This window comes from Anopheles ziemanni, chromosome X (genome assembly GCF_943734765.1).
Source record: "Anopheles ziemanni chromosome X, idAnoZiCoDA_A2_x.2, whole genome shotgun sequence".
NCBI lineage: Eukaryota > Metazoa > Arthropoda > Insecta > Diptera > Culicidae > Anopheles > Anopheles ziemanni.
The window spans coordinates 11,050,060-11,121,548 of record NC_080707.1 but is presented as its reverse complement, the minus strand read 5'-3'; the positions used below and the strand labels follow the sequence as shown (position 1 = coordinate 11,121,548).

At 47.4% G+C, this 71,489-nt stretch overlaps 2 protein-coding genes across 4 annotated transcripts; one reads left to right on the top strand and one right to left on the bottom strand.

Moving 5' to 3' along the window:
• Positions 1-8,844: 8,844 nt before the first annotated feature.
• Positions 8,845-27,948, top strand: LOC131290757 (leucine-rich repeat flightless-interacting protein 2). Of its 3 annotated transcripts, none has more exons than XM_058319932.1 (7): positions 8,845-9,548; positions 21,460-21,651; positions 23,511-23,822; positions 24,857-25,220; positions 25,308-25,463; positions 25,549-25,733; positions 27,784-27,948. In XM_058319932.1, exons 1-7 carry the CDS (start codon positions 9,462-9,464, stop codon positions 27,892-27,894), a joined length of 1,407 nt encoding a protein of 468 aa, XP_058175915.1. In that variant the 5' UTR covers positions 8,845-9,461; the 3' UTR covers positions 27,895-27,948. The 3 variants fall into 3 exon arrangements, with proteins under 3 accessions (XP_058175915.1, XP_058175914.1, XP_058175916.1); XM_058319931.1 differs by having other exon boundaries at positions 21,460-21,729; XM_058319933.1 differs by lacking the exon at positions 21,460-21,651.
• Positions 27,949-32,006: 4,058 nt separating this feature from the next.
• LOC131291052 (uncharacterized) lies at positions 32,007-71,102 on the bottom strand. Its single transcript, XM_058320241.1, has 6 exons — positions 70,983-71,102; positions 56,993-57,085; positions 43,941-44,234; positions 42,000-42,122; positions 34,929-37,757; positions 32,007-34,886 (listed from the first exon to the last, which is right to left on the bottom strand). The coding sequence occupies exons 1-6, from the start codon at positions 71,100-71,102 to the stop codon at positions 32,007-32,009; spliced, it is 6,339 nt and encodes a 2,112-aa protein (XP_058176224.1).
• Positions 71,103-71,489: the final 387 nt, after the last annotated feature.

Sequence of the window (71,489 nt, the reverse complement as noted above, 5' to 3'; positions counted from 1 at the left end):
ACAATTGCGGAAGCTCGCCGTTTACAGCATGTGTGCTGTGTAACATTGCACTCATCGCTGCCGATCGCTTAAGTAAATGTTGTAGTATCGTGTTGTGCATCGTTTTCTGTGCATAATTTTGGGTTTGAACCAGCAAGCGTCAGCTGAAACTTCAAGCAGCATTGCATGCCATTTGTCGCACTGTTAGCAAAAGTAGGAAAAATTTATCATAATATTAGATACAATTACCACCTAACCTGAACAAAGCAAAGCGATGCATGATTCTTGGGGCTTAAAGTATGCGAAATTTGAATCAATTGTTAACCGGTTGTTTGAAAAAGCGACGATATTTTTTGCTGCGGTATCCACTATGGGCTGGGAATTTCATCGGCGTTAAACATGGCTTACTCTTCACGGATGATTAGAGAATAGAGAGCCTTTTCAATCTCTTCTTCGACCCTGGGGCTCGGCCATGCTATACATGCATATCTTGCTTTATTGTTTTCAGTTTCACTTTTATGTTGGTAGGGTACCGGACCAGTATCTATCCAGCTTTCGACCTACCAGTTGTTTACAAGTATACATGCTGTGCCCAGACATCGTGATCAAGAAACAGGACACTAAGTCTCACTAAGTCTTACTTTTGTGATCATCACTATATAAGCTACGTATGCGGAACCTATCCTACTTGTTAAGTGTGTGTGAACGAAAGCTCATAGAGCAATATAAAACAAATAATAATTATAAACAAACAAATCTGCAGTAGGTAATTCACAATCCAGGACTTGGAAGGTCTACTTTGGACAGTACGGTCCGTTAGCAATGGAGGTTTAATCGCGATCGACGAACCTGACCGGCATTACTGTTAATCAGTATCATTTCACGCGGCGGGAAAAATACGGATCAATGTGCAGAAAAAATATCGATTAATTCGAAAGATTTCTCTATCCATCTGTGTATCATTTGGATGTTTTAAATCACTGTATCTAGGTTGGATTCGATACTAATTCATCCATAAATAAAAAAAACTGAAAATAATACATTGTTCTAGCATATTATTCGAATGATTTATACTGTAACCGTTGCCATTCGCTTGAAAACCAAGGAGATAAGCTTAGGGGAAAACCGCAGCAGTTTCGAACCAGAATCTTGTATCACTATTTTTCGTGGGCACTATTAGGTGGAGTGAGAAATTGTGAGAGGATGACTAGGAACTATTTGGTAAAAGATGGTAGATTATTTTTTCTTTTGTCTATAATAGTTTACCAATGTTTCGATATCATTTAACACTGCTGAATTGTAAAACCAAACGCAAGGCTTTATCAAATGCTCGAAACCATTTAGAGCTGGTAGAGATGTGCATAGTTTGCTACCAAATATTTGTTTATTAGTGTGAAAAGATAAAGAATGTGTTGTTTTCTTATACTCATTTTAAAAGATAAGTAATGCCAACTTGATGCCAAATTTTGCAAATTTAATTATTTCTCTTCATTTATGCGTGTATGATAAATGTTGTCTAGTACGTTTTGTTCATTTAACCATTATCCGATATGCCTTCAAAATGTGGGTACATGTGTCAGGCCAAAACTGCAGAACGAAATCTTTTACCATGTACTTTGATATGCATTCTACTTAGAAAGTTGCAACATGTAATGAGTAAAACATGTCCGAATGAACAGATTATACCTTTTCTGGCATACGATATACACAATAACACTTCAATGCAACGACAAAATAACCACCAAAATTAAAACCACCAACTCATGACCAAGGCATCGCAAATATTGTAATAAAAATAAATCAAAAGGAGGACAGTGAACAACAAATATTAATTTTATGGTATTAAGTAAGAAAATATGAGCCGATTTGTATCAAAGTGAAAAAAGGGGCAATCCGAAGGCAACAGCTACTGTAACAAATATCTGTAACAAATGAGAATAAATATGCGAAAAACTTCACACATCTAATGTATTTAATAATTCAGCCAAATTTAAATAAACATGCAGGATACTCTTTATTTATAATTTACTCTACATAGGAGTATGTTAATTCACAAGATACTTCTCCGGCTTCCTATGGTTCCTGTTCTTCATTTTCGGGCGGCTCGTTAGACTGCGTTTCATCTTCATAGTCATCCCATCCAAGGAAACCAAATCGTTGAGGAAATATATTAAAAGAACAGGAGAAATGATTAATTGATTACTATTGCAAACAAAACGAACTACAAACGATTTTTTTCTTACTTGCTTCATCAATAATTTTTTGAAGTGCGGCGCTTGCCTGTAACAGCAGGCAGAGTATTGGGTCTGCACTTCCACGAGCAGCATCCCCTACTCCGCCAACTCTTGCTTCACATTCCCGTGCACCACGGTATCCTTTTAAAACGAGCAGTTGTTAAAAAGTAGTATTTAAAATATAATTGATGCAAATATGCGGTAAATGAAATTTTACTTTAGCGAATTCACATTGTCACGCCAGTTAAACCTTCAACTATACGCTTACCGTTTCTCTCATTATTCGATTGATTATTCCCCGGATGAATTTCCTCGTTCTCGTTTTCCCTTTCCGGGACTGGAGTATTCGGTGGTGCCTTAGTCTCCATTTTGCTGGATTGGGGATCTCCAGGGATCTCTGGATTGGGCAGTCTATTTGATTTTTGGTAATAATATACAGTCTCTTCGATTGATAACCACACGAAATTTCAGTGCCTAATGGTTTAACGGTGCCTGGACTCTTGTCCAGGCTCTCGGCGACTCGATCGGTATCCATGGAAACGCATGGCTAGAGCGATTTGGGCAAATCGTGTTTTCTTCGATTGTCACAATTATCGAAGCTTTATGAGCGAAATAATTAAGAACTGTGTTGTATTGGATAGATAACTATGAGCTGATTTATGCGAATATTATAAAACGAAGCAATTCGTTGGCAACAGGTTGTGTAAAAAATTAATATCTCGCGTAAAGAATCGAGCAGCTTGAAAAATACGCACCGTAATTCATAGTTAAAAGCTTCTTCTGATAATTTGTTTAGGAAATTAATGAAAAAGCGGATATTTGTAAAAGTGGCTAGATTGCTAAATTATAAGTTTAGCAAGATGAATGCTACAAACCGAAATCGTTAGGAGACATTCAAACTATCTGCATGACATGAAGCAGTTGAAATACGAAGCTGTCAGATTCGCTAGTGCCGGGAAGCAGGTGAACAAATGTCAAACCATGGTGACCGAGAATTTTCTGATTTACGGGCTGATTCATCTCGAGAGATCGAAACGGAATCCTCGCATTCAAAATAGTGTTCGAGCAGTGGAATTTGTTGGCGCTTTTTTGTCTAGTTTTAGCGCTAGTATCGCTCACTTATCTAGTTCCAGTTAGTCTTCATTTGATCGTCGCTCCCTGGTACCCGCATACCCACGGAGTCAGCAGTGAATCGGTTTTGTTGTTTGTACGTTAGTCCGTTTTGAAATGCACCTCGCTAGGTTAGAGAGACAGCAAAGGTGGTAGTTGTGTGTTCCGGTGAACGGTGAGAGTTGGTTTCGGGAAAGGTTACGACAGGCAGCAGCGATTCTCGCGCAGGATGCCCGACGGCCGCAGCAGTGACTAATATGACAGCGCCGAGCAGCGGCCACGGGACGGCAAACGCTTGAACCGTTGGTTTTATTTTGGTTATTTTAGTCCGAGATATACGCATCCTGTGGGTGTCATCCAATCCAATGCCGTCCCGCTCGCCAGACCGATCGATCTAGTTGTCAGGCTGGTAGTGCTATAGGCGCCCGCAGTACATATTGTTGCGTAGATGGTGTTCCAACCGTGCGTACATGATGGATGTTGGATGCGACCGTTTGTGTGCGTGTGAAGTGTAGCGAGCAGCAGGCAGCAGCAGGGTTGGTTACATAGTGGCCGCGGCAGCATAATACGCGAGCGAGCGAATCGGACCAAAAAACCACCGCAGCAGCAGCAGCAGCATCACGGATCTAGCGCGACACTGTGGTTGTGTGGAATGTGAAAATAGAGAAAAATATTCGTGCAGAGGAGCGGGGGAAGGGATAGAAAACCTCCCTCCGGGCACCCGCAAACGAATGTGGCGTAAAGTGCGTGCAGTGAACACACTGTGGCTCCCTCGTATGAGCCCCCGTTCTGCTAGGGGGATTGGAGCAAGAATTTTCCATCCGAAAAGTCTGCCAACCAACCGAACCATTCAACCTTGCAATAAACCCACAGCCTATACGCTCGGCACAGGAGCTCAAAGGTTAGAGACTGTTTGCAAGCACCACACGAGACACACGCACACACACACGTACACATTCGCGCAAGCACAAACCCCTCTAACCCCCGGGCAAACTCGGATAAGGCAACGGGCAACGGGAATGGGGTAACATTTTGGTCGTGCCAGCCTACTTGGGTCTGCCTGCGCCCACACTGCCCGTGAACGGTGTTGCCAGTTGTGCTCGGCCCTTGCCAATCGTTGACAGTGGTGAGGATTTTCCTCGCAGACCGGCAACTTCCGGGATTGATTTTTCGTACAACCCGCCTGACCGTGCCTGACCCCAAACTGGAGCCTGTGTGCCACATCGCAAGCATCTTGAGGATTGTGGCGATTTTCGCCCGAAAGCCAAGGGGAAAAACTACCCCTAAGCATTGTACACAGGGGGAGGGAAAAAAGGCACACATACACGCACATACACATAGGCATGCAGATCTTGCGCACAGCCGCTTACACATGACACCCACATACATCCAAGGAGTGCCCAGAGACCTCATGTTGTTATTGTGGCAGCTGGTGAGGTGTCTTCAAGTGATCCGTGTGGCGAGTAGCAGGAGTGCATCTTCCTTTACGGCTGCCAACCGGTCAGCGGGCTGTAGGCGGTAGGTACGCGCGGGACGAAGTACCATTTCCGGCCTTCGCTTCCCGGTGCCTTGTCTTGTAAGATTATACCCACTGAGCTTGCCAGCTCGGCGCGCTAGTGCTCGGCAGGTGCCGCACAATAGGAAATACGAGGTGCAAGTAAGCTGAACCCTACAGCATTGCCTCTTTTGGGATGGTGGAAGGTGTCGATGTTGATAATACATTGTTTTATCTCGCTCAGCACTCTTGGTGCTCTTGTTTCTATGCCCTGTTAGGGGAGGGAAGGAGTAGAATGGGTTTGGTTGGTTGGTTTGTGCAAATTGATTTCAGCAAACGGTGACCCGCGGCATTCATATCCGATCTACAGCGACCTGACCCGGCTCTAAACGAAGACCCGTACGGGAAACTGCTTGAACCCAGGCGGCTCATGGCAGGCGAGAAAAGTGCGTGAAAGTGAACCCAAAACCGTTACTACAATACGCGGGCCAGCGGGGAGGAAATTGTAAAAGCGAAAGAAAAACGTTCATCCCAAGTTTGACGCATTCGCCATCGAACTGTCAAAGCGCCATCTATCAACACCCGAATCAGCAGTACCGGTCATCGAGCGATAAAAGCATCAATCCAACATTACTACATAAGACGGACGTAGGAGAAAGGTGCAGGCTAAGATTGCCCCGAACAACAACCCGACCCGGTTCACCAAGAAGTCACCAGACAAAAGGACAAAAGCCTGCTCTTCAGACCACCAAGTAAAGGGGTACGTATATTGAGGAAAGATTTCCATCCCATCTATCAGTAATTCTAATTATCGTCTGCTTCAAGGTTTACCCGTTTCATCCATAAACGTCGGTCACTGGTGGGTCGTACGGACACTTACTTATATTGGTGTACAAACTCGAGGTTTACCATTTACATACACATTTGTGCATTTCTTTTGGATACCATTGGGGCTCGGGTTCCTTTCATTGATGTCATCGTAGCAAAATTCGAAATGGAAATCACTTATTGCAGAATTGCACCAAGAAGTAAAATGTCACCCAACGGAACAATCCGCTAATGCCTGCAGTAGAGATATTGTTTTGTCATGCACACGAAGAAGTGTCATTTCACATCAACTGTTTCCTTGATTGATTCATTTTGTAGGCTTTTGGTAAAGGATTACGGGGTTTTCAAACCGATAAAGTAGAGGCGATAAAAAGATAATAGATTCCTTCTAATGTCATTGGAACCTCGATTCGGTTTAATTTATGTACGATGAGTATTTTAACTAACTTATTTCCTTTCACCACATCTGAATCGCCCATGTACCGTTGGATATCTATTGAAACTTATTTCTTAATATTCATTTTTTTCATGTTACATCGGGTCCTGCATCCGCCATTGGTTACTGACAACAACACTATCACTGGCATGTGGTCTGTCTTGGTGGGGGAACCGGAACGGAACCGTCATTTCGGATCGGACAACGACGACACGTTTTTATGATGATGTTTCATTCAACACACCGCTTCACCATCGGCGAACGTCATAAAGAAATCGAGCTTATCGAGGGTCCCATCTTCTGCACAAGCCCCCGAGATAGTCGGGAAAAGGCTACATTCGCCGATCAAGCCGTTCGGTTAGGCTTAGTATGGGTGGACGTAGGAAACGAAATGTACGTACAGCTCGAGTGAGAGAACAATTTGTTCGGTGTTTTCCGTAGTCATCTCTTCTAGAATAGGCTGCGCTAGATTTGTATGTTCGCTTGCTAAAACAAATGTTGCACATAACACACTTTTTGCAGCGATTTAAATCGCGATTTTGTCTGTTCTATTGTGAATGTTAACGGCATTAACAGTAATAGTAGCGCTAATTAAAAATGTGCTACTAACGGTGGGCATTTTAGTGAAAGGCACATAATAATATGTTTCCATGCTAAGCTTGTAATGAACTAACGTTAACGAGGTAAATATTAATTTGTTGAGTTTATAGAAATAGTGGATGATTGCCCTCCACCAAAAAATAGAGATTAAATTTCCCATATCGTTTCGAAACATGAAACGACTGATAGTTCCAAACACGAGAATTTGACAGTCATGATTTTCTTCCATCGTCAACCCGGTGCAGATACCGTAATATTACTTTGCTATGTAGAAAAAAGAAATCGCGAACCTTCCCTCCTGATGGGACCCGTGAAATACCCATTTATGGTGACGAATTTGATTGCACTTTGGTGTCGACGCGCATCATGAACCGGTCACCACCTGGTGGCGCGGGGGGTTGCATCGGTCATCAGGCGAACCCTTCACTAAGCTTATGATTGCTCTCGCTCGCACTCTGGCATAGATGGTGTGTATGTGCTACTCTCAATGCCTTGGATAGTTTTTTAGCCTTGGTGTGGGGAAAGCAATTGTAAAGGAACGCAAGGAAACGTGTGCCTACTGCCTGACCAGCTGCAATATCCATGAAACACGGTTACCATTGATTTTTGACGAGTATACACGGACAGATGGCATTCAGTTGTTGGCACCTCGGTAGCAAAGCAACTCTTCAATCTGGTATAAAGTTTAAAGTTTTAAGTTGATATTTTTGCTAGTGGTTTAACATATTATAATCTATTTGTTTTAGCTTCAACAAACACTTATCAATAGGCTTGGAATTAATACTATATACATGGATTTAGTGGAATACAATCTGGTCGTACCCGGTCCTATGTGTGACTTCCATTACACGTAACCTGTGCTTTGATGCTTCAAAAATTGTTTCTGTGACAATATCGATGCTAAAACTGATTGTTCATGTTGAAACATATTTCAGTTAATTAAGAAACCTTCCATTTGCTGCCGATGAGATGGCTACTGTGGTGTTCCTTGCAATTGGTTGTGAATCAATTTCGATGCGCTATTCCATTTTCAGTAGGAACATCAGTCTTATGTGTGTCGGTTAGCATTTTGGTAATTGATTTATATTCTATTAACTTAGCTTGGAAAGTAACGCAAATGTTAAAGCAATCGGTGATAAACCCAAAGCCCGCTACCAACCATCGAGTGTTGATTTAAGACACAATCCATCTGTTTGGTTTTTTTTTTACATCTCGTCTCGTCGCAAGCAGCGTGGAGGTTGAAAGTGTGCAACAAATTTAAACGGGTTCTTTATTAGTTCACTTTATTGTACCGCGCCCCGATAGTGTTGTTGTCTTATGGTTATCCTTTAATGCTAAATAAATTCTGATGCAGATACGGCATGTCAGCCACCGTCAGCCGGCTTTCCATCGACACAGAAACACACACACACACACTTTCCAACGCATCGCCCAGATGTGACCCATCCATTATTTGCATGTTGTTTATTCGTTTTTTTCTTCTATTCTCTGCTTTCTTTTACATATCCGTGTGTACGCCTCACGCCACGTCACGCTCTCGCCACACGTCACATGGGGACGAAATTGGATCCGACATCATCATTAAACGCTGGGCCACACGAAAAACCACATCCATAAAACACGCGCCACCACCATCCACCCCGTTGCGGATTTCCTTCATGGGCAACGGCCAATTTTTTCACGTACTTCAAACATGTGGGAACGCGGAAAACACATGTATCGTCCACACGGGAAACGTCTTGATGTCATCCGGCGCCGGGATGTGTGTGTGTGTGTGTATGTGTGCGCGCACCAACGTACCGCCGGCTATACCCAATCATCATACACACCCACAAAACGTCCACCCGCTGGCTTCGCTTGCTGATGGCCGTTTTAGATCCAGCTTGCGCCAGCTTCCGGTTAAGAATTGTATCATCGGCCTCAAGGAGTTTCCTTTGGACCGAGCGCGAAACAAAAGGCGAAGAAGCAACCAAGGCAGTGGTGCCAATCGCTGTTAGAAAAAGTCCTGTTCGGGGAGAGTTTTCCATTAGTTCCGCTTAACATGGCGTAGGGCGTTGCACCCTTTAAGATTCACAGGCAACACAACAGGTGGTTGGACATTAGTAGCATTCAAAAAAGAAGTTTTGATGAGTGAGACACGAGGAAGGAAAATCCGAATTGTGCGCTTTTCCGCATAACCCGCCACTGTTGCCCCTTTCGTACGTGAGCGCAAGAAAACTGTAAATAGTCACTTAAGTGAAATGGCATCTCCACTGCCCGCTGGCATGCAACTGGTGCCGAAGTCGAGTGATTAGTGCATGCAGACGCATTTTGTTATTTAGACGCATAGTTTGGCCCTTTGCCCGCACGGCACAGCCGGTTGGCAATCGATCCTGTTCTCGCCGATCTACCGGTACCGTCTGTCGTATTTTGTGTGTGTGTTTGTGTGTGAATGTGTGTGTATGACTAAACCTGCGTTACCGTGAGTAAGGGCCGGCCGGCCGGCAGCAGTGTGTTACGCAGGTGGAGATCCTCCGCCGGACATGTGGGTAGCGCAAGGCTACCGGGGACACCATTGAAGGTCAGAGAACCAAAAGGACTGCTAGGGGACACGGGGGTCACAGTATCCTCGTTCCCTTTGCCTGCCTCGTGCTTGGGTTGCCGCTGACGTGCACGGAGGGCGTCACCACACAGCAGCAGGCAGCGCCCTTCACTCAAATTCCTCTTCACCCAGAGCCACTCGACGCGAATCGCCGAGCCCAGTTCGCCCCCGACAACCCCGACCGACGCTCCAGACACGATGGATAGCCCTAGTGCCGGCGGGCGGCGCCGTGGCAACTCTCGAATCAATGCCGAGGACCAAGCGCTGGATCAGATCGCCAAGGAGGTAAGTTACGGTCGTTTCATACATTCCTTCTGCTTTTTTTCTTCTCTAAATAATAAAAATTTACCATCGATTGGGTGGTTTCTTGCCGATGCGAGCGTCCCACTGGGACCATGAGGATAATAAAAAGATTTTGCCTGATTTTAGTAGCCGTAAACCGTCACACAACTTTAGTACGGTAGGGTGTGCCGTTCGTCGTGACCCTCGAGAGGTCGGTAAAAAAAATCCCTCACTTTGGTCGTCCCCATAAAGGATCAGCGTTCAACTGCATTGTAAAAACCAAGGGAATCATGCTTCCATTAGCGAAACAAATATCAATTGGTATTGAAAGCGAGACAGTGATCGTGACTCCGAAGACGACGTCACGCAGCGTGGATTATGGGACTAAAAAAATCGAGGATGGGTAAAACGGGGTTCCGATAACGTCGCAAGTGATTCTCGGCGAATAGAGAATCGTACAGGAGAGCCCTTACACGACCATCGTTATGTTTCGTCCGTGCTAAAGTTTTATGGTCGGAAACAAATCCGTATGCTTCGCTTTCCTCGTGTCTGGATATTTAATTACGTTTTTTACTACCCTCTATTTGTAGCCAACCCTTTGGAGCCAACGCGAACGGATAGGCCTTTCCTTGGATGTTTTTTTTTATTTCCTCATGCCTCCAAGATCGTACATGATTTCCCGTGCCGTATCGGCAAGTGTTGGCCGATAGGAAGGGGGTGTATGGTTGCATAAGAAAGGATTGCGGAGTGCACTTTCTGGCAAAGACGTCCGGTCGGGCCGATCTCGCGTATTTTTATTGCTGGTGCAGAGCGAGCAGCTATTTTGCAGCCGTCCGTGAGGCAGCCTATGCTTCACGCGCTTCAACGATGCTAAAACGATGTGCAACATCGCGGGCAGCTGTGTACGGGTTTCGTTTTAATATTCTAATCCACCCGCGGCGCAACGCGGGTGTCGTAAAATGCACTTATGTTTTTTTCCACTCGGTACGTTTTTCCGCTCCGTGGTATTTTCTTTCCAATGGGAACAAAGGGCCCTTTTGGCGTCGAAGAAAATAGCCCATGGGCCGGATATCACGCAGACGCGTCGTTTGTTTTGCACACATGTCGAACGAAACAGGACGGAAATTTTCCAACCGGATGTGATTTTTCTGTGATCTTCGTCGTCTTTTATGATCGTCGCTTTGCTTTGGTGAAAATCGTTTCTGGTTCTGAGGGTTGGAAAAACGATGCAGATGTTTTTGTTTGCATTGGACGCACATACTTTTGCTTTTCTCCATATTTTTCGCATTGAGCATGTTGTTTTTGTTCGTTCCACTGAAGTTTTATTGAACTTTGTCCCTGGTAGAACAAATTTAGAACGGGGTAGCATTTTCTTCGTCGCGTTGATGGTACATGGATGATGATCGATCCCTATTTGGAAATCCATTATCGAATATTGAAATGTTCTTGGACGACCCGGCAGGCCTAGACGATTGTGGACCGACGTTGCGTTGGGAAAACCGATCGTACCGGATCCTCGGAAAATAACTCCCATTTTCCAATAGCTTAACGAGTGCCTTGTCACCACGCTGAATACCCGCTGATGGCTTTACATTCTATCCAAGGCCCCCGCCGGTCTGCCCGCCGGTTTCTCTCCCATCCGGGCCGGTTGCACAATTGTCTCAACGAATTGATGGTGATCGTTTATTTTCATTTTATTTCTAGGCCCGCTTCTCTTTTACTCTATTTCCCCGGTGGTGTTGGGGATTCGTGTTGGACTTTTGGAGATTCAAACGTGCCCCCTCCGTCTTCCAACCACCACCCATCACCCCGCCTCAAGCGAGGGTTTCGGATGCGGCGCGGCCCCGAGTTCGATAAATCAAACGGGCGTAATGGTTTTCCAGGGAGAGAAAAATTATCAACCATTACCGGCGTAACGACACGCGTGGGGTCGGACATACGGCTACCTAAACGAAAGGAAAACAAACGGATGATGTCTTCCTGCCGCGATTTGCCCGCCGCGATTGATTGATGATGCATTGCTTTGTTTTCGCCAGCGAACTCATCAAAAGCGGAGCGAGAGGAAAACGTCGCGACTCGCTTTTCAGCGTTGGGAAACTCTGTCCCTCCCGGTAACGTTACCCGCAACCGATCGATCTCGCGTAACTTCGGGTGGGGCGGAAGTGTTTGCGTGACGGAAAAAGATATTCTGCAGCTATTAAATGCAACAAACGCACACGCGTGTCTAGGAAGCGGAGGAAAATAGATCGAGAGTGTGAGTACGGCGAGAGCTACGCGCCGTGTGGGTGGGTGGGTATGTGTTTTTCCGCCTACCGGGAGAGGGTCCGACCCTTCTTGTCTCGGTTTGCGATCGGGGGTCGCATTATAAATACCGATCGGAAGCGGAAAACCCACGTCAGGATCGGCACTCGGATGAACGCTCCCTCTCACGTGCGCCTTCCGTCTGACACGGTGATGACCCTTCACTACCCCACGCTCTTGCCCTTCCTTCTAACCTCTCCCTCACGACCGTTCTTGGCGTCTTTGAATGATCGATCGAAGTTGCGCGCCCTGTTGAACACAATTCGTTAGCGTCCCGTTACCGCAGGGAAGCAACTGGAGCAACGTTGGAGGGAGAAAAGCTAAAGAGGAAAGACATCCCCCACCCCCTCCCCACTCATATCCTCCATCCAAACCGGAAGGGAAATGCCAAATGGTGGTGCCGGGGTTTCAAAACCGCGTGGAAGATGGATCGACTGAAGCGCTGCCGCGGTGGGGAAGGATTTTTCACTCAAAACTGTTCCGGTTTGGCGTTCTTCGTAGCTAATCTTTGCACTCCGCCGGAAACGTTTGGGGCGTGCTCGGCGTTTGTCCCGTCGGCGTGTCGCGATCGCTTCCGATCCGAGTTGGCGGATCGTGCTGGGATGTTCTTTCCCCTTCCCGGGGTTGTCATTTCCCAGGGTTCCCGTAAGGCCAGGATTCGGTTGTGCCTGGAATCTTCTCCGCTGTTGAGTTGAGCCGTTGACGAATGCCGTTAATGACGGCGAGGGGGAGAGTCTTTTTTCCGCCCCAGGAAATGTGTATATATCTGTTGTCAATCGTCGTGCGCTCGCGGTGAAAGCCCCCGCAGTACAATCGATTAAGCTGTGATGGCGCTAAGTGGAGTGGGGGAAGAATCTAATACCCAGCGGGGCGCAATGGTTCAGCATTACAATAACCATTAACGGTAAACAAACCGTAACGCGGTCCGAGCCGTCAAAATCGTTCCGCTGCTTGTTTTCCAGCAAGAGCAGCAATTGAGTGGCTGTTTTACACATCGGATGCAAGAGGTACTTTTATTACAACTGGCTGATGCCCTCTTAAGCCGATGGAAAGGCAAACGCGAACAATCCGCACTGAAACAATCGATCGGTCTTCTCCATTGCAGTTTGACAGCTTTTTACAAATCAACATTCTGGTGTTAGTGGGCTACACTGCGTTCCAAAATGATAGCCTCATCTAGTTTTTTTTTTCTATGCATGCCTTATTAAAGCATTGTTTTTTTTTCAACAAAAAATAATAACTATTTTTGAGTATTCCATGAATACTTTTTATTATATATTTGTATTTTTTTGTGAAAACACTTAGTAGAGGGTCACCACAAACTAAATTGATGCATTCATTATATCGATCATATAACGATAAACTTGGTGTGATAATGTAGAGTAGCTTTCTAACCATGTAATAATAAAATACACATTGTTTAGTTTGTTAGATTAATATGTAATGAAAAAATACCAACTTCGAACACATTCGAATTTTTTGTCATTTTGTCGCTATTTTGGCCCACTTTGTTTCTACTTTGGCCCTCCTGTGTATCAGTTTTGGTCCAGATAAAAAATGCTTATTTTATGTAATTTTGATTTAAATAATGATTAAAATAAGTTAGAAACAACTTTTTATCTTTACCATTATTGAATAAGTGAGTTAAAATGCTTAATTTGCTATTTTAATATTCACCTTTTTACTGTTGATGGCACTTGAAAGTCTTTGGCAATCAGCTGAATTTCGATTTAGCCCAAACCAGTTTTCCTTGCATGGCAAAACTTTTGTTTTGAGTTCAAAAAATTGAAGTATCGTTTTGATAATTCATAAAAACCCTCAAAAGCTAAGAAAAATATTACTTCCTATATTTTTCGATGTGGGCGAACTATCTGGGTACAGCATTATAGGTTGAAAAAGTTATAGTTTCGTAGATCTATTGCTCGAAAAATTTTGATGAAATCGCTCCCATACTTGGCATTTAAGTAGAATAACTAGATTTTAACATATTAAAAAAGGTTGCAGAACGAATTTATTAGAAATCCGTGTGATAATTGATGTCCTTTCTATGTGGCCCAATATTATATGCATGGGCTAAATCTCCCTCACTGCCCTACTTAACCTTTTTTTTATTTAAAAAACACATCTGGAATACAATTTTATTCTATCGATAAATATGTGTCTGTAATTCACCTTTTCCTGTGATCATTTACATTAGCGAAAGATTGAAAAAAATCTAGATGAGGCTATCATTTCGGAACGCAGTGTAACTCTTCACAATCAATGTACGGCGCTTTCGTCTGATTAACAACGCCAATGATATTTGTTATTACCACGAAGCATCTTTTGACAGAGGAAGAAAGCGGTTTTAGCGTACCTCAGAGTTTGCGTCCAGCTGGATCCTGGAAAATGGCGTGTTCACAAACTAACGAATATGCGGGATCACTCACCCGCTTTGGCAGGGATGCGCGGGAAGGAAGTTGCGTCCCACAGTGGAGTCTAATTACGCACCCAGCAACAGTGGCGTCAGCGCCATACGCCCATTCCACAAATGCAAGCGGAGCTGCATTCGATGACGGCGATAATCGAGCCGCCGTGAGGTAATCGGTCCAAGCTGAGCTGGCTAAAATTAGACCCTTCGGGGTGATGGCTGGGTCCTGGAGCCGGCTTGTGAAGAGTATGGCCATAACCACTATGGTGGGGGGAGGGAGAACCACTACTCACGTACGCGCAAAGCACGTGGTACCCAACAATGTAACAGCACGGCGGGGAGGAGGTGTGGACATTGCTTGTAACTAGGCATAAACCACCAAGGGTGCGCTTCTTCCGGCGAGAAGGAATTGGCATAGCTCTGCGCGAGAGCTATCCAACGCCGCCATCTAGCTGGCCACGCGGCGGTCGCCCGGCTTTACGGCGTAAAGGAAATGCGGCGGCGGCGGAGATGCGTCTGCAAGTCTGGGCTAAAGATAGACGGCCAAGTCCCGCACATTTCGCTCTTCCAGCGTGCGACAAGCGACGACCGGAGGTGACGTTCTCCCCGCACTTACCCCGCCGGGGGCATTCGTGCGCATTTTTCACGGGAAAAATTAAACAGAAAATAAAACAAGAAAAACTAGGTCTACCGATGGTGGTTCTTCCCCCCCCCCCCCCCAAAAAAAGGCCAAGTAAGAGTGAGAGGAGCTACGGGAGGGTGCCGGATGGGGGACCCCATTCTATGCCAGGGTGGCGCCTCACACCCGGTGGGCGAGGAGGAGGAGGGTGGGTGGAACTCCACGTGGATTTCCACGCTTCATTCCACTCCCGGATTCGCATTCGGATGTGGACTCGAGCTTCCGACGTGGAAGTTTCCGCACCGCCAGGGGGAAGACGGTTGACGAATGGGTGATGCATCGGCATCTGGAAGCATCGAACATCGAACTCTTGTTTTCCCGAGCTATGGTTTTAAATACCTTCCATTCGCCGTTTGTAACCTCTCACCTCGACCGTTTCCTTTCCTACGAATAGAAGCGTTAGAGAATGGGATGTTTTAAGATGGGCACAGTATAGGCAAGAGAGTGCGTGCCTTATCCGCCTTCACGTGGCTTCATCCTGTAAGAAAGTCGAGTATGCTGTGAGCTGTCTATCAAAGAGAGCGACACATTTTGATCGTAGCTCGAGTTACATGTACTTGAAGAAAGTTTAGTCCCAAGCGAGGGTCACGAGCCCTCTCGGACCTATTTCCCAATCCCCAAATTTTTCATGGAAGAAGATTCAGTGGCGCATGCCAATTAACAAAACCATGGAATACCTCCTGGCTACGTATCCAACGGGTCAACAGCTCCTGAAGTGAAATCGGGCCTTATCATCGCAACCAACACCAAACCATTCGCTTCCGGTCGCACAGCTTGCCTTTTTGGGTGCGCCTTTGGGTGTTATCTTGTTCCGCCATTTCTCTGAGGTATCATTCGCCCTCCTGGTTGTGCAAGTCGAGAGTCGTATATGTATACAGTCTCTTTCAGCTTTTGCTCAATTTCTTCACAATTATGTTCTACTTTATTGGTGATAAGATGAACCTACAGTGGCTTTTAGTCAAAGTCGGACACCTGAAAATCAAATAACGTTTAAGTATTGTCATCTTCTTCTTTAAAACAGGATACTTCTCCTACTTTTCCTTTTCACTCATATGCAACAATTATAAATGGAAATGATTTATTTCTGGATCTAATCTGGGAGGAAAGCGAAGGAAAAAAGCCAACATATTGTTTTATTTCCATCTCTTATTTCCAGAGTAGATTAATTAAAAGTTAGTAACAAATGCCAACACAATAAAACAAACACATCTTTGTCATTTGAAGTTGCGTTAGCTACTTCCTGGCAAAAGATAATTTTTTTTAATGTTTAAAGGTGTAGATAGATGGCAGCAACTTTCATGCAAAGGAAGATTCCGAATTCAGCAGTATGACTCACAAAAATTTAATGTCAACCGGCAATGAACCGGTAAACAAACTATGCAGAATTGAAAATGAGCTATATTATTCCATCTCTAAAATTAATCATACTACTCATTTAGCGTTGGGAATCATACGAGTGAACTTGAACCGCATAAATGGATGCCCTTTATTTCGGTTGATGAACGTTTTAAACGGTTTTCTCGGTTAATGAACTTTTTAAACTCTTACTCCGCCGGATATTTGCGACGATAGTGTTACAGGCATGTTTGATAAACTGTAATTGTACAATTTTCTCTTGTTTTACTCATCATGCCAATGGTTTTTATGGTTCTTAACTCTTCTTTCTTAGTTTTACATATTTGAATTGTATGCAAAACCAAGGCGACAGAGTGTGTAACTTTTTGACAGATGCATAAGAAAAGTGCCAAAGCAGCGATCGGCTTCGGCTAGCATCGGCTCGTGCTCGTCGGGCTAATTTTCCTTCCCGCCAGCCCCGAACCACCCACCTCCTCCCCTTGGACCCGCCGCGCTTGCATATGTCAGCGAGGATGTCCAAAAATAAGACTCGTTTCGTCAGCCAGCCAGACGGACAGACGGTTCGCAACCATCTCGTCTTACTCTCTCTCTCTCTTGTGCGTGTTCGCTGGGTTTGTGAGGTGAGAAAATCTGTGGGATGCTGGGGCAGAGCAGAGGTCGGATGGACAGACGATGCATCTTGCCGCGTGCAGTTCGACGTTCGTGGGGGAAAACAAGCAAAAGGGTGCTATAGAGGCGCGAGAGGTAGAACAGGAAGCGCACGAGAACGGCAGGGTGGAGGAAAAGAATCGTGATCGGAAACCGGCCTTCTCTCGTCGGCAGCAGTCGTTCTCGGTCAAACGAAGCGTACGCACGCGCCTCCTCGGTCGTTGTCGTGTGGTGTCGTGTGTCGGGAAGTCATCATTCCGGCATCGAGATTTTATCCATTCCAGGCACCCGGAGTCGAGAACTTAGCCGCAGTAGGTCCAGTCGTAGTTGTTCCGCGACGGAAGCTGGTCGGTTCCGGCTTTCCGGTTGAACGAGTTTATCCTCAACAACATCACATCCTTTGCTCTAGTGTTTTCCGCCCTAGTTGTCGTGCGTGTTACCAAGTTTTCGGGTGGGTGTTTTCTGAGTGTGTACGTGGGCCAACAACTAGCGCGAGTGCGTTTCGTAAATTTTCCGTCGACGAGTTTTGCAAAGCACGTCTGTGCGTCGAAATCTCCTTCGCCTCGAGCCAACGACACCGTCTTCAATCAAAAAGTGATCGCGATGGTGCAGCTGAAGGTGCAGCAGAGTTCACTGGTCAGCAAGCTGGTCCAGCATCAGTGGGGCCCTTCGTTGAGCGACTGTCTGGAGCTGGAAGCCGCCTGCCAACCCAAGGGGCTCGCCGTCAAGGGAACCTGGCGCTATGTGAGTAGCTGACTACGTTAGTCCTAACGCTGCGGGAAACCTGGGTGTCAAACAGGCGCCGCAGCACCGGAGATGCAAATTACGTACAACGTCAAGCCCGCAAACGTTTGATACACATGCTAGAAATAATCTTCACAGCCCGTGTCGGTGTCCTCACTTTCACTTACGGCATTACGCTGGAGCATCGGTATCCGGGCATGTCGGTTTTGCATGTCGTTTTGTGTTTTTAACTCGCCTACTCGGAAATGTAGTCCGTGCAAGTGATAGCACGTGTGCACATACCGCCACAGCGAGTGCAGTTTTCATCAACAAGGGGTGCGTTCGCACCATCTTTCCAAGCGATGTGAATACGAACGGCGGGTTCTGGAGGTTTTGTTTTCTACCCACTCGAACCCCCCAACTTCATAAATTAGATGCGCATCTCTTCATGATTCCGCACACAGAGACATTCTTCGTACTTTCACGACCTGGGTTTTGCGGTGAAATGTGGGCTTTGGGGTTTTTAATAGCATGCAAGCTGCTGCCAACTGGCAACGGAAGTTCAATGCACTATTCGATGCCTTCATCTCAGGATAAGCAGAATCTCTGGGAGAGAGCCTCCGTCTTTGATGTCGGTGGACGCTTGGCATTAGTTTCGATAGTTTCACGCTAGCCGCTTCGACTAGATCGACGAGCCCCGGCAATCAACTCTCTTTGCAAATAGAAATCAAACCAACTAGAGACTGAACCGGGTGAAAGTGAACCGTGTTTGCAACGGATTTCTTCCGTCCTTCGCAATCTCCGCTCGGCTTCCCGAGTTGGAGCCGGTAACCATAACGAAACCATTCTTGCACGCTTCCCCCCCTTCTCTGATGCGTTGCGTTACCATTTTTGTCTGCGGGAAACGTAGCATCGCATGCATGCTGATCGGCTGACTAGATCCCCCACCACACTTAACTTCTCCATCGTATGTTTGTTCCTTTCGGCGGTCAATTGGCACGACGATAAGAAGTCCGCACGGTGAGCAATTTAACGGCTACGTGGTATACTTAGTTCCGCCGCGTGAAACCTCCACTTTGTATCGACGATTCCGTTTTGTCTGCCAACTGCACATCCGGCTTGAAGTCAGGGAAATTTATTCTACATAAATCGTCACAGATTCTGATGGTTCCGATCTAGGTTGCTGAAGCGGATTTACTTCCCCGCTGGTGCAAATACTCTCACGCCAACGTTGTTAGTGACGATGCACACGTATGAAAACTATCAGAGCATGCATTGGTAGCCCGTCGAAGAATGTACCAGTTTCCTCTTGCGCCTCCCTCGCAAACATCCTGACGCGATCCTGCAATAGCCAGACGAACAAGATAGCACGATGAGCATATACTCGGTTTGCTGTGGTGAGGCTGGTTAGGTTCGCAGAGCATTAACCAAACGGTCGGACATTACAGCGGAAAACTGGAAGGGATTGTTTGACGGGGGGGAAAAATGGAGAAACTTGTAGTCTATTGTGAGCTTCCCGCAACCAACCATGTGTGCCGGCGTTGTTTCGTCTGCATCGGGCCACAGACAGCTGTAACAACAGCTACGAGAACTCAGCTGCGCTGGACGGGCAATTTCTTCTGGGCATCCTGGTTCACTTTTCCCTTTTTGCGCCGCAAATAAACGAAACACCATATTACGATAACATCCAAAACTATCTATTGTAGGTGGTTTCGTTTTGGTTCTAGTGAGATTGGTCCAGTAGAGTCGCTTGGGACATTCTTTTTATTGGGCAACTCACAATATAGTTGTCAAGCACATCCAACCAAAACACACGAATCGCGCCACTGTCAGCCATTTTGGACAAAGCTATGCATCATTTGAATATTGTTTGAAAGCTGACGGATTGCACGGGTCACCGGCCGATCGTGGCACGCGCTTGCGAAGCGCTTGGTCCAGAAAGATCAGGGGTCGCGGTACTCGGGTGATCTCATTCTCTCACGCTGTTCGCAAGCTCCCCTCGTTTTGCGGGGTGACGTTTGTGCATGAGAATTTCTCACCAGACCCGCGGGATCAATAGGAGCGTTCGGTGGCCTTTTTGTGTGAGCTTCGCGAGACGCCAGGCGGTTGTGGCGGTGGTGGTGAGGCACGCGGTTGTGAAGCCTCACCGCGTGTCCAGTCCGCCGTCGACTTACAACCAACAACAACGCCGCATCTCGCTCGCACGGCCGGGTTGGGGCTCACGTTACCGCGCACAGTAGGCACTGATGCTGAGCATCATCGCGTGGTGGTGGCCGCTGCACGCCTTCGTACCTGGTTCTATTCGCAGCCGGGGCTTCATTCAGTCGACGAATGGCTGGCTGCCCCGACGGTACAAACTCGGAAGGTTTCGCGCGCGCTCCCTATCGCGAGCCCCTCGGTATTTGCTCGGTGACATCTCCCCACATCCATCGGTCGTTGGTGTGCACACAGCGGGTGTGCGTGCGTGTGTACTCGTGAAGGCTCGCAGATGAACGCAGCTGCAAAGCCCAAGACAGTGGGGCAAAAAACCCCGCATCGGCCGAGGGACCATCAACTCCATTCGATGATCATTTGCAAACTGGGCTGGGGTGATGAATAATCAACTGACGCATGCGATGTGCGTTTAAAGTGCGAGTGGGTGACAAATTGGACGCCCCGGAATAAGTGTGTCCCAGGGCAATCCCAACCCGGGTTGGAACCCCCTCCGATAGGCCTGAGATACGCCCTTACCCACATTATCCTAGTCGCGCTTGGAGTAATGATCGTGAAATTAGAAATCTACGGCCATCTCATCTTCATTGCGCTTCTGGTGGAAGGGAAGCTGCAAAACGCCCTGCAAACACTACGATGAATGAAAGGCGTTGGCAGCAGCAGTGAGACGTTGCCGATAGTTTTGGCTGAAATATCTTCCACCGCAGTGTCATTCGATACCGACTCCAGTCACCACTCCAGTGAGGCTTGTCGTGTGATGCTTCAGTGAGAGCATCTGGAGGTGCACAGATTAGAAACAGTATCCGTCGAATTCGATTCGTGCGTATTGGGTGGCAATGTAATTTGAATACAAGCGATACCCGAGCGGTTGTTTTACGGGTGCTGATCGCCTTCACCCTAGTACATCCTCATCCTCCGACCGGCTCATTTCTGACCAAGCGCATCGCTTAGTGAGCAAAAAGGACCCAGTCCTTTTAGGCGTTCGATCGGAAGAGTGGCTTAAGATTAGGGGAGTCAATTTCGTGGTTTGGTGCAGTGTTATTCGTCCATTGGAAGCGTTTGCCAATGGGTAGTGAAATGCCTTATCCCTTTGCTGAAAATAATTCGACCCACGGCAACCTTCGAGAGAGAGAGTTCTGTCAGTAATCGTGTGAAGCGCACAATAGACAATAGGTGGTTTGTGTGGGATTTTCGTTTGATTGATTGACGACCCTTGGCCGGGGTGCGGTAGTACGTTCGCTATGAGTGTCACACGCCGGCAGCAGGCGAACGATGATGACGCTAGTGACAGCAGTAGCGTGGGTGACATTTACGAGCTGGCGCACAGTGAACTGCACGCGCCGTCGGGCCCCGCGATCGAAGAGGGTAATGGGGTCGACGCCGTGAAGCCACCGCCGTCGCTGGAGTTCGACAAAACCGCTACCAGCGACGGCGGATCGGTCGACATTAACCGCAATCGGATCGCCGAACCGGGGTTCGACGGGCTGGAGGATCGCTCGCTGACCAGCGTGTACAGCGACGCAGGCGTCGAGCAGGTCCTCGGGCGTCGAGCTAGCTTTGAATGTGACCTACCTTCACCCGACCAGCACGACGACGGTGGACCACAGCCCCACTCGGAGGAGCTCTTCGACCGGAGCGATGACAGCCGGAACAGCAGCAGTCTGCGCAGCGACAGCTACCATGACTCCTCGTCCATGCACGAGCCGCACCAGCAGCAGCACGGAGGCCACGGGCACCATCCGTCGTACGAGCCGCACCGCCAGCACCATCGCCTCTCGGTTAGTCACACCGGCGACGAGTTCAGCTCCGAGGAGGACGATGCGTTCGTAGAGTTGCTCGAGCGGGCGAATGACATCGTAGGTGGACCTAGGATTACGACTCACTCACACACAACCACGCTATCTTACAACCGTCATCGTCCCGCGCCGCTTTAATCTGTTCGTCGTCCTCGTTACAAACACTCGGCCGGGTGTTTGCAGTACCGTTTGCTTTGGTGGTGGTGGAGGTGATGGAATGACCAGTAGAGTTGGTAGCGCTTGTTTTTAGATAACCCTGATGGAAGGGATCGTAGTCATATCTGGCACAGCCATACCCAATCCCTTGATCAATCATTCGCCAGAAAACAATCCGTGCCATTCACCTTTTGACAATTTCTCTTGCAAGTCCTTTTCAATTCTTGTTCCATAATTTCGCTTTACGGGTTTGTAGATTAGTATTCCATCGATGGTTGGGGTTCGTTGCTCGACTACCAATCTTTTTTTTTCTGACCGTAATTTCTGATCCAATTTCCAACCCTCGACGCAAAGGTTTATCCAGATATGGCTTCCATTGACATACACCCGCGCGGCGAGAGTTTGTCATCCGTGATCTGATCTGACGAACAGGATATGTGGTTGCCTCTTGCGCGTTTGACAGTTCCGCCGAAAGAAGCTCCTTTCCCCGAACACGAGACAAATCCAAACAAATCGTAGACGGGTGACACAGTCCCAGCTGCTACAGCGAGGGGAGGATCAAAAAACCGACGACCGACCCATTGATCCGGCCAGCCAAGGGGTCGCCGCCGCCGTGAAGATGCGACAGCGAAGATCCCCCACGGACCACATGCAATCGGTGCTTCCTGTCTGACAACGACCTAGCATAACAGCGCGGGTACGGTAACCTAATACAGCTGATCCGGCCACCCCTCGAAGATATGGAGTCCGCGTTATGACGTGCCGGCGACTCGACGACCCATCCCGAACGAAAGTGAACGTCGATCATAACCTAGAAACCGAAACAATGCCAGGAAGCTGACGCACACGCCCGGGTCCCCGCTCGGCGCGATGTTTATTTTGGTGCTCGGGATGCATTTCGGGATGCAGTAAGCGTGTGTACTGCACCCCCCTCCCCCCTGCCCTAGCCAAACAGGCACGCGAGCTGTGCAGCTGGAGAGAAAAATTGGAACAACAACACACAACAGGAGGGAAAACAAAAACATCCACCAATTAAATGGCCATATGGGCCTCGTAGCGTATCATGCACGTTCAATTGCGCCCGTTCATTTCGGGGGTGTTTGCTCAGGCTGCCCCTCCCCCTCTGGTCGGCAGAGGGGATCTTCCCGGAAATAGTGTTTCATCAGAGACAGCGTCGTCGACGACCAGCTGGTTCGATCGATCTGGTTGTGGGCGGAGGTTTGTGTGTTCTGTAAATAGTCCGACTAATGTAGAGGAGTCGCAGTAAACTGTAATATGTTAATTTTCGAACCTTTCACGGGTAGGAAAAACACAGATACAGGGGAAAAGACGAATCCGAGTGTCCAGGGACGGTAATTGTCCATTAAACGATGCCTGCCCGCGGGCCTCAGTAACTAAATCCGCTTGCGTGTGCTGGGATCGACCATGGTTCCATCTGTCATATATGTGTTACCGCTGTTTGTCTATTTATATATGTCTATAAATGTGCGTCCGGTATAATACCTCAATGTTCATATGAATATATGTCAAAGCATTCATTTCTCTGTTTCGATTGTCCGCTGACAACGTTCCGGCGATGATAGATCCACCACTCCAGGCGAGCGGTTGGATATCGCCCTCCGCGAAGCGAAGCATGCACTAATTACGGTTTCTTCCGGTTGTTTTCTATTTTCCCCCTCCCGTAGGCGGAAGCCCGGTTAGCAGCCAGGCGGCAGGCAAGGGCGGAAGCCCGCGAGATACGTATGCGCGAGCTGGAGCGCCAGCAGAAGGAGCTGGAACAGAATGCGGACCGGGTGTTCGACCTGCAGCAACAGTCGATCGGACTGTCCGGCGAGCCGGTCAGTCTGGACCGCACCTCAACGCCGCGCTCGAGCCGAATGATGGCGCAGGGATCGGCCAGTGCGGCGCGCGGCAGTGCCCTCTCGTCCCGCCGCAACTCGGAGGATTCGCTCGAGGAGGAGGCACGCAGCTTACGCGATCTACGGCACGAGCTAAAGGTAAGTTTAGAGCTACACTGAGCGAAGCTTGAAAAAATAGCACCACCCTGTTTTGGGACAGTATTGTTGTCAATTTCCACAACTTTTTAGTTTGCTTCCAGTTTGGAATTTTATTGCAATCAGTTTCACAACGTGTCAGTGACGATCGTTTCAATGTGCACTATTTACATTTAAGCAATACGGCCAGGACGTTCTTTCTGAAAAATAAATAAATAATTTACATTTAAGCTGTGAAAATTCATAAAACAGGGGGTGACATGAATATAGAATTTGTAGCGGCAATTATAGATACTAGATACTCCAACAAAAACTTAATTCAAATACAGTTTTATGATGTTAGTTGTAAGCATACGAATAACAAAACACTGTGGTTCGTAGGTACGAAATCAATTTTTCCATGGTATTTTGCTCATTATACTCCCAGCATTTGCAAATAAGACTTATCAGCCCTTTTTATCGTTGCCTAATTGTTTGACGTTTGACGACAATCACGATGATCATGAACAGGCTAAAGATTTTCTATTAGATTAGGAACAAGAAATCATGTAGGACAATTTGAAACCCCAAATTTTTAGTCAGGAAACCGCTCTATAATCAGTTGTATTTTTAATATTGATGAAATAGTAATCATTTAAAATATGCCGTAATTGTAACTAGTAAATTACTAGTAAGTACCTGTAAAGTAAAGAGTTAAAAACATAACTCCTTTCACCACCCCTTCTTAACCGAGCATAGCCGGGGCGTCAAGCTAGTTATTAATAAAATAATAAAAATGCACGACAAGTTGTTATTTGTTGAAATATCTTCAATTGCTAAACAAATGCCGGAGTGGTGCTATTTTCATTTTACCCCCTTTTTATGAATGGTGTAGCTTAAATGTAAATAGACAACATTGATATGATCGTGACTGAACTGGAAACAAACTAAAACTTTATGGACATTAAATAAATATTAGCAAAAAACAGAGTGCTGTTATTTTCGCTTCCCGGAGTGCACATGAGCCTTTTGATATCAATCACTTGTGTCTGCCGTAGGATGTGGAGGAGCGGTTCCGTAAGGCGATGATTGCGAACGCGCAGCTAGACAACGAGCGGTCGTCGCTCAACTACCAGATACAGCTGCTGAAGGACAAGCTGGAGGAGATGGAGGAGTCGCACACGCAGCTGCAGCGCGAGTATCGGGAGAAGTGCCGCGACCGGGAGGCGCTCAAGCGCAACAACGACAAGCTGAGCGAGGAGCTGAAGCTCGTCCAGGGCCAGCTGCAGGAGCGGGACGCGCTTATAGAGCAGTACGGGCTGGTCATAGTGACGGTGGAGAACGAGGACGGTACCGATGCGCATCGCGCCCTAGTCACAGCGGACAACGCACAGTTGCTCAAAACCGTACCGGGTTCGTTAGGTACGTTGCGATGGAATGGGTGGTTGGAGGGGGAGGGAAGCTGGCACCGCTCACCTAACCACGTTTCGCGCTTGATCCCTTTTGCAGACGTAAGACTGAAGAAGTTTGCCGAGGAAAAGCAGGAACTACAGAGCGAGCTGCAGACACTGCAGCAGCAACTGAACGACTTCAAAAGCAAGGGCCGCCGGAATACCTGCTCGAACGGGTTCGGTCTGGCCGACGACGACTACGAGGACGCGCAGCGTAAGTTTCCGCGCTTTCCCCGCACGCGCCCGCACGCGCCCGCACGATCACTCACGTTCCACCAACCACTCTTTCCTTCCGACAGGCGAAGCCAACAAGCTGATAACCGAGTATAAATACAAACTGCAGAAGGCGGAGCAGGAGATTGCGAACCTGCAGGCCAGCCTTGCCCGATCGGAGACGCAGGTGATTCGATACAAGAGCACCGCCGAGGCAGCCGAGAAGGCCGAGAGCGATCTGAAGATCGAGCGGCGAAAGTTGCAGCGGGAGGTAAGCACCCGCCTGGTGAGGCCAACAACACCGTGCAAAGATGGCCCTTTGAGAAACCGTGAACCCTGGGAAGTGTAGTTTTCTAATCTGTTTTTTAAATTCTTTTCCGCCCGACACTTTTACTTTCTCACGTCCTTCATCTGATCTGCCTCTTGCCATGCTGGTTCTATTATCAGCCCATAGTGACCCAGTTTTGGGACGAGTGCCACTGCCAGTGACGAAACTGGCCTCGGTAGATTACCCTTGACAAGCGAATTGCTTCATCCAATCACACACACACACAAGAAGTGCCTCCGAAAGCGTCCGAACGGGTTTCACACAAATCAGCGTTCCTTCCCAAACCCCCCCCACACACACACACATCCATACATTCGTTTCCAGGACTCGACTTGCTAGAGACTGCCACCAACCAACTGCCCAATTGAATCGACTGCCAAGCAGAACCGAGGACTAGACGATTCTTTCTTTCCCTCGAGGTTTCTGGTCGGGGTTCTGTTTACTACTTTATCAAATCAAACGGAAGCGTTGACAGAAGGCGACAGGGTTTCCGTTTCATACCGTTTTCCGCATTTGCCTTTCCAACCATCCGCTCCCCAGCAGTATCCGCCGGATCTGTTTTATTACAGATGGCAGGCCCCTTCCACTTCGGGGTTAACATCATCTCTTACGGTACGTCAGGCGTGTGATTTCGTGTGCCGTTGCTGTGTTTTGGTTTACCTCTTTTACAAAACCCTCCGAATTGCCTCCCCGCCCGGACTAAGTGCAGCTTGTTCGAATATCGCATATGATATCCCATTTCATTGTTCACCAAATCCCTTTTTCTGTGCTGTTCGAGATGTAAATAACACTCACGAATGTGTCCTTTTCCACGCTATGACGCGAAGGACGCGTTCTGTTACATCTTTTTCGTATCGTTCTGATGAGCCAAGTTTTTCCCTTACAGGCCAACTTCTAAAATACTCTGTCCAGTTGTTATAAGACCATCTTCATTTTCGTAAATTGAAAAGAACGCACCTGAAAATGAACTTGTTTTCGATAATGTTTTGACAAAATACTAATGAATTAGCCTAAAAATGAAATTTGCTATAATAACTGCACTTTCCTAACACCGTTTGATAGGATGTTTGAAGTCCATATAATTGTTCTCTAGTTGCTATATGACCACTTAAATATAGTCTGATTTGAATGGCATTTTATCAACACATCACAACCGTTTGTATGGGTGTAATAGCTTTTAGACTTTGATAAATGTAAATACTCTTTCCAATCTATTATATGTTCGTAATAGTTCTACTTGGCATACTTTCACTGAACGCAAGCTAACGCAAATACAGTCAAAGGTTAGCCCAACTTGTCGAAATCGGACGTTCAAGCTTCAGATAGCGTCCTCCAGATAGTTATGTTCCTTTTTTATGAATAGATCAAACTAAATAACCCACAAAAATTGTGACCTCCTTGAGACCATTAATTTCAACATTATTTGTCGAACGGTTTTTGGTAATTCATGTTACAGTACTTTTATAATTTTTAAGTAAATCGATTAGTGTTTTATCAAAAATGATTAAATACGAAAATGAAGGTGGCCGTATAGCAACTGGACCGAGTGTAGGCTGCAGAATGATCGACACCTTGGACTTTCTCTCTCTTTCTCCCTCTCTTTGTTAATGATTGATGAAGCAGCCTTGAACCATCTCTTACCTCGGAATTCCATTCGTGTGTGGGTTTGAACGTTTGTTCTTTTAACAAATCATCTTACTGACTTCCGCGTCTGTCATCAACATCGGCTGTGACTCATTGCTGACCACGATGCGTAAATATAAGTATGGTTTGCTGTGTGGTTTGCGTGTTCCTTTTTGTAAGGTTTGCTCATGTTTCATCTATGATCGTTAATCCCCATTCATCGTGAGGATCAGCCTTACCTGCGCTCTTCGTTCGAGACGTGGGCTCTGGACCACGCTACTAAATCATTATTCAACGCTGCTACAGCACATTTATTCTTCTAGTCGCGAGTGTGACACTAATTCCACCGTCTCTCTGTTGCATCTTTTAGAATCGCGAAGCAATGGACCGCCTTGAGGAGCTGGAAACATCGAACAACCATCTGCTAAAGCGGCTGGACAAGCTAAAGAACGTCAAAAGCACTATTATGAAGGACATTTGATAGGGCCACCCCGCCCAGCCCGCCAACGCCAACGCCACCGCCGCCGCCGCCCAGCCCCAGTAGGCGAATTTCTTGCACAAGGGAAACAAGAGGAGCCATACACACACACGACGCATCTACACAACAGTCTCTTCACCCCCCCACACAAGCATGCGCACACATCATTATTGCTCTAGAGTCCTAAACAGCATCTTCGCTTCGCCTGAACACGGGGAGCACGGTTCGATATATTTATAGTTAGAGGAAAGAAGCACCCCGCTGATGGTCCCGATTTTCGGTTACGGCAATCCGAATGCGACTTTCGTGGCTGGTACCCTAGGCAGTTGGGCTTGGCGCATCGATCGGAAGCACACCGGGGTCGCGCAGTTAGATTTTATGCTTGCTTATATAATTATATATATATACATATGTATCTTAGTTATAAACGATCGATCCGTTAGCTTAAAAGAGAAATCGGAAAGCGAGGTGATGAAGTGTAAAAAAACATAACTTTTAAACAATCTGTTTGAGCGCGGTACGGCCGTTGTGCTATATTCGTGGTCCGTTAGCTCGGCCCAGTGTTGAGGGTGGTGCCTTTAATTCGCTGCTCCATTCAGCTCATAGATACACACACGCAACCGGACGCCAAGTGTAGTTCGTTGGAATGCGCTGTACATCGTCCATCGGCCCTGGATGGTGGCTTTGGTGTACAATGAATATTTATCCTGGTTCAGCTGTCTGATTTTAGCAAACTCGTATCCAACAAGGACGTGGAAAACTGTTAAGCAATTCACTACCATGTTATAGCACATAATTCGAAGATGGTTTACAGCTGCGATCGACAGGAATGCAAAAACAAGTGGTAAAAACACAACCTGTGATTGAGTCTTGACAACTTCCGAGGGTCCTTTGCTTACTTCTCGTAACCTCTGTGCCGTTTGCATAAGACGTGCGCGTGTGTGTGTGTTTTATATTTGAACGAGAAGCGAGACAAAAAAAAGATACTAGCGGTTCCTATACATAAACCCATGCCCATGCACACACATCCACACGTACATACTCAAACACATAGATACAAGAATAGGAAAACAAATCACACCTCGTTACCTTGCGCATGCTCTTCCATTATGCAGATTTTAATTTATTTGAGTCACGGTTGTAAATGGGTGAAACAAACGGAAACAAGACAAAAAAAAAACGGTGGCGGCTGTGTGGCCCAGTGTGGACGCTCCTCGGCGGAACTGCAAGGAACGCAGGCGGAGACGGTAGTAGCGAAACGAAGTATATTATCGGTAAGGAAGCGTTAGGAAAACAAAAGAACAAGCAGCATAACGAAAGGGTTAAATTAATAAAAACAAAGATTATTCGAACAAAGAGAAGAGAAGCCCCAGATAAAGAAGAGGAGCCCCCGGATAAAGAAGAGGAGCCCCAGCTAAAGAAACAATAACTAAAATAGGCAAAAGACACGGAAACGGAACGGAATGGCAGCTTGTGTCTGCTTCGTTATTATTAGTAGTTTGTTTTTCTTTTTGTTCTTGTGATTCGTTCAGTTTTCTTTTTTGCTTTCCGCCAATGCAAACCGCGGACAAACGGTGGTTGTTGTAAGGCGCCTTTGGTTTTTTTTTGCTATAAAATTGCAAACGAAGGAGATGATCAGTAGCGTAGGGCGGAAAACCGCGACGCAGCATAGCAAAAACAACATAACAACACACCATAAATAGTGAGAAGAAGGAAGCGAGCGGAAAACGCACCGCAACGCGCCAGGTGTTTGTACACAAAATATTGTGGAAGAGCGAGGTAAAATAATCATATTATAAAAATATAAAAAATTAAAATAAATGAACCATCAAACAATAATTTATTACCCTCTTGGTTTGAAGCGATTCGAAAGCATTGCGTACGGAGTCCGGTTATACGTTTTCTCACTCTTTGTTTCTTTCCGGGATAAATAATACTCTACAAGACAGGTTTGTTTTTTTATTTTTCTGGAAGAAAAAAGGTAAACTTTTATTAAAAAATGTTCAGTTCAGAAGAATGTTCCAATACCATGCGCTCGTACGAGCAGGCCGGATTGTTTCATCATCTTTTTTTTCTAATTTCGTTATAAATCTTACACATGATTATACACATGAGTGGGGGCGGGGTTTTGGGGGGGACAGTAGTCATAATAATTATATCGATTGCTTAAGTAGAAAAGTGGAAAAAAACACATTATTAAGAAAAACCTAGTGGAAAATACACATCGACAGCGTCGATGGACGATGGGTGGAGGGGGAGGGAGTGTTACCTAGAAAGAAAAAACATGAGGCTAAAATATAAATGCTAGTGAGTAGGGTTAAAAGTAATGTTTTCAGAAAACATACTATTTATAGAACAATAAGTATAACGCTAAATATTCGACGCGCGTCGTCGTTGAAAGGTCCTCGCCATTTTTTTTTTCGGGCTCGCGTTAAGGATCTCTGCTCCTTTCCGCCTTGCGAACACACACGCGCACACACACACACACACACACAAACACATCTTAAAATCTGATATCGCTTATAATACCTACACACTAGCGCGCTAGGAGTAATTCGCATCTTATTCGTTACTGTTTAAAAAAAAACTGAGCGGAATCGTGCGGGAGGAGTTTTAAAAAGTCTTAAACGACGTCATGGCACCAACCTACCTACCTACCAACCCACCCCCGCCCGTCAGCAGCATACCTTACGTTCGCACGCGCAAGCAGTCAAGGACACGAGCAAACATTCAACACACATGCATCCCTGTTCGACCGAGTCGCCGAAGCCACCACACGCATTCCGTATGAGCTCTATTCCCTTGTTTAGAAACCTCCAACTCGAGACATGTCTTTTTGCAATATTCCTTACCCTAGAGTACCGCCGCGTCCATCGTCCGATCGCCATTCTAATCCTACCCTAAGCTATATGGTCGAGTACGTGATAATACTTAAATCGGCTCGCACTGTGCAGTGTGTGTGTGCGTGTGTGCGCGCGTGTATGGTCGCATGAGTTTTATGAGTAATTTCGACATTACGATAATAAGGGCAGCAGGGTTTGGAGATTGTTTCTTCCACGGCATGCCCGAAACGCTACCGGCATTAGTTGTACTAACGAAAAAAAACAAACAGGGCAGCGATTTGTTCCGATGCTGAAATACTTTTCCCTTAAACTAACGCTGTTATTATTTAACCCTAGTCGTTTAGTTGCCGCTTTCTGGTGGGGCTAAGCAGTGTTTGCTGTGCGCTGTATCAGATCTATATGTGTATAAAGAAACCGAAACCCGGCAGCATAAAAAAAAGTGGAAGAGTGTTTCGCTTCCTACATTCCGGCCGGCGAAATCGAATGCTACACAGAGTATTGGACAGCTTTCGGGTTGGGTTTTGTTTCTTCTGACAAGAGATATCGATCCAATTTGCTACTCGTTACACCGTTTTCGAGCCGAGGTAGGCGTTGTCCAAGCTGCTTTTGCATCACTTTACAACCGTAAGCAAACATTGTGCATGGACCAAACGTGAATGAATGTAGTTCATCCGCAACTAAACATTTGACACCTGCAAGGTGATACGTTTACATGATATAGGTTTAACTTCGTTTTGTTTGAGTCAATCAAGCGGAGCACGTACTCTTGTGATCTGACAAGAGGACATGTGTGGACATATGTCTATTATAGCCGGTCCTAAAGGACGAGCCCCTTTTACGAGGTCGGACAGAGTCGGTACGCCTCTGATTAGCGTAGGAGGATATACCCCGGCTCGCATAATAGCAGAAGACCATGCATAGATAGGCAATGGCATTTTCGTTGGACGTCAAATGTTTACTTACGGCTGTACAGTGATGCAAAAGCAGCTGTACAATGCATACCTCGACTTGAAACCGGTGTAAGTTAATTTTTTTTCTAAACCTTCCAATCAGAGTAGTCGAATTATTACAACGTTTTGTAACACATTGCATACAGCGTTTGCAAATGTGTGGGAAACGATTTGAGGAGACGCGTTTGTCTCGAGTAAAACAACTTTACACCCAGCGGGTGATGGTTGAACGTTAGACGTTCTTGGAATTGGGGATATGCGGGTCCTTCTAACAGCCTTTAGGTCGTCTCTTCCTCTCTCTTTCTCCTGCTCTGCTTCGTGCCTATCGGCGGACTGGCGCACCGACGGCAAAGTGGGCGAGACTGGACTCGCAGTCGGCGCAGTAGATCGCGGGCAGGAGGCAGTGCTTCTTGCGGCACATCTGGCACGGGACGAGCTTGTTGGTGGTGGCGCCCTGGGGTTGTCCCTTCATGATGAGACCGCCGTTCGGTGGGCCGCCCAGCAGCGGGTGAAAGAGGCGCCCATTTGCCCCGGGCAGCCCGACCACGTTCTGCTGCTCCTGCGACTCAGAGCCGCCGTGTAGTGGCTCGTGGTGGAAGTGCAGACGTTGCTGTTGCTGCTGCTGCTGATGTTGCTGGGAGCTGGCGGAGGGTGAGGGTGAGGAGGGTGCACCGGTGTCGGGTCCGCCGCCTTTCGTGCCCGGCTCGAAGCTCACCTTCTTCTGGGTCGGTGGTTTCTGCGAGGTGGCGGTCGCTTGTTGTTGCTGAGGGTGAGCACCCGCCGACGTTGCTAGAGGGAAGGGAAGGTCATGGTAGGGAGAGGATGGTAGCAGGTCGTAACCGGCGAGGGTCGTGGGCATCGGCACGCGCTGGTACGGCGAGGCCGAGGCGTTACTCTGCTGCTGGGAGTAGGCCAAACCCGCCATGTTGTACTGCTGCTGAGGCGGCTGTTGCTGTTGTTGTTGCTGTTGTTGCTGGTAGGCGGCTAGTGAGGGGATGACAGGTGGCTTCTGGTAGACGACGCCGGTGTTCGCTGTGTTCGACACGGCGGTCCGGAGCGTCGGGGAGCCGGCCTGCGGTCCCACCACCATGGTGGCCAGGTTCTGGCGCAGACCAAGCGGAAGCGCCGGCCCGACCGAGCTCGAGCCGGTGATGGTCGTGGGTGACGCCGAGACCGTCTGATAGCCGCCGGTCGGGGCCATCGGCTGGAAGGGTGGCTGGTGCGAAGGGTGGTGCGCCGGATGGTGGTCGAGCGGGTGCGGCACGGACATGTACGGTGACACCGACTCGGCCGTGGTGGTGCTGGTGCTGCGCCCATCGTAGCTCAGCTCGCTGCCCGAGTCGTTCGTGTAGAGCGTCGTCCGCTGCGGGTGCGTGTTCGTCATCACCTGCTGCCCATACAGCTGATGGTGTGCCTTGTAGCTGATCGCGTTCGAGGGGATGGTCGTGTACTGCTGTTGTTGCTGTTGCTGCTGTTGCTGCTGTTGCTGGTGAAGCTGATAGTGCGCCACCTCCACATTCGGCACAGCCTGCTGAAGAGCACCGTAGTACTGCTGGTGTTGCTGCTGCAGCTGTCGCTGAATCTCGAGGTTCTGCTTGTGCATATCAGCCGCCAGCGAGTAGACGGGACCGGCAGCGGGTTGCGCAGGGTTCGGCTGCGGCTGCGGCTGAGGCTGCAGCTGTTGCGTCGGGGACGCCGTCTTGATCGGATGGTAGGTGATGCTGGTGGAAAGCGTAGGCATCCGCTCATGCTGCATCATCATCAGCATCGTCGTCGCCGTTGTCGTTGGTGTGGGAGTCGTCGCAGGTAGGGCTGCACCGTTGCTGCCAGCACCTGTAGGGCTTGAGGTGGCGGGTTGCTGCTCCACTGCCTGCTCGCCAGCCGTCCGCAGCACGCGCTCCAGGATCGGGTTGGGGATAAACCCATCGTCCTCATCCTCGTCGGCCGTCGCCACCAGGATCACCTGATCGCAGAACGAGACGCTCTTCTTCTTTGGCCGGCTCTGGGCGACCGTCGCGGGTGGGGCCGACGTCGCTGTCGCTGTTGTCTTCCCCGCCGCACCACTGTTGAGCGTTTGCTGCACGACCTGGTTCAGCATCTCGACCTCGCGGATCTCCTCCTGGATTTTGCTCTGCGCGATGTCGTAGCGTGGCTTCGGGAGCTGCAGCTGCCGGTGGTAGACCATCGGGCAGTCGACCTCATCCACACCGTCGCCGCCCTCCGCACCGCCCGAGCCGAGGCTCAGCTCGCCGGCTGGTGGAAGCGGTGGCGAGGGCGCTACGGCCGCCGTACGCGAAGCCATCAGGTTACCCTTCTGCTCCCGCTGCTGGTCGATGAGCAGGAGGCCACTCATGCCCGTCCGCACGTTCGACGGTTGCAGCTTGATCTGCTCGAAGCGCGACGCCAGATCGCGCACACTGCGCTGATCTCCACCCGCGCCAGCAGACGTCGCCCCCAGCTGCTGCTGTTGCCCCTGCTGCTGTTGCTGGTGTTGTTGCTGTTGCGTGGCGGCTGCCACCTCGCGGCACTGCTGCTGATGCTTGAGCGTGAGCTGCTTCAGCTGGAGCTCCTTCAGCCAGATCTCCGAGCGCGTCGTCTCGTTGAGGATCTCACTCGCACTGATCGGGTTGTTGCCCGCGGATGAGTATTGTTGCTGCAGATGCTGCTGCTGTTGCTGCTGCTGTTGCAGCTGTTTGGCCTGCAGCTGCGCCAGAATGCTGGTGGTGTTCTGCACTCCACCGTGCGTTCGGTGCTGCTGCTGCTGCTGGTTGGAGGTTACCGCCGCCGCTTGCAGGCTCTGTATCTCGCTGAGCTGCTCGTTGAGCGGCTCGAAGTCGATGGCGGGTGGCGGAGGCGGAAACTCTTCGCTGGCCTGCCGCGAATGGCACGTCGTCGAGGGAGGGCTCGGATAGGGCGGTAGCTCTAGCAGCGTCGACGGTGTTTGCTGCTGCTGCTGTTGGTGTTGATGCGGTGGATGCGTATCCTGCGGTTTCACCGGCGACTGCTCTTGATGCACCACGGCGCAGGTGGTGATGATCGTCTGGCACGAGTCCTCGCTCATGCTCGTGTTGGAGCTCATCGTCGAGATGTTGGACACGCTCGCCTCGTGGAACGGCTTGAGGCCGCTCGGCGGGAGCGTCGACGCCGACTCCGTCACGTACTCGAGATGGCGCAGGTTGACACCGTTCAGGGGCAGCTGTTGCTTTTGGCCGTGCTGATGGAAGGGCGCTGGCTGCTGATGAACCTGCAGGTGTTGCTGTTGCTGTTGCTGCATCGACATGATGGGGATGGCTGCTGCTACCTGCTGTTGCTGCTGCTGTTGTTGTTGCTGCTGTTGCTGCTGATGCGTGGTGAGTGCCGATCCGAGACGCACCGGGGGCGGTGGTGGTACCTTCGGGATGGAAAGCGAGCGGCCACTGCCGTGGAAGCTCTTGCGCATCAGCTTGCTCCGCTCGAGGTTGGGGTTCGTGTTCGACACGGGATGGTAGTCGAAGTGACCCTCGGACAGGTAGCCACTGTTGGAGCCGTTGTCCTTCGAGCATACGCTCAGTCCGACCGCGCTGTCATCGAGCGACGCTCCGAGCACGCCGCCGACTCCACCACCGAACCGGTTCTCCTCGGCACCTCCTCCAGAGGCCGCCCCGGGGCCGTCGCCGCCCGCACCACCCGCCCCGCCCGGGGCCGAGCTTCCGGGTGAGTTGGCCGCCTCGGTGAGATCCGGCATCGAGCGGTTCTTGCGCCGGATCAGCCCGCCCATCAGCAGCTTGCGGCGAATCTTGTGCTGCTTCTTGCCCGACTTCGCCTCCTTCTCCTTCCGCTCGCTGGCGTCCTTCTCCTCCTTGTGCTTGCGCAGCGTGTCCTTGGCGTTCACCAGCCCCGGGTCGTGGTACGCCGAGCCTGAGGCGGCCGCCATTGCCGCCGCAGCCGCCGCCGCCTTGTTACGGTCCTCGCTGCGGCTGCGCTTCTCCTTGCCCTCCTTGTCCTGCGAGCGGGAGAACAGGCCGCGGCTTTCGCGTTCGGCCGCCGGCGGCTTCAGGTCGACCGGCGGCTCCGGCTCGATGTTCTCCGCCTCGATCAGCTTCAGCGTGATCTTCTTCTTCGGCAGCGTGGCGTAGATCTCGATGTTCTTCGAGGGCGAGTTACGCAGGCTGCCACCCGAGCCGCCCGCACCCGCCGTCGTGCCCGCCGTCGTCGAGCCGCTGAGGTGGTGATGCCCTCCGCCTCCTCCGCCACCACCACCCCCACCCAGCAGCTTGTCCTTGCTGTTCTGGCGTCGGTGAAGCAGGCCGCCGGTGGCCGCCGCCAGCGCGTGGTACTGCTGCAGCGTTTGCAGGTGTTGGTGCTGCTGCTGCTGCTGCTGCTCCTTGATCATCTCGCCGCCCTTCTCGATCTGGATGCGGCGGTTGAGCGAGCGGGCCCGCATCACGCACGCGTTGTGCTTCATGCGCGCGAACGTCATGGTGTGCGGGTTGCTGTACGGCGCATCCATGGCCGCCCGGGCCTTGCTGGCGGCCGCGTTGCACAGCACGAGTGCCGTCTCGAGGTCGTGCGCGTCCTCCAGCAGGCGCGACTTCTCCAGCAGCTGATCCGCCTCCATGCACAGCTTCTCGCAGTCGCCCGACAGCACCACCGACTCCGGGATCTTGGTGAGCTGGTGGGCTGCGGCGGCGGCGACGGCGGCCGACGTGGTGGCGGCTGACGAGAGCAGCATGCCGTTGCAGCCGCCTCCGCCACTCTGCGGGTGCTTCGAGGGGAACGAGTCGGTCGACGATAGCGAGTACGAGTCGTAGCCGGCGTCGTAGAACTGGCCACTTCCGGTGCCGGTCCCGCCACCGCCCACCCCGTTGCCGCCGACCCCGTTGGTGCCGTTGCAGCTGCGCGTCGGGCTCGCCGGTACGCTGCCCCCGATCTGCCGCTTGCCCACCAGGTACAGGTACGGGTTGTCGAGCGTGGTCGAGGAGGAGGAGGACGCGGAGTTGCGGTCACCGCTCCAGTTGCCCGAGTCGCGCCGCCGCGGCTGATTCAGGTGGTCCGGTATGGAGAGGCCGTCGGGCGAGGAGGCGGACGTGCCGCTCGACGACAGCGAGGGTGACACGTTCGGCATGCTGACGGCCGCCGGAGTTGCCACTCCCGTCGCCGTCGTCGTTGACGCTGCCGTCGCTACCGTCGGCGGCTCGGAGTTGTTGTTGAGCGTACGATGCATGCCCGCCATTGTTGGCGGCTTACCAGCGCCATTCAGCAGACGGTGCTGCTGCTGCTGCTGCTGTAGCAGGTGCTCGTGGTGGTGGTGGTCGTGAACGCCGACACCACCCGCTCCCGGTTGGAAGATCTTGTCCTGGATGACGGACAGGTTCTGGTACTGGGCGTTGAGCACGCTCTGGACCGCCTTGCGGCTGATGTAGCCGTCCTTCTCCGGCGCCTCGCTGCCGGGGAAGATCTTGCTCTGGATGACGGACAGGTTCTGATAGTCGCAGATCGGTGGCGTTCGGTTCGGCGTGGGTGTGATGGCTCGCCGCACGTTCGAGCCCATCGACGCCTTCTCCGGGCTCGGCGTGACGGCCCGCCGATGCTGGGCCAGCGCTGCCAGCTCCTGCTGCTGTTTTTGCTGCTGCTGCTGCTGCTGCTGGAGGTTGTATTGCTGCTGGTGCATCTGCTGGGTCAGCGACTGGGGCTGCGGCTGCGGTTGGGGCAGCGCGTACAGCAGCAGCAGCGGCTGATAGCGCCCGCGCGAACACTTGTCGACGACGCCCTCCCAGCTCGGGCCGACCTCCTTCACGTTCGCGTCGTCGAAGTACACCCACACGCGCAGCTTCGTGTGGAAGAAGAAGGTGGTGTAGTGCTTGCCGTAGTACGACACCACCCCGACCAGCTCGTGGCTGACCGTCTGCGCCCACCGCTGGTCCGACACCTGCTGGAACACGTCGCACAGGCGGAGCGTGGTGCCGATCGCCTTCAGCACCGCGTGCACCTGGTCAGCGGGCGGCCGCTCCGAGTCCCACACGACGCCAATCGAAACCACATCCGGTCGGTTGAGCAGCGTGCGCCGGATGCCGATCTTCGCCCCGCACGCACTCTGAGGAAGAAACGGGACGTGATTCGTAACGATTAGTTTTACCACCAAATACTCTCCCTCTCCGAGTGGGTGCCCATGGCGTAGTGGTAGCGAGAAGCGGACCCCACGCTCGTGGTTGTCGGTACGAATCTCTCTAGCCCACCCCAATATTATTGACCACCAATCTAATCCTCCGAAGAGATAGAAATGTCGAGCCACAAAGAGAGAGATAGAGAGCGGGAGAGCTCCTTCTTCTCATTGCCACATTAGATCAGGGGTCGGCACACGTTTCCCACAAATGATGCAAAAGAACTTAAAACCGCGCGGCCCTGCTACCATCAATGATGTTTTAATGCATCGAATGTTTGAATTTAAGCCCTTTTTCAATGGAGTATCAATTTTCTTCTCCAGAAGGTAACATTAATATAACAAAAAAGTTTTATTTCTCGTCGTAAATTTTACTATTTTCTTCATTGAATTTAGTACTTTTCCAACATATTGTCATTTGTATCAAATTAATCATTGACTCAAATAATGTCACCGTAATGATGTTTTTTCTGGCTTACTCTCAGTTATTGAAATAACTCATCTTTCAAGAAGTTTTGTGAACTATATTTTATACCCAAATCGTACAAAAAAAAATGTTTTCCTTGAAGTAGTTATTATGGATACAAAGTAAACATATTTTGACGCTGGGTTCTTGCCGAGATACGCGAGATTGGGTAATTTTAAAACAATTTTAAAGTAAAATGAGATCCAACAATCTGATAAAACTGTCCGTTTCAATAGACATTCCTTAACACGTTGACTGCCATGGTTATCATTTTTGATAGCCAGCTGTCATTAGTTCTAAAAAGTTTTTGTCCCACAAATAAATGAAAATGTAACTTAAAAATTATAGGAATATTTAATATCAATTCTTTGTGAAGCTAAGTTTTTGTTTAGCCATCAAAAACTGTTGGTTTATTGAATGTTATAAACAAATTTTATTAAAAAAGATGGTACTAAAAAAGTGTGCTAAAAACGCTTGGCCGTCAACGTGTTAAAGGATGAAATAATCGCGATATCGTGAACAAATTCGATAAGAGTTGGGATAGGTTTTGTTTGCATGTTATTCTAAAATGTTCTTACGGGACGGAAATTTGCCGACCCCTGCATTAGGTGATTGACAGCGGTGACATTCACATGCAGAGACAATGCATATAAATCCTAACTCTTATTGTTATACAGAGATCGAGGGCTCCGAGTGACGTTCGGATGGGGGAGAATGTAGGTTGGTAAAGGCAACTAACCAAGCAGTGGAGATCAGGCTACGAGCCTGCAAATGAAAGGCTCAAGAATCAGGTTCTAGCCAAGCCCACTTGGAATCATAATTTATACCGCCGAGACGAAGGCGCAACGGTTTAGAACTCTGTGTCCTTTTTACCCGACAGCAATGGTTACATACACTTCACATTGTAATGGAGGACATACGTACGTATGTGAGTATGTCATGATGCATGAAATGCAATGGATCCCCACCAGAGTTGAGTAATGTTTCTTTCTGCAACAAAGGTGAGTTGGATTGATTATTCCTTAGTGACACATCGCCGTTACTTTTCTTTCCTCTTAACGGCTTGAGGTGATGGAGATTGTCGCAACCTTGAGTGCTGGGCGAACCGGCAGGAGCTCCAGGGAGTCGCAGTAATCTAACGCCAAGGTAATGTGTGACCCCCAACCGAACTGTTTTGCGGCGGAAAGGAGGCCACGGCGCGACTCGAGTCTCTAGAACGGCTCGGTTGGTGTGAGGTCAAATGCGAGGCGCCTCGGCATATGTATTCATGTATCTGTGTGTGTTATTGTGTGACCAATCCATCCATCACATCTGTGCGGGTCCAAAAACCGGTATGATCCGTGCACGCGTATAGGACGTGCGTGGGAGGTAGAAGCGGGCGGCGGGGGAAAGCAAATGTTGCATGTTGCAAATCGGCTCTCGAAGCCTCCGGAGCCGCCGCCAACGGTGGCGAAAGGCGCCAACGGCCATACAGTGCCCTCTGCACCCGCTGTATTCCATTAACCGCCAACGGCTACTCGCGCCACTCGTAATTGTCCATTCTCTCCCCGAGCACAGTGGGCAACAGTCGTACCAAATGGCGGTGTTATGTTCGTCGAAGTATGCTTCTGGTGATATTTTTTCATATTATCGTGCCTATGGGTCCAAAAATAGACACCGTACTTTTATATATTTTCTGCGATTTAGATCGATACTTTGTCAAATTTGATTGGGGCCTAGTCCTTTTTGCTCATATGCTTTTAAATTTTAATCTTCGAATAATTTGTATTATTTTCCACAAAAGCTGCATGTCTTATCTAATGCGTGATGCATTCGCGAATGAATAGTGCTTTGAGTTTTAAAAAAAGATCACCAAACATCATGTGTTTTGAAGTTAAAATATAAAATATGTCAGCATAAAAGCGATCAATGTAAAAATTCTTTTGAAAAAGAGGAAAATTCTCACAATAGTTTGAGGATAATGGACATGGATTAGCAAAATCTATGCCTATCTCATTTTCAAACATAGTTCTAATGCTTTGCATTGCATTAACCTTTGCTTTTTCGAACTTTTCACTGAAAACAACTTTTTCGGTTTTTAAGAGACTCGATAACTAGTTAGATTAAAAAGAAAATAAAAATAAATTACTCGTCAATGCGTAGCAAAGACGTGAACAAATATTCGCTAGGAGAGTTCGCAAAGATGGTTTCACATGAAATATGGGTTTAAGAATAAGTCCTTAGGCTTTTGAAATTTAGAATAGTAACTTGTGGAAAATTTAAATTTGTAGTGTAGTTGAAATTTTATGAATTTTGAAGTATAACATTGAATGTTGAGTGTAATGCATGTTTTTTGTGGTCTTCAACTTGTAGCATCTGTAAACGGCTACTTTTTAGTACATTTGTTGTCTATCTTTTGACGTTTTTAATTTTCTGATGCTCATCATTCCGCTAGCTTGGTGGAAAAATAAATTTAAAAATTTTCAAAAAATAGTATCCCAATAAAGGGATTGTCAACTTGGTTTTCGGAACTGGTCGTACAGATTTGTTGTTTGGATTTTAAGCTTTTGATTTTAATAAAAGCATAATTTTTTGTTTAACATTCAGCCGTTTTGAAATACTTAATGTAAAAATTCTAGTATTAAGCCACTTTTAGCCCAGTGCAACTAAGATGGTTGAAAGTTACGGATCTATGAAACTAGCTAGGATTTGTCTTTGGGCTTTGGATGTTATTTTATTGAAAAATGAAATAAACTGATTGTATCGTATATAGACCGTCCACAGTGGCCAACGCCATCGCGCCCACAGTGCAGCAACTGCCACGAGTCGCCAAAACGCAGGAGAGCACGACAAAGCGTGCTGACGCAGCATACATCCTCAGGGGGTGGGGGGAACACACATTGGAGCACAAAGAAAAAAGACATTAAACACCTCCCCCTCCATTAACGCCTTCCCTTCCCGCCTTACCTTCGCTTGGTGGAAGCTGAAAGTGCTGACAAAGAAGCATACTTCGGTTGCATTCCGGCTGGCCAAGGCCAACACGGTGGGCTTGCGCTGACGGCTTGCTTTAAGAGGCACTTCGAAAAACCCTCTCCCACTCTTCCCCCCCGTTCTCCACCAACTCAGTTTGATTCGATCGTCGATCGTCGAGCCCAGAGTCCCAGAATGGTTCTGTGCGTACCGAAACCAAATAAATGTAGCTTCCCACGCGTCGTCTTCGCCGTCGCGCAAATTGTGCTCAAAAAAAGGCGAAACGCATTCTCGTTAGGTAACGCACTCCATTGGAGAAGATGGACTCCCCCCCCCCATCTTTTTATTTTCCTTTTGCCGTTGTTTCGTGTGAAGCTCTTCAGCCGCCTTCGCGATGTCCATGATGGAAGTGCTTTCCCCCGAGCACCTTGGAGTACTTGCTGCACAATTGACCATCGATCGATCGAGGCAAAGTGGCTTTAAATTACCACTCGGGTTTTAATGTACTTCCGATCGGAGCTCGCTCCAAAGAAAAGCGGCCCGTTCCCACAACGTCCTTCCTAGCTTGGTCTTCGATTTCCACGAACACCTATGAGCGGTCAGCTGAATGTGAGTCGTCAACCGACACCACCATTTCATGCTTTTCCCTTCGTTGACGCAACCAACCTAGGTAGGTCTATATATATTTTCCCCGTGTGTGATATTCCTGCAAAATTGCGACAACTACTACGAGAATTGTGAGCAAAGCGTCATCAACTTACCGGACAGTCGCGGATGTCGCCCATGTTGCCCGCGTTGCGCAGCAGCTGCCCGAACGTGAGGCCCTGCTGCAGCGACAGCGTGTTCTGCGATGTCAACGCCGACGCCGACACGTAGTGAACCATCTGTCGAGGAGGGCGGAAAAGAGAAGAGAAGGGCAGCGGTTAGGTTAGCTGAGGAGGTGGTTGACAACCGGAGTTGCAACCCGAAGCTGCAACCTGCATCGTTCCTATGAATCTGTGTGTTTTTTGCACTTGTTTGAAAAATTCCGTTTTGGTGAATTCACCCTCGCCTTCTTTGATGATTATGTTTTGAAACTTATTTGTTGTAATTTTTATTTAATTGTGATGTATGTTTTATATTGAAACACTGTTGAAATTTAACAAATAATTTACATAGAAGGAAGAAAGAATATGAATCCATTAAAACATGTACATATTCGAAAATAGAAGGATTAAAATTAACGCCAAAAGTTGAGCTTTTCTACGTCAGGAAAATCTTCAAGCGCTTCAAAGCTGAAACGTTTTGAAAATGTTGGGGTCAAGTTGACTACCTCAATGCATTGGTCCCTGTTTTTTTTCTTGGAAATGGTGCGCTCCACTGATGGGAATAACAACTCTTTTAAGAGATTGGAATCAGACTGGACAATCATTATCTTAGTTAGTTTTTTGGGATTTAAAACGCATTACATGTGTTTTTAGACGAGATAACTAATTGAATCCTTAATCCTATTTGAATTGAGTTTCGTATCTCAAGTAAAGAATGGAATCCCACCTTCGTTAATACACTTTCTCCCTAGTATGAGTCTCTGTTTGAGAATCCCTGAATGATATTTGAATCTCTAAGCGGTATTCGATATCCTATGGCAATTCTTTTACTTACAGGGTTCCGATTTATTTAATGGAATGTTTCAATAGGTTGAGGAAACATTACAAAAGCATAGAAGGTAAATTTAACAGGTAGAGAGAATTTGGCAATCACATAGGGGAATGTGTCACACAGCTTATAGCAAGGGTGCTTATTAAACGGGGAGCTTTGCAACCGGTTAGGGGAGCAAGTTTTCAACCTCACAAAAGGTCACGTTTGTTGCAATTTGTTTGTTTACTTTGTTCCGAGTCAGTATCAACTACGTTCGCGCAAGAAAAGTGAATTAATTACTGTGTATTTTTATATCGTCCATTATTTCTATTTAAATTTAAATGTTTGATTTTTACATCCACTTGTTTACACAAGTTTGTCAGGCAACGGATTCGGTACGGTAAAAGTAAAGAACTTTGCTTTAAATGTTATCTATTGACGTGGCATTACATGTTTACCACGACAAATCTTTTAATAAAACAAAGTAAAACACCCATATCAACTCGCAAAAAAAAGGTGTAGTAGGTAATTTGTGTGTATTTTAATTGAAAACAACTTTCTTGGATGAAATCGACGCTTTTTAAACGTTTTATTATGGATAGGAACATCATTTACTAACAAGAAACTACGAGTTTTGCGATGTTGGAAGTTTGCACGATTCCCCTTGCTATTTGTCATATTCCCCGGTATGATTGCAATGTTCCCCGATGCGTCTGTAAATATCTCCTTTGTCGATAAAACTTTCCCTCTATCACTTGAAACATTCCATTAAATAGATCGAAACCCTGCACTCATTTACTTTTGAGATTCGAATCCCTGTTAAGGAGTCAAATAGAAAAGTATCCGTGAGGATTTAAATCAATCAATTTAATATTAATATTCTCTTCACTAACTCATTCTTACTCTCTACGAACATCACTAGGCTATTCGGACCTTTCAGCTTGTTTATTGTCCTAACCAGGCTTTAAGTTTGCCTTTAGCAAATTTGGAGATGCAATCTAGATCAAGCCGTCGTTAAGTGTTAAGAAATGAATTGGCTACCACTCGGAGCAAGTGAGCAAGATGAATGGAGGAAAGGAACTTACCTGCGTGAACGGCAGCTTCTCCGAGTTGGCGCCGCACTCGCAGACGCTCTGCTCGACGACGCGCATCGCGAAGCGCTGGTGCGCGACGCACTGGGCCGCCTCGCACGTGTCCCCGTCCGCCGCCGACAGGTGCTGGTGGATGCGGTGCAGCAGCAGCTCGAAGCACTCGGCCGCGTCGCCGAGACAGCCGAGCGGGAAGCGGCGGCCGGCCAGCGGTCCGCTGGCGAGGGCGCGCCGCAGCGGCTCCGGACATAGCGCCGGCTCGGAGCTGGTCTGCAGCTGGGAAAACAGTTCCTGTTCGAGGCCGGAAGAAAGAGAAGGTATAGCGAACTGTAGCGAGACGTGTGTGTGTGTGTGTGAATTTACAGCTCTCCCTGGCTGTTGTGGGAGATGTTATATTCTTTGCACGTTGGAGGGGAGGGGTGGTGAGGTGAGAGGTTCACGTGAGGAAAAATAAAACAATGTTAAAGTTGGTTGATCTCCACCAACTCCAGAGTACAATCGAGGCGGGGAAGCCATTCGTCAGACGTTTTATCCCACGGAAGTCGCCAACCCCTTGTGTCGGTGTGTTGGTGTTTGGGTGCCTTCCGTTCTGGGTTGGTTCTTACAGGGTTTCTAACCATATAATGGAACACTTGAATCAATTGGTGGAATGATTCAAATCGGTACTGGAAAGGTACATGTCAGCTCTGGAAGTTTGCAATCAAATAATGGAATGTTGCATACATTGCTTGGAGGTATGCAAGTCTTCTCTGGAGCAAGGCAAATAGATTTAGAGGTTTACTTAGGGTTCTGTTAAACTCTACAAATGTGATGTTTCAACGCAAAAATTACATAAATATTCAGTTACATACTCTTCTTCTTCTCGTGTATGAAAGTGTACTCAACGCGATTCTAACACAATATAAACATGTAACATTACAACTTGGCATAAAACATGACATTTGTAGAGATCTACAGAACTTTACATAAAACATCACATCTCTCTTTACAATGATCCAGAGAAGACTTGCATACCTCCAGGAAATGTATGCAACATTCCATTATTTGATTGCAAACTTCCAGAACTGACATGTACTGTTCTAGTACCGATTTGAAACATTCCACCAACTGATTCAAGTGATAATATAATGGATTAGAAACCCTGTATGGTAAAGGTGCGCGGACAACTCACGACAATCGCATCGATGCAGGAAAGATACTCGTAGCGTTGCTGCTGCTGAAGATGATGGATTTCGCTTTCCAGCTTCATGCGACTCAGCAGTTCGTGTTGCTGCTGCTGCTGCTGATGATGATGCTGCTGCTGGAGGCGATGTTGGTGGATGGTGGTTGGTGACCACTCTGGCTGGTGCTGGGCACCAATGCCGCTGCTACTAAGGCTAGCGCTACTATTCACATCACAATTGGACGGCTTCAGGTCGCCGCACCGATGGTTCTTCGGCAGCGTCGCCGCATTGCCGTGCGCTTTCGGAGTCGTCGATGCTTGCTGCGGAAAGGGCGCAGCAGCAGGAGAGTCCGGCGCGCCTCCGTTCCTCCCCGCGGAGGCCGAGGAAGATGTTGCCGGCTTCACACCGGCACCCGGTTCGCCGTCCGCCGGCTCGCGACGTTTGTAGCGGAACTTGATCATGGCGACAGCTCAACAGCGTGGAGGCTCAACGTACAAACACCATCGACTGAAGGAAAAATGGAACGAAACGTCAGCGAAACCGTTCGCTCGCCAAGCGAAAGGACACGAATCCCCGGACAGTGCAGACATCCGCCGTCGGTTGTTGATGTTTCATCACTTGCTTTTCCCCCTTCCCTTCGCATCCTGTTCCATCGTTGTTCGTGTGCCGAATGCGAACGAAGTCATTATCATCCTCTGACTTGTACCGGAAATTCCTGCGACATTCCCACACCCGCCTGCCTCACCTTTTCGCTCGCTAAGCACCCGTTTTGAACGCGAGGTTTCCAAAGGACGCGAAAAGCTCGATTATGATTTACAAGCTCTGCACACCTTTTAACGCTCAGCGACCCGTTTTTGCCTTCGGTTTCGCCTTCACCGTCATCGTCATCGTAAAAAAAAGGCTGCACCGTCCACGGCCTTCCACCTTTCGTGCCCTTTTACTGCCCGCATCCGACCGGATGCGCTTCCCTGGAGGTTCCCATTCCAACCATTCCTGCGCGCTGACTCACTTTCGAGTAAGATTGTTGAAGAAGATGTGTGTTTTTTTTTTCTTCCTTTTTAAGCCACCGCTTGGCCCTCACCGTCGGTTTGTTCGGGGGTTTTTCCCCCTTGCGTGACGTCATGGCATACCAATATGGACAGACGGTGCCTCTCCTTCGCTTCCCTGGAAGTGATGCATTTCTTCACAACGGGCTTCACCTTGATAGTGCAGCGCGCGCCCGACCCACAGACACATTTCACCTTTGTGCCTGGCACGGGACCTTCAATCGGTAGGTTGTGCTACTCAACCTTTGTGGTATTCCACGAAAAAAAAAAAAACGCTCTCTTCAAGTTGTTTCACGGAAGCGATATGATGAAGGAGAAAGGAGCTGAGCGCTTAGGTAGTGTGGGCAAAAGGGATTTAAAGCACAAAAGTAGTACGGTTCCAGTTCTAAACACCGTTTTGCAGTTCGTCGTCTGATCGTGCGCACAAGTCTTTTGAATCTTTTTGCGCTCGAAACGTTTCCAAACGAGCCCGGCGGCACGAACATGGGAGCGCATGGGCTAAAAGTTCTTCCCTTCCACTTTTTCTTCATAACCCCTTTCCCCCACACCCCCACCCCGTGCGCTTTCAGCGTAAAAAGGGGGAAGCACAGTACAAGTCACATTTTTTTAATCTTCGTGGGAGCAACCCTTTATCATGCGGGCCACAAGCAGTTTCGAGAGAACGTTTCGTTTGCATCGTTTTTCGAAGCAAGTGTTGGTAGAATGAATTTATCTTCCGAATTTTTAATCCCCCTTTCGAGCATCGCCAGAGAAAGAAGCTTCCCAGAGGCGACACCTTATCTTGGCCATCCCCGTGCGGGTTTGCGCTGTTTGGTTGGGGGGGAAAGAGAGGGTAACTCTGTTTATTCGCGGGGTCAGTTGGAAAAAAAAGGAAAACAAAAACCAACCCAACTTAGAACCGGAATCATGACTACGATGACGAATGAACGTTCGTGTCTTTTGGATCACAACTTCCTTTTGCTTGTCGCCGAAATAAATACGGTAACTCGGTGTGAATGTGTGTGTGTGTGTGTGTGGGTGCTCTCCACCTTTCCGGCGTTCTCGGTGATAAAGATGTTTGATGAACGTGCCGGAAAAGCGAGCTCATTCACGGAGCTGATGTGCCGAATGATAGTGTCGTTAAAATCAACACACACACACACACACACATACAAATTTGAGGAGGAAAAACCAACAAATCAGGTTGCCTCGGGTAAGCTGCGCTCGGAAAAATTCTGGTCCACCCTCTTTCTCCCAATGAATTCCCAGTATTTAAGACTCATTCCCGCGGCTTGAAGAACCGCGCGGTGTGTCTCAATTATGAAAGAGCATCGCGGGGAGACGAAAAGTAAAGCCACCACCGGGAGACGGAGGGGTGAAGAAGGGGATTATATCAAAAATCATGACACGAAAAGCCATCTGCAAGTGCGCGCTAGATCACGCGCCATCTTCGGTTTTTTTTTTCCCACCCTCCCCGGGACCGAACTTTTATGACTATGTCTGAAAGCATATGCAGGGGGGGAGGGATGGGGTGTGGTTTGCTTCTCCCGCCATTAGCGATTCTCGGTATTTACTTATAAATAAAACCGCCGGCGTGCGCACGCCGTGGTTTTTTTTTCTTCCGTTGGCTAATAAAAGCACCCAAGAAGAATGGCAACAAATTTACGATTTGGAATAAAATTAAAAAGTCAATGATTCGCCCTAAACGACGCGAAAAACTAATGATAAGAGCGAACACAAGGGGAAAAAGGGTGGAAAGAAAAACAGTGAGACATTCACGCCAGCGTTGCAGAAAGCGTTCTGATTCGTCGTTGTTTTTTTTTGTTGCCATTTGGTAGCCTATTTTTGTGGCTTTTTTTTTTTTAATCATAACGTGCGCAGAAAACAGGTTAAGCAGAAAGGAGCTCCAGTTCGGAGCGTGAATATGTTTAAACATTAGCGAGCATAACTCGCCGCGCAGGGTGAGAGAGAAAGAGAACAGCTCGGCGTGTGTCGTGTTTGTGGTGTCCAGTTTTCTTCCCTCCGATCGTTTCCGGAAGATGGGGCCCGTTCTGGTTTTTTTTTTTTTGTTTCCTTAGACGCGAAAGGTGACCGCCGTTCGTTTGGCGGCGTTTGTTGTTTGCCATCGGCTAACCAAACAAAGTTTGTACTCCTCTTGTTTTTGTTGTAATGCTCGAGGTGAGAAAGCGGATTTCCTGGCAGGTCCAAGGGTCCCCCATGCACCGGGGGGAGGAAAAAAAAACCGGGCGGCCAATGTGCCTACACCCATTAGGAACGTGAGTGTGTGTCGTTGGTCGAACGATCGATCTGCGCAAATTGGCAAACCCCCCCCCCCCCCCCCCCCCCTCTCCCTTTCCCCGGACAAGTATTGATTGACGTTAAGAGCCAAGTGGAGAGGGGAAGGGGGTGCGGTGACAATCTTCTGTCAACGATTGTAAGGTGTGGTGGTTTCGCCTGCGCAGTTTCTTGGTTGCATTGCTTGTTGATTGGTTGATCGGGATCGGGGACATCTGTTGAATGATGGCGCGAAGCAGTAAAAAGGAAACCTTGCCGTGGCTCTTTGTCCTACCGTCCGCACCGAAGGAACGTAAACAAGCACCCCCAGCAGATGGTCTTAAAATGGGAGCAAAACACCCATTGGGACCATTGGTAGGACACAAACCACAGCAATGAGGTGTGCTTTTATTCAAGTAAAACAAGTGTGTGCTGCAAACCACAATATAAGGAGCATGCACACACACAAACACACACACACACGCACGCACACATTAACGGCAAGGATAACTGCACTTGATGCACGGTTGATTATTAGCTAAGTTCCTTCCACCTTGAAGCTGATTCCCATATTTTCTCAGAAGTGGCAGCGCCCTCTGACGGGTGGCTCATGCATCCAGTCGAGCAGTGGCACGCAGCCACCACATCAGCGGAACAACAACCACTCAATTTCTTTTGCTCTTGCTGATCTTGCTCCTTTCCTTTGGTGTGTTTGGTTCTGCCTCCTCCGTTTCAAGCTCGAGTGCGAGAATGAAGCAAATAGAACCACCTCGCCGAACGCCGTACAACCCATTCGGTCGTTGTTTGTTGTGTGTTGTTCGGGAGACACACGGGTCGGGGGGGAAAGCAAGTGGAAACATACAGGTGCAGCTTCGTCTGGAGGCTGGGATTCGGTTTTTCCTTCTCGGCTTGTTTTCGACCTGACGGCCAACTGTGAAGCACGCACACGCACTACTCACTGTAGCAAACCCTGGGGAACGACTAAGAAACACTAGGCGGACATGGGGGGGGACCGCACAGACGCCTTCTTAGCACTTCGAGACACTTGTTTCTGTTGCTACCATTTGGATCACAAATCGGCAAAAGCGTGCAATCGTTTTCTTTCACAATTTTTGTCTTCTCGTTCGAGCACTTTCAACTATATCACGGGATGGACGGGAGATCGCGGGACAGCGAGAGAGAGATAGAGAGAGCGAGCGCGGGGGGGGGGGGGGGACGTAATGGTCCGTCAGTGGTTAAATCTGCGCTGCGATGGACCGTGAGGCCGCGCTTGCGCCAGTCAGCCAGGAACGAGCCCACACGGAACCGTGTCGGATGAAGGTGACTCTAGAACTGCGGAGAGTGGCTCACCGCGAGAAACGCTGAACCGTCCCAAGCCCCGAGCAGGGCACGCTGGTGAGCGGCAGAAGCGAGACGGAGCATCAGGTGAGTGGGAACCTCACGATCACGATCACGTCTCGTTTTCTCTCCCTCGCCGTACATTCTCCCTCGATCACCTTATATTTTCACCTTTTAGAAACCTTTCAAGCACACCGCTCTCCGTGAGCGAATGTTGCGAGCCGTGAGATGTGCTGATGCTGTGACCGCAGCCACATTCGAGCGGCTGCGTGCTTCTCGAAACTTTATCTCATTTTGTGGCTCACGTTGGAGCTTCGTCAAGTCCAGACCCGCCACGTCCGAAAGAGTTCGCCAGCAGAGTTCCACATCCCCTCCCCTCTCATACCACTCCTTGTTCCTCCCCGTCTCTCCTAGCCTCCCCCTCTCTTCCCCCCATCCCCGCCGACGAACGTGAATCGAAGCAAAGTAGAGATTGAGAACGCGCACAAGCGATGGAAACCTGTTTGCTTCAAGTTGAACAACTTCACCTTCGCGATCAGGCAAAGCGATCGTGTCTCGGAGAGTCGGTAGCAGCAACTACGGATCGCGCAGCACGTTTCCCCCTGCCTTCCCCGCCCTCCCCCCCGTACCCTCCACACAGCTTCTGCTCATACATAGGTTTACAACTTTGGCTTCGTTTGCTTCTTGCTGCCGGTTGTCTGCTTACCCTCCGCGCCTTAGCAGTACATTTTCTTCCCCATTTTATCGCATTCTTTTCCTATTCCATCGGCTTCTCCGCTTCGCCTTCTTCTTCGACCGCTTCTTGGCGGCCGCCTCACGGTTCACCTTTATATACCTGCACCAGCGGTTTCTATGGTTTGTTTATTTCGTTGGCTCTTTGTTGGCCGCAAGCTCTCCCTCTCCTTCGGCCGGGGAAGGGACGCGGGTTCCCGGGGGATGTTGTTTCTTTTCTTTAGCTCTCTTCTTCTTCTCAAACCCTGATGCCTTTTTCTTCGAGCTGCTGCATTGGCGTTGTGTTTTGCTTCTTTTCGTGAGCTTCTTCTACTTGAGGTTTGTTTCCATCTCTTCCCGGGGATTGTTCTTGTTCGACCACCGTTTGCTAGCTCCGCGCCGTAAGGTAAAAGGGCCTTACATTTCCACTACACCTTTACACGTTTATCAACGCATACCTGCTCTCTACCCGCGCAGTTGTAAAGTAAAGTGTGTTGCAATGTAGCGTGATTTTTCCACAATCCTTACTCCATTCCTTCGATCGTACGTGGTCTCTAGCGTTGATGGACGCTCTACGCGTTGGTGTTGGAAAGCTCAGCCATTTTCATCGCTCCTAAGCCGCAACCGAACCAAAGTCCGAGATGGCAAGCCGTATTGATTCTTTTTTCCATTCCATGCGCCTTGGCGTAGCTTTCTGGTGTGCGTTTCTTTTTCTTACGGTCGATTTATAAAAGCACGAAAGCTGGGCCTGAAACGCAGCAATCACGATGCGTCACCACACGCTCCCCGCTGCCCCCCAGGCACCAACTTCACCAGCGCCCCGGAGATGCTGGGTGTGCAGGCTGAGGTGATCAATACAAGAGAAGGTAAAGCAAAAAAAAAAGAAGTTATGGCGCAATTGTAAAGCGGAGTTGGTGAGCTTATGGTTTTTAAGGCGACCCCATGTAAAACTGAACACGCCAGCGACGGCAAACTCCCGCCCCTCCCCGGTCCCACAATTCGTCTCAGGGGAGGCTTAGCAAAATAAAAATGGCGCCCGCGCGGAGTCTGCTGAATTAAGACACTTTCATTCGACGCTTTGCTTTGTTTGCTGGATTTTTAGTGTTCTGAGTTCGAGCTGAAAAAAAAAACGCTTCGCATGGGACATGGAGAAGATTGATTTTGGGCATTCCAGCTGTTGCAACCATAATTTAATCCTGTTCGCTTCGCCTCAGACGTTTGATTTTCATCATCCGACTTAGTGTGGTCTCCACCTGGGATATGTCTTCAGTACATAAAGCCCAAGATCCTGCGTGTTTGTGTCTGTGTGTTTTGCTCGCGGTGTACGTGGGAGAAGTAAATAAGTTGGCAGAAACCCCCCCACACCCCCTCCACTCTCCAACCCGGGGGCGAAACCAAAAATGGGTTGGCCATTTAAACACGCTACGTGTATATGCGCGCATATGAAATCAAGTTTAGGAGCCCTGCCAACTCCCTATTCCCTAATCCACCGCAAAATCCGCACCCCGGGATCGGTGGTGGTGAAATCAAAGCGGAGCAAATGGCGTACGGCGTAGGAAAGCACACATAGACACGGACCAAACGGGCCTCGGCGTCCCCCGCAAAGGAGTTTCGGTGGCTTTGGCTGAGTGGTTGCAGCTGCTAGGATCATTTCGCCGAACCAGAATTTCGAAAAGGATCCCAATGTCGACAATGTGGAGTCGTTTGAATATAAATAGCAACTAAGTGGGGATCATAATGGATTTGAATACGTGCGAAACCAGAAAAATCAGCGCTCGGAAGATGAAGAAGCGTTGTACGCATCGATAGTATTGATGGTTAGCATAAATTTAGGCGGCGCTAACGGCAATATCCGCCATCTGCACAATGAACTAGCGCCACAGAAATAAGCGTCGACGCCATTTATGCTTTTTCGGGTTTTGCATACGCCGTAGTTTGAATATTTATAAGTATAAGACTTCATTTTTCACGTCTTTAGCTCTCGTGTCGTTGTGACCTGATTTGTCTGCGAAAGATACCGAATCGGATGTTCAACATTAGGGAGTCGCGGAATTTCTATCAGAATTAGAGGTTAGGTTCAAGACAGAACTAAAACATGGAATCTGACTTGACAGACCCGAGTCGTTGAGAAGTGTTTCGGAAAGGGGTTTTGTAGATCTAAGGAGTATTTCTCCTTTTTGCTAGTTTGCCTCTGCTTTCACGTTCAGAAGTCAGTTCCTTGTTGTTACCTTTACCTCCCATGGTAGCCGAACCTTTGGTGAGATATGATCGAGGAAGGATCTCGGATCCCTCACGTCTAATGCCCCGTCGCGACTCGCAAATGAAAAACCCGGTCGAACCCGAGGACGTCATTAAATCCTTGAACCGTACCGGACGTTTTACGACTCTGTCTCAACCTGCTGTCTGCAAAAATGTTAATGCGTGTCTGAAGGTGCACGGAGTAGGTTCAGGTTGCGTTTGTTGGGCAGCAATAAAAGGACTATCCTTCGGGAGAGGTCCCTCGGGCTGGTCTTTTTTTCCCTTATCCCTTGGCTTGAGAGGTTGTAGCAGGAAAGGTGAGCCGTGATCCCACGGCGTGCAGGCTTTCTCTTTATCTTCGAGGTCAATTTTTCTATCGGAATCGCGTTTCGGAAGATATACAGATATTAGACGTTGTTTAGACTAATGTCCGACAGGGTATCTGTCAACCAGGACCTCGCCTTATATATCTGTAGAGATCGGAAGCCTTTCGGGGCGCGGGTTGCATTGACAGTGATGAGGAAGCCATTCGAGTGTCAACGCAGAAAAAGAACAGAAGTCGGACAGAGCTATGAAAGTTCGAACCCTCGGCTCATCTCGGCGAAAGTATCGACTATCCTCGACGAAAGCATTCAATTGAGCGTTGAAAGTCTACGGCGTTTCAAGTTGATTAGGAAATTCGGGAATAATCGCATGCCGAAGTAAAACTGGTCGTTTGGGGTTGCATGGGCTCAAAAGGAAGGGAATGGAAACCGGTGGACGAAACCCAATGGAATGTGGACATAATCCAATACACTTGACATGCGCGGGCTGGCGTGGCACGCCCGTCTGTTTTCCTTCTTTTTTTTTCTTTCTGTTCCATTCCATTTCTCCCATTTCGATGTCACGTCTTTGCCTTTGCTACTTCGGTTCGCCTCATATTTTTTATTTCCCTTCGATTCGAACTATGATATTCCCTTTGGCGATCCGACACACGAGGGAAACGTAATACGAAGCAGTGGAAACGCATTTCGTCCCGCAGGCACTTTCTTCTTTCTTCTTCGCCTCCTTTTCGGTGCTTTTTAGTTTGAATAAATGGGGAAAAAACACCTCACCTATTTGAAACTGTTCGGTTGGTGGTATATGACTAGAGGTTTTTGTTTTTCTCGCCAGTTATGTCTAAGTTTTTCAACATCATTCATTTCCACACGCTGGCGAAAACGATTATTTTCGGTTAGCATCGCTTTCTCGGCATTCTCCCTCTCTCTCTCCCAATGTTCTTCCCACAAATGTTGCCCTTAACTGACTGTTTTTGGTGCTTTTGTTTTGTGTTTTCTACTCGACCTGGCCATCTCTTGGTGCGCACGCACCTTTCTAATGGTTTTGGGCAAAGGTTTTTCCAGCAACGTGCGTGCCAGAATCCGATGCGTGTGTGCTGTTAATATATTCCTCAACTGTCACGTCGTCCACCGTGCCGAAGAACCACTGGAACAGCGTGTCGGACAGCGTCCCGGTACCGACAAGTTAAAGAAAAGAAAAAAGCCGGGTAAAACACAGGAAGCACGGTCGTTTGCGACACCACGTACGCCGGTTTTCCTTCGGGATGGTGCATGGAATTTTAATCGTGAGAAGAGTTCGATTCGAAACCGATTCCCATTCCCGAGCCAAAGGGAAGCATGTCGCCCGATGCCGTGTTTGGCGTTTGTGTTCTGATTCGTTTTTGGCTTCGTCTTAACGAAAACCAACCGAAAAGATCAGGTAATAGTTCTAATTTCTGTCGTTTTAATGCTAAAATCGAATTACCGAACGCAATTGGTGTACGTTCAAGGTTTATTGTAACGATCGCTATTTGCTCTTTCCGGCGGAGGAAATCCTCTTCCGAAGATTCTACACAAAATGGAGAAATTAGCAGAGCAAACGGGAAAAACCCCGTCTCGGAAGCGGAAGGTGCGTGATTTTCGACGTGCTCGAAATAAATGCAGCGACGATCATTCAATTGATCAATCAGTTACTGGCAAAGTGGAACACGAGTGCGAGATGAAAATTAAGAACGCGAACGAAACAAAAAGCGAACGAAATTGCCAAAACAAAACCCAAAAAAAAAAACAAAACCAAAAAGAAAACTAATATGTTCCCGATCTCACCGAAACCGAGCATCCGGGCGCGTCGGAATCGGAAAAAGTGATCTTCTTTCGCTTTCGATCTAACCACTAGCGATCGGGTGGATGAGAAAACCCCCGCGCAATTGGTGATCGGAAATTTCCAATTTCGTTCGGCCGAGAAGAAAACGAAATCTCGCTCCATTTTCCTCCGCCCGATGGACTGCTTTAAAACCTAGGTGTCTTTGTAATTGCATCTGCACAGTATGGACAACAGTAGAGAAAAGAAGAAAAAAACAGGAGGTTGCGACTGCATCGAATGCGTTCATCGTGTGATCAAATCGTTCGCCTTCCACAGTTTCAAATCGAATAATAAAGTGCAACGAGCTCTAGTCAGCTTGCTGGAGGTTTTTATTACAACCCTACACAAGCCATCAAACGCCGTTCCCTTCAGCAACGCTACAGCACACGGAGGAAACGCTTCAACTAAACATTGTGCGCCTAGATGTAGGCAACGATGGTGTGTGCAAAGTTTGTTCGAGCGCAACTCAAAACGATCGCACGATGATCGCTGGTTTTATATACATTTTTTTTAAATTATTCGGAGGTTTTCGAACACAAAATTATCTAAAATATATTTCATATCACTGATAAATGCTAAAGGTAAAATGAATGATTGCTTGAAGTGCTCTTGAAAAGCGCAACACAAACAATAGTAAAAGATGTAAGAATTTAAGAAATTATTTATTGCTTTGATTTCAACACGTTCTTATTCATGTTCCTATGATTTGTTGTGTTTAATTGGTACTTTGGTTAAGTAGAATAAGTGAATTTCGTTCGTTAGTTCGTAAATGGAGAAAGAAAGATAATACGAAAAAACAGCCGTGAACTGAACAGAGCAAGACCTGCAGCAATAGAAAAGTTATAAAAATCAAGAATCACAAGGACGAAAAGTTGCTCTTAAACCAACAATATGATTTGCATCTTTCGTTAAACATTTTAGCACCAAAGCTTCCGATACTTTCCACACATCAAGTTTAAGCTCTGCAGATGTTGTTGAAGCATTGTTTGATTACAAACAGAACAAGCATGTACGCTCTCTGCAGCGTTTCACCAAATCGTTATTTGTGTAACACAAACTAACTACAACTTTCTGTAGTTATTACGTTAAACAGAAATGGAAAGAAAGCATAAATGATGTAGTAATAGTTTTTTTTTTTTTGTAAAATAGTTTCGTTATAGGTTTTTTCATATCAGTTAATTTATAATAGAGAGTAGTTCGTTAAATTCGTTATTCGTTAATCGTTATTTATAGAGTTTGGTTGCTTGGAGTTTGCACCTTCAAAAATGCATCCCGATTTTATGTTCGTTGTGCAGAGGAACGTTCCTTCTGTGTTATCTTTTTTTCACTTTGGCTGTCAACACAAGAACAAAACAAACAGATACTGAAAACTATGATAAAAATTCCATGAAATAATACAAACATGAAGCAATGACTATGGAAAAAGGCTAGATATCAATAGATATGTTTCTCAGAAGTCAATTCCAAATCAAAGGCCTAATAATAGCAATTCAAAAAAACTGTTGGTCATAAATTGATGAACGACATGATAGTTTTTGTGACAGTTGTGGTTGAAACATAACTGCTCAACATTGGGCCCCTTTCCATTGAATAAATTCATTTGTTTATGGTGTTCTTTAAGTTGCTAATTAAATAAAAAGCGTCACCAGAGTCCTTTAAAGTTCTCGACGCGCTATCCTCCCCTCACTCTTCCTTTATATTTTCCAATGTGTTGTTTACTTTTTGTGTGAGATTTTGACGGGGATCATCGAGAAAGCTGTCATTATTTCTATATCTCAACTATTTCATATGAAGATCGTATCTATCATCAAACGATAATACGATTCATCACATAAATAGAATAGCATGATCGTCACAATTTTGTTTGTTTTGTATTGTTAATTTTATCACTCACATCATAAGTATTACACCATCATGTTCTTGATGGAACGTTTTAACATTATTAAAGCATTTTATAGTGCGAAAGAACGAATTGTACAAACATGTACAAATAGATGCAGTGCTTATCAGCATCGAACGACTTCCTTATCATTATCGAACAGGTGAACAGATGAAGCCTCTCTCCTCTCCTTGGTGGGGGGGTTTGGTATCGGGATGGGACATAAAAGCGAGGTGCAGCTCGAATGGCGCACACACTTACCTTGAGGGCGCAGAAGATGCAATCCAGTCCGCCGCAGTCGTGCCCTTGGAGCTGGCGGAAGGAACGCCGGAAGGCATCCAGATGCCAGAGCACCTGCGCTCGCGGGCGAAGCGGATATGTTTTCCGGTGCGTGGTGCACAAGTGGTGGTCGGTGCAGCAGATGTGGACGATGGACGCGTCATGAAAAATAAACGGGAAAGGGGAAAGAAATGATGATATACAATCGTCAATGTGGCGATATATAGTAATTTGACGCTGAAAGGCATCCTGTCGGATGTAAAGAGTGACGGTGTAAAGTGAACCGGACAAATGAAGATGAAATTCTATCACGTTACGCTTCAAGTTACGGGGCGCTAATCGGCTCGAGCGGTCAGCAATTGATTATGAGATCTCGCCTACCGAGCACCGAGTCCGGTTGGAACACGATGGTTTACAGTTGCTGCTGCTAGAACCGACATCTGTCGGAAAAGCAGCGGTGAAGTAATCGACGGATGGAAAACGTTGAACGTGTATTTCAATTTACTTGCCCTCTTTTTTGGATTAAAATTCGTTTTTATTTTATTTTTGGGAGTTCGTCGCTTGGTGTTGTGGCGCGAAGTCTTTTGATATTGCTTGCGCGGCGCTGGGCAGAATTAAATGAGGTTTTATTTTGTTGTTTTCTTCCACCATTTACCAACGATTAACCTTGCTATTACGGCTCGGGTTCGCGTTGGATGCTGGCTAAAAGAAATTGTTCGAGAGTGCTAAGACTCCGACGGCTTGACGCGATGGTGGATGGGTATCAAAGAGTTTGCGCTAGATTCCCCCCCCCCCCCTCTCCTCCCCCCCGGGGTGAAAACACGCCGTACAATCGAAGCGTACGGTGATGTGATGCGATTCGCAACCATTCAAATGGCTTTTGAATTTCTTTTCCAACGAGTTTTATTTTTTCCTTCCACCCCTCGTATGGTGTTCGCTCGCTTTTACTGGAGCGTGAGTGCGGACGATTTTGAATTACACTCCTTTCGAACACGCTTTTGTAACCTTTATCTTCCGGCCCTCCCCTCCCCCACCCGCAAGCCTCCCAGCCCCCTCCCAACCTACTGGGGACAAAGTTGAGGATGTAACGCAACGGAATGGACGGAAAATAAAACTCATCTCGAAGTCACGTGTTGGAGCGCAGCATCCTCTCCCTCTCTCTCTCTCTCTCTCTCTCTCTCTCTCCCTCTTTCGCTCGTAGTTCTTTGCCGGTGCATAGGCTCCATTGATTGTCAGTTTTCCGGCTGGGCTGGGAAATGGGAAATGGGCCCGACGCGGGTCGCACGGCATGGCGCAAGGAAAAGGTGAGTTCTTTGCCGAAACAATAACGCCGGCGTGCGATAACATATGGGAAAAGTGTGATATGCCGAGATCGTCATCTTGTCCTTCCCCCCCCCCCCCCCCACCCCCCACATTTTCCTCCTTCCATCATCTCGATGACCCCGTCTGTGTCCCATGTGTTTACGGAGCAAAAGGAAAAACATTAGAAACTCAAATGCATGAAATGTGTTTCTTTTTATTTTCCCTCCCCCCCCCTCTCTCTCTCTCTCTCACTCTTTTTTATGCTTTTTCCTCTTCTAGTTTTACCTTGCACGTTTGAAAAAATGCTCCGATCGGGTTGATCGGTTGTAGCTGCATGCTGACTCCGGTGGTTCGGCACGTTGTTGTTGTTTGTAGATCTGAGGTTTTCACTCCCTTTTCTCCTCTCTCTCCCTCCCGCTCTTGCTTCTTCTGTTGTGTGTCTTTTTTATTTTCGAAATCGGGCGCGTAGCAAAAAAAAACCCAAAAGCGACGCTACGCAGCTGTGATCTTTGCGGTTTTTTTATTTTCGGCGCTGTTCGATGCTTGCAGATTGATTGGTCACCGCGGAGGAAGCTGGCGATGGTGGCTGGTTGGGATTTGTGTTTTCTCCTCCTGCTTGGTTTTCCAAACCCCCCGCTTCTGCTTGATGGTCGGTTTGATGGACGATGTCACTGGTTCGTGTTTGAATTTGGGTGTTTATGGTCTCTTTTCGAATTAATAATTATTTCACTACTCTTGTTGTGTTGTGTTACACACTCACATACGACCGCACTTGGATCGTCTTTTTTTTTGTTCAGTTTTTCCCGGCACAGATTTTATCTTCTGTGGAAACATCCGTCAATGTGCCAATGGAAAATACCGTCACAAACACACACACACACACACATGGAAGCGGACAAAAAAAACCCTCGGGAAGGCTAACCAACTGTCGTTAAACCACGGTCGCGCAGATGGCTCGCACCGGGTTGCGCCTCTTCGGCTCGGGACGCTGGAACGAAAATCCTCATGAAGCCCACCGATGCCGTCATTTTTCACTTGCTTCACTTCCGTTCCGGTCACTTGCGCTTCCCCCCAACAACAACAACAACCTGCCCTTTCTTAGCTTCCTTCGATGGGTTTGATGGGTTTTCGCTTTCTTGCTTTTTTCCTCCTTCACACGTGCAGAGCAAAGCGGTTTTCCCCCTCTTTGCCAGTTTTTCTCGGCCGCCCCTTGTTTTTTTTTTATGGGTTACGATGTGACGCTTTTCCGTTTGTTCTCTGTCCTGCCCGTTTTATTTTCTTCTTTGCTTTTGCGCTTTTGACTGTGGAGGCGTTTGATTGGTGCGGTGGAATTTTCCTTTTCGTCGTGCCTACGGAAGCGCACGACCCTTCGCCTATTTGTTCACGGTACGATGCAGCGCTTCACCTTGCACCTGCACGCACATCCTCACGTCGTTTTGTTGGTGCCTTCCGTTGCAATATATTTCTGGTCTACCGGGAATGCACAGAACTTCGCTTCGCATCGCAATGCCGGTTGCCTACACGCAGGGGCAGGGAACTGAACGCTTTGTCGTAACGCTTCACAGCACGCTTAAGAAGCAGAAACTCGTGCGGTCACTCATAAGAAAAAAAACACCACACCGAACCGGGTGGTGACCAGTCGGACAAACACTCTGACACACACAAACACACACACCGGATCGCTCGCGTACGTGTGCTACACACGAATCGATCGGCATAAACGGCGACGCAGCGTTCGAGAAACACGTCCAAAGATCATGTTGACCACCTTGGTACTGAAGACGGCGCGAACGGGCGCGAACACCGCGAGCCGACGCGATCGTACGCCGAGAGAAGCGGCACGATCGGGTGCGCACAAGGCACAAGAGAAGCAAAACAACGTGGAGAAGATAAAAAAAAAAAACAACAGACCGTAGTAAAAGGGCAAAAGGTGGATGAAGAGAACGCGCTAAGGCACGAACCGGAGAGGGTCCCAAGAGAGAGAGAGAGAGAGATTCGAACCCAAGAAAGGTAAATTCATCTCATCTTAAGAAGGAAACAACGTTTTCAAAACGCGAAGAAATACTATGCACCTACACACTCGCATTTATGCTCGCCTCGTTTCGAGGGTGGCCCGGGCGTATGCTGGACGGCTTTATGCTTCAGCTCCGCAGGTCGGCGACGCTTTCGGAGATTTCGGTGTGCGGCGAAAGGAAAAGTCTGGAAACCACGTGAAGCTCATGGCTCTCAAAAACAAAAAAAAAAACAACCAAGAAACCAGAAGAAAACGCGCCACATTGAAAAACATGTTGCCACAAAAGAATGCTTTGTGCTAAGAGGAGGAGGCTGCGACTTAAACACTCACGAAAGACACACGCTAATCGGGGGTGTGTGTGTGTGTGTATGTTTGGGACTAACGGTCAGCGAGGCTTCCGAGGCAGAGTGTGCGGTATGGCAACCAAACAGCGAGTTGCAGTTTCTTTCCAACCTAGAAACATTTTCCTACGAGCTGAAGCCTCTAATCATCAACCAAAGGGCAACCACAGCTTCCAAAACTATGCTTTCGAACTCCTATTCCCTTTCCTTCGCTCGCCAAATGTCATTTTCGTGTTGCCTAAAAAAGGGTGACACGAGAAGTAGGAGACTAAGAAGGGCTTAAACAGTTTGCTAAACACAACTAAAGCTGATGGAGTTTCGCTTTGTTTTCTTGTATTAGAATTTTCCTCTTCTGCTTATTAGGAAATACAATCTGAATAGTAGTTTTCCCTCCGAAATCAAATTGTTTCCATCGATGTTAGAAATGTCCACTTTACTCGAGAACCCTTCTACTCTATAAGTTGTTTGTGCGACGTCGAGATTTAGCCCCTTAGTTTTTCCTCTTCTTCTTGCACTTCTTCTCCTTCTCCTTCTTGTTTTTTTCAGTATACCGGTCCCCAAAAACCGGTCGGGAAAAGAAAACGGGTAAACGAGAAGTTTTCCACAACCGCTGGCGCAAACATTACATCCGAGTTCCGTTCTTGGGTTAGTTCCCCTAACGAGCAGCATCGTAAAAGAAACGAGCCCACGGAGCGAGGGGTTTGGGGCAAGGGGGCACAAGCACACGCGCGTGATAACTTTTCACCTGCACCGCCTTCCCTTTTTTTGCTGAACGTTTTCGCCATATTTTTCTTTTTCCTCCTCGATCGAAAAAGGGCTTAATTGTCTCTCGTTCCATCCCTTCCCATTCCGCTTCGTTGGTCGTCGCTCGGGTTGGTGTGTGTGTGTGATGTGGGCCCACGAAGGTACGTAGAAGGACAAGACCTGGTGGTCAGTTTTTGGTCGACGGTTTCGAGAAAAAGCTCACGCTGTAAGCACAAAGTTCCACGTCCGAGTCATAAGACCTAAGACGAAGCAAATAGCAATAAGAGAGAAGGAAAGGAAACGGCATCAAAAGGAAGAAAGGCGTATCGAAGGAGAGGAGAGGAAGGGCAAACGTTACTTCCAACGTAAAGTAGACGCTCGACAAGCGAGAACGTGAAGAAACGAAGCATAAGGAAAGAAGAAGTAGCCAAATGGGGGTCGTGAAGGTTTAAAGCCCACCGCAAGACGTCTCCCAAGACACGAACCACAAACTCACCAACAGCTCGAGGTGTTCCCAAGCGTTGCTAGAAAACGGTTAAGCCACATCGAGCGAGAAGCCTCTTGGAAGATTTGTGAGGTTAATTTAGAAACATTTAAAGAAAGATGGCTAACATTGGAATTAATAAAGTTGGTATGAATAAAGTTTTATAGGAAACTTTACTATAGTAAAAATAGGTTGTTGCTAATAAACTGTCCCTGCTGTGCGTCATCAGGAAGGGAACTCCAAGAGACTCCTCCAAGAGTTCCCTCACCACCCTTTTTCTTACATAGCTTGACCCTAATCAAAGCTTGCGTTGGATCTATAGAAAGCTAGGAATTCTCCAACAACGCTGACCCTGTTACTCCCTTCTCTCTGTTCGTGTGTGTGTGTGTGTGAGCTTATCTGCATGCCACAAAAGTTGGAGGAGAAGGAGGGGATGTAGTAGGGTCAGATGAGGTATGCTGCTCCCCCTTCCCCCTCACACACACACACACGAAGGCACAAACGAGTACGAATGGTGGGAGAAGAACCAAGCCACGGAAGCGGGGTGAGTCTCCACTCTCGAGGAGCCTTTTAAATCGCGTCTTGGGGTTGAAGCCTCGTCGGGGCTTGGTGGAGAGGGGAGGGGTCGCAAATGTTCACCGTTAAACCGTGCGAGGCGCTGGTGGTGGTGTTGGTGGTGGTTGCGACTGGTTTGGCTTTGGCTCGTGCTGGGCTCCCGTTGTCTAGCCTTTGGTGAGATGGAAGGTGAGGAAGAGATGAGGGGGGAGGGGGGGGGGGGGGTATTTGGAGCCTTACGAGGTAACATTACCCTCCTCCTCCCCCTTCTCTCCCCTTCATGGTTGGCAAAGAGCTTCTCGCTTAAGCGCCTTCACACACACACCAACGGAATTGGAGTTGGAGTTTGGGCTTTCGCTTCACGACGCGGCATCCATTTTTCACCACGGTTTCCATCTTGAGAACGAGAAAACGCGCGAAAAACATCTCCCCAATTGAACGCGTGCGCTTCACTTTACCATCGTACCGATCGATGCCAAACAACACTGAGTGCAGGACGTCTGCGGTTCTGTCTCATATCGGGTTCGTCGCTTGCCAATGACCTCTTGTTTTTGTCGTGGCGCGCCAAAAGCACGCAACACAACGTTTCGTAGCCCTTGTTATCTTTCTTACTCTCCAGAAAGGATGTTCCATACTTAAATCATATTTCGAGGGCTTATAACTCTAGCTTTTAACTTCCTTTCTTCTTTGTTTTATTCTAATTACAATGTTTTTTACCTAAATCATATGCTTTTGTAGAACAATGCTAAAATCAAATTGAAACATTTGCTTATGATAAACATGGTTTCAAGGGTAGGGTTTTCTAGCATTTTATCTTTTTTCCTTTCTGTTTCTGTTCTGAATGCTTTCTAGTTATTCGATTTGCTTTCAAAGGCTTATCTTTCTTGCTATTTATCTTTCGTTCCTTCATGTTTTGTCTAGCATATGTTTTACCTAATTCCTATGCTTACAAAGATCAACAAATAACATCCACAAAAATCACTTTTTCTAAAACTGCTTTCGAGAGGTTCATCTTGCTAGCTTTTTATCGTTGTTATTTTCTATATTAGTTATATGCTACTATAGAACTATTTGCTTTCGATGATTAAGCCTTCAAGGATCTGTCTTATTAGCTTTTAATCTTTCGTTCTTTCTGTTTTAGTCTGGTGAGAATGTTTTCTACCTATATCACATTTCAAGCGTTTATCCTTCTAGTGGATAACTATAACTTCGTTTCATCTTATAACAACTTTAAAACATCCGCACAATCCCCGTTTGCTAAACATGCTTTCGAAAGGTATACATTTCTAGCTTTTTATCTTTCTTCTTTTCATGTTTATTCTGGTAAAAATGTTTTCTGCCTAAATCATAAAACAATTCTAAACTATCCAAACATTTCACTTTCGATGATTGAAATTTCAAGGATTTGTTTTATTAGCTTTTCATCTTTCTTAACGTTGTTTAGTTGGAGTAACAATGGTTTGTACCTTAACCATAATGTATCACAGAACAACAAAACAACATCCAAGCAATCTGCTTTTGGTCAACATGCTTTATCTTTTAAAGGTTTATCTTACTAGCTTTTTATCTCTCTTGCTTTCTTTGTCTTGTAACAATGAGTATAATTTTCTACTTCAATCAAAAGAATAGCTATAAGATATTATAAAAATTCACTTTTGCTAAATATACGTTCGAGAATGTGTTTAAGTTTAATCACTGTTCCTGAGAATCATAACTTCCACGAGTCATTGGTCGATAAAGGAATGGTTTACGTTAGAAGGGACAAGTTTAGTTGACCTTCGCTTGTAAATACCGCTTGCTGCAGTGATAAACAGCTTTCGCATCCACTTTGCAGTCGTGCGCAAGCTGTTAAATAAAGATTAAACCTGTCTTTGTGGTGATCGCTAAGTGCGCATCGCTTGCGAGTGTGATTGAACATTTTCCTTGCGAAGAAAGAACCGCTCGCAGAACGACGCCATCACTCGAGGGGCTTTAAGGTCTGTTCTCGAGCGGCAGAAGAAACGGGCTTGGCGTCACTTCCTGACCACCGATGGCTCTCGGGGCTTTCGCTTCCTTCCTTCCTTCCTTTCCTGTGGCGCACCGACGGAACCGATCAATCTCGCGATTCTACTTACATCCGAGATGTGACTTGCATACATCTCAGGGCGGGCAGGGTACCGCTCGATCCCACACCGGGATAAACCGGAATCCGGTGCCTTCTAGAGCCCGAGAACACCCAAGAGCCGGCCGGACGGAAGTGCCAACGGGTTGTTCGGTGGGCAGTTTTCCGCCCGACGGATCGGAAGGAGGATGGCCGGTTTAATGTATGCTAATTACACACGCTGCAGTCCCTCCCCCCCCCCCCCCTCCCCTCTGTAGCCCTCAGCAACGGTCCAGCGGTTCGCCAATTTCGCCAATAGACATCCCGATCACGCGAACCGAACCGGATCCGATTTAATGGGCAAGGTCCGCGGCTGGGACGGATATTAATATTTACCAGCCTTGCTTGCGGATGCTGTGCCGTGCCAACGAGGCCTCATTGTATGTGTGTGTGTCTGTGTTGTATAATTATCCCGAGCGCCGGACCCGCCAGCGTCACTTCCAGGCCACGGTCGCCGGACACTTGAGATGCCACATACTTCCATAATTGTTTCCGTTCTGCACCCCCCCCCCCCCCCCCCTCCCGCGCACGAGACACGCAACGCCCGGAAAAACCGCGGGCGGAAGGGCGCGGACGCCTTTTTACAACAGCATTGAAACAAAGTCACTTTAAACATAACGCGTGACATAACGCAAAACCCTCGGACAGGATGTTTTTTCTGCAAGTTTCTCCGTTCAGAATAAGTCGCGAGCTGCAGCGCGTTTGGTAAGCCTGCGCCGCCGAGCGACGGTAACAAAAGACTTGAGTGAGCGAGTGAAAAGCGACGAACCCACAAGCGCGTGTACGAATTTAAAATCCGCTCTGCTTCAATCGATTGAATTTAAGCTGCGGAAAGTTGTGTTTACCGCCAAAATGAGTGACTAATTATTTCAATGCTTCAATAAGTTGATGAAACGCTAGAGGGATGGCCTCCCAACAGAGGCGGATCATATGGTAAGCAAGCAAAGGTCCGTACTTTTTGCTCAGAAGTTTTCAAATGCTTGTGTTGGAATTATTTTAATTTATTTGCTCGTCTTATTAAATGCTCAAATTTCGAATGAAAGTAAATGAAGAATATGAAAATCTATTGTGTGGTTTGCGTTTTGATGAAGAAAAGGACACCAAACGACTCTTTACAGTATTTGTTTTAGGTTAAAATATAAAAAATGTATACACTAACGTAAATTAAAAGGACCAGTGAAAAGATTTCATCAAAGAAGAGGAAAATACTCAGCATAGTTTGAAGACAATGAACATTGATTAGCAAAAGTAATGTTCTGCAGATTTACAAATATAGCAATAATGCTTATTATTGGACTAACTTCTTTTCCAAACATATAACAAAAATGTACTTTTTTCAATTATTCAATTAAAAATTAAACTACTACTTAACTACTATATATTCTAATTTGTTCACAGAAAATGTAATTCGTGTAAAATGATTCTCTAGGAAAGTTATTGATGGTTTGTCATGAAATAAGGCTTTGAAGATAAGGCAATGAACACTTTTCGTGTTTGTTTTCGATTAAAGTATAGAAGATTGATATAGAAATGTAAATTAAAGAGATCAGTGTAAACAGGAATTAGCAAAACCAAGGCCATGTCCAATTCCAAATGTAGCAATCATGCTTAAAATGGGACTAACACTTTCTTGTTCAAACATTTAACAAAAAAGTACCTTTTTTCAGTTTCTAAACGGCTGGAAAGTTATTCGATTAAAAAGTAAAGAAATAAATCACTCGTCTATTTGGTTCTTAGAAAATGATACTCTAGGAAAATAGTTCTCTAGGAATGATTTTGATGGTTTGGCATCGAAAACCTTTCAATTTAGGGGCAATTCAGCAAAAGAAATTGTTTTTAAATCTACCTTTATTTTTTTTTTATATATGTTGTTTAATCTAATTTGAAATTGTTTGAATTTTGAAATAAAACACGAACGGTGAATGTAGCATATCTTTTTGGGGGCCTTGAACTTACAACCGTTTGGGGATTTTAAAACGCTTAATCGGCCTCTGCCTCCAACCCCTTTCCTTTACAGGCGAGAGTGAGCTTTCGTAACTATTCTATCCCTAGCAGCTGAGCAGCTCCCTTTCGGATGCGCTGAGCCGTCACGCGAGGAAAGCATCACCAAATGTCACGCCCGGTGGTAGGCCCGGGACCGCTGAGCCGCTCATCACGCCTTTTATGGTGTGATCCGTGTCAGAACACGATCTTAGAAAATTGCCGTCGTCGTCGGAGCCAAATAAGAAGAGCAAATAAACGAACCAACAAAAAAAAAAAAGAAGTGTAAAGGAAGAACGCGGTCCAACAAGGCAAACAAAGTTACAAAGGCGCGTAAGACAAAGAACGAAACCACCACCAGCGCGTGCCAACAAACATCTTCCGCGTTGTCTTCGAGCGAAAGCGAACGAAACGTGTCACACAAGGCAAGTCGTTTGGCAGTAGCATACAAGATATTATTGTTTGTGTGTTTGTGGGAGTGTGGGTGTACGTGTGTATGCATTAAATCATAAACTCCAACATACGCCAAGAGAGATAGAGAGAGACATAGAGATTGTGGGTGGGGGAAATAAAATAATCTTGTAAGGTTCTGCATGCGGTCAAGTGTGGTCAGAACGGGGGAAAAAAAAAGTGTGGACGATCCACGGCTTAGAACTCCCGACGTCCATTCCGGAGGGGAACACACGGCGACGCATCGGTGGTTCGTGTGGGAAAGCGCCACCATGCGTGGATAATTTATGTTTTACTTTCTTCCCCGCGGTTTCGTTGCTTCAGCGCGAGAGCCTTGCGGTTGGCAGGTGGAAGCATGGGATGGGGCATCCCCCCACGGCTCCGGGGTCATTGGTCACAATGGCTAGGAGGGACTCGCTCCAAGACGTACATCTCCTCCATTTTTAGTGCGTTTCACCTTACAGGGTTTCGATCCATATAAAGAAATGTTTCAATTGGTAGAGAGAACATTTTAAAATCATAGGGGATATTTTCAACCGCTTGAGAGAACATTGCAACCGGTTAGGGGGAGCAAGTTGTCAACCTCATAAACGTTCACGCAAAAAGAGTAAATTAATTACTATGTATTTTTACTCGTCTATTAATTTAATTAAAAACTGTGTCTTCGATTTTTGCATCAATTAGTTTATAATCGTTTGTCAAACAACGTATTTGGTACGATAAAAACATTGACCTGTTACTTTGCGTCAGAGAATATTGTTATATTTTAGTTGAAAACAACTTATACGATTTTCAAATATTTAACTATACAAAGTTATATCATTCCTTCCGTTTTATGAAGTTAGCAGCTCACTCCCCCAACTGGTTGAAAAGCTCCCCGGTGGATTTGCACGATTCCTCTAGCTGTCTGACACATTCCCCTATATGATTGTAAAGTTCTCTTAACCAATTAAAAATATTCCCTACGCTTTTGAAACGTTCTTTCTACCTATTGAATCATTCCATTATATGGATCGAAATCCTGTAACGTTGAGGAAAAGCTCAAAGACGATATCGCATCATTGTTCGCCCGCGTCGCTAAAGTACACAACGTACGCAGCATCGGAAAAGCAACAGCAACACCGGCTGACGTTAATTTCATGTTGGGCTCGCCATCGGCTTTCAAAAGGTGTTCGAATTGGTACGGTAATTATTTGCCCCGCAAACGCAATCCGCAGCATCATGGTGTGCATTTTGTTTGTGCCTTCCTCCGTTCGGAGTTGTCCAGTATTACATTATCTTTTTGAACCCCCCTCCCCGTCCAGCAGCCTTTTTCCTCTGTACGCGAAAAACACGTGTCATAAAAATGGAGGCAAGGCAGCGAATAGTTGCTGTCGGGTTGCGAAGGAAAACGCTCGGGAAGAAGGATGCAGGAGGAAAGCCTCGAGTGTCCTCGGCACATGGCACCGCTCGGAGGATGATTGCACCGGCTGCACCTGTTCGGCAGGTTTCGTTTCGAACACGCGCCAGCGCACATTTCACCTGTGCGCCTCAGAGCAGGAGAGAGAGAGAGAGGGCGTCGAAAGGGTTGCGGTTTCAAGATCAAGAAAAAGGTTGCTGCTCCGGGGAGGGAAAAAAAGGGAACAGGAAAACCTGTTCTGTTCGCTGCAAACCTCGAGGTGCAATCGAAACGAAAGCTCACTCCCGATGGGGCGCAATCTGCCGGCGAAGCATCTGCCGGACAAAACGACAGTCGCAGAACGCGAAGCGCAAGAAGATAAAGATAGCAACGAAACACAACCCAGTCAGTTGCTGGTGAAAGATTTACCTGGCAAGAACCTGGGAATGGAAGATATATTAGAGCCACTCGAGCGTGGCGATAGCGAATCCGCAGATCTGCATTCAATCAACACAAGCCGAAGCCAAGACACCGCCGGTCTCGAAAGAACTTTGACCCGGCGAGGGCGAGGCGGGGGGTTCGTCGCTTGCCCACCTCGCCGAAGTCTATTGTTGTACCGGGGCTTCGGGAAGAGCGAATTAAATTACAAATATAAAAATAAAAAAAAAAACCCCTGAAGCGATTAAAAGAAAAACGTCGTGGGCTCAGTGGGAAAACCCTTACTCGCTTGCCTCCCCCCCTTGCACCGCTTGCGCTTGCATACAGAATCGCACATAATTTATGGACATTTATGCACCCTCTCCTCGGTGTTCGGCGAAGGAACACGATACGCGAGGCTGTACAGCGATAAAAGAAAAAACAGGACAAGAAAAGCTTCCGATTTTTCCAACTGACGACGGCCGGACATCACCGGTACGAAACCAAACGGAATGGGTTTAAAAACGGGGGGTACTGTGAGTGCAATGTAAAATGAGACAGAGTGAGTGAGTGAGTGAGTTGAATCTTCGCAATAAGTGAGTTCTTTCAATACGTCACGATGATTTATCACGATGATTTATTTCGACCCATTTTTTATTAAATTCACTCAGAATTATTTTACTATTTTCCTGATAGCGCGAGAATGATTTGACGCAGGAGTTGGCACAAATTTTCGTAGAAGAGGCCAGATGACGGGAAAGCTCCCAAAACTGTGAGCAAAAATCTTAAACTATAATTTAATATTTTGAAAGTTGTATTTAGCGCATTTCTAATCAAATTATTTCAACGTGTTACAATTAATAATTCATTTTTATGTTTTTGTTTTTGTTGAATTTTGTACTTTTTCAAATTAAAACTGTTTGTTCGTTGTACTTTAAATTAATCTCTTTTACTCTACTGTAAATAAATAATCTTCTCAACTCGCTTTGTAGCTCAAATAACTATGCTTTTAGATGTTTTGGATACTGTAAGCCATATTTTGTTTCGTAACGGTGTCGAGATTTACCATTTTTGAACCATCAATAGTTAAAATGTGATTGAAAATGTCTAATATAAGTAGATGAGTAAATGAATCTCATTATGAAAAGATTCATAAGATTCAAATCGCCGTATCGGAGCAAGACGCACCAACTCACACTAGTGATGTGCGTACTGAGTAAGAATAAGTGAGTGAGCAGAATCATACAATTGATTTGATTGAATCGATTCGCATCCTAAAAGAGGGAATGAGTAAATAAAAGAGTCGCTAGTCTCCAAAGAGATTCGAATCCTAAGAGTGAGTGGAAAAGTTGGTATTGTAGTTGGAGACTTACACCCGTCCAAGGAATCGAAATCTAATTAGGGATTCGAATCTCAAACAAGGACTCAAATCCTATAGGAGTAATTAAAAGAGTAAACAAACTAGAGAAAGTGCGTTTATGAGGTTTTTGCGAAGAAAAACTATTCAAATCTCAATGATGTACTCAACGAACAAGTAACTCTTTTCCTAACTCTTGGAAATCGAATTCCCACCCTAGGATTCTCACCTCAGCTTAGGACTTAAATTCATTCATGGGATTTACATCTTTTTAGCGATCAGTGACTCTTTCACTCACTCATTCGCTCTTTTCTCGCTTCTCGGTGAAGACTAATGACTCATTTTTCGCGTTTTAAATATCAAAAGAGTAACTAAAAGATTCGAACCATCGTGATGATTGTTCAGTCGGGTTCAAACCTCTAAAAAGAGTTGTTATTCTCATCACTAACACAAACTCACCGTCTGAATCGTTATTCACATCACGTTGAAGGACAAGAGGATGGTATCGATTCGAAAGAACGCTTCATGTTGAGGTTGGTTTTCGGTGGAAAACCAAAATTAAAACATAATCAGATTGATTTATCTAGTGAGTAAGTGAGTGGATGGGAAAAATAAATCATTCGAAGCCGGATCGGATTGATCGTCACTCCGAAGAACCGAGCAGCAGCTCGTTGCCGGGTGTTCCGTTCCGGTGCGCTGGTTTTCCCACTTCCCACCGTGGCGGAAAACGTCTGGCTTCCCATCCCAAGGAAACGATTCCCCCTTGCAACGATCGAATCCTACACGCGCAAGAAAACGACGGTGACTCACCTGCACGGCACAGTTGAGGAAGCAGTTGTTCTGACCCGGTCCGTTCAGAAGACCTTTCGCGTGGCCGAGCGCGATTCGCTGGTGAGGTGCGACGCTGTCGGTGGTGGAGGTGGCTGTCATCTCCGGGGCTCGGTAGCCTCGGTTGCCACCGACGATCGTTCCCGTTCCGTGCAGCATCGCGGCCGGGGCGACATCCGTCGGGAAATCTGCTGTCAGAGCTACTGCTGTGTGGGAGGGGAGGTAGCGTTCGAGGAGAGAGGAGAAGAAATAAAACAAATCAGTCTTCCAGTGCGAAATTGTGTGAGAAAAGAAAAGCCACACCCAACACGCCGACGTACGGTTGCGTTGGCATGGAGCGTTTTTCCGACCAGATTTCCACCCAGATTTGGTTTTTTGGGACCCAAACTGAAGTAGTCTACCTACGTGTTAGTTAACCCACACCAGCAGACCTGCGGGAGAAGAACGAAATACACAAAGTTTACCTTTCGCAATCGCTCGCGTTAGTAG

Bases quoted from the DNA above. Each gene is read 5' to 3' on its own strand.
- LOC131290757 (XM_058319931.1), top strand. From the start codon at position 9,462: ATGGATAGCCCTAGTGCCGGCGGGCGGCGCCGTGGCAACTCTCGAATC. The intron at 21,730-23,510 runs GTAGGTGGACCT...CCCCTCCCGTAG, and splicing joins TCGAGCGGGCGAATGACATC to GCGGAAGCCCGGTTAGCAGC. The intron at 25,734-27,783 runs GTAAGCACCCGC...TGCATCTTTTAG, and splicing joins GGCGAAAGTTGCAGCGGGAG to AATCGCGAAGCAATGGACCG.
- LOC131291052 (XM_058320241.1), bottom strand. From the start codon at position 71,102: ATGACAGCCACCTCCACCACCGACAGCGTCGCACCTCACCAGCGAATC. The intron at 42,123-43,940 runs GTAAGTTCCTTT...CCTCCTCGACAG, and splicing joins AGAAGCTGCCGTTCACGCAG to ATGGTTCACTACGTGTCGGC. The intron at 34,887-34,928 runs GTTCATCAGCAG...CACGGCCAAAAG, and splicing joins AGCAACAGCAACACCTGCAG to CAACAGCTGCCCCTGAACGG.